The 52094-nt window shown below is 32.3% G+C and overlaps 3 protein-coding genes across 4 annotated transcripts; 1 reads left to right on the top strand and 2 right to left on the bottom strand.

Moving 5' to 3' along the window:
* Positions 1-7616: 7616 nt before the first annotated feature.
* Positions 7617-12578, top strand: LOC132760558 (uncharacterized). Of its 2 annotated transcripts, none has more exons than XM_060752555.1 (6): positions 7617-7823; positions 9425-9495; positions 10012-10112; positions 10388-10504; positions 10663-10794; positions 11626-12578. In XM_060752555.1, the coding sequence occupies exons 1-6, from the start codon at positions 7756-7758 to the stop codon at positions 11938-11940; spliced, it is 804 nt and encodes a 267-aa protein (XP_060608538.1). In that variant the 5' UTR covers positions 7617-7755; the 3' UTR covers positions 11941-12578. The 2 variants fall into 2 exon arrangements, with proteins under 2 accessions (XP_060608538.1, XP_060608537.1); XM_060752554.1 differs by having other exon boundaries at positions 9347-9495; positions 11626-12573.
* Positions 12579-12605: 27 nt separating this feature from the next.
* LOC132760557 (glycosyltransferase-like domain-containing protein 1) lies at positions 12606-28111 on the bottom strand. Its single transcript, XM_060752553.1, has 10 exons — positions 27971-28111; positions 23973-24169; positions 23557-23724; positions 21193-21697; positions 19738-19808; positions 16383-16492; positions 15488-15632; positions 13990-14060; positions 13470-13561; positions 12606-12710 (listed from the first exon to the last, which is right to left on the bottom strand). Exons 1-10 carry the CDS (start codon positions 27977-27979, stop codon positions 12645-12647), a joined length of 1434 nt encoding a protein of 477 aa, XP_060608536.1. The 5' UTR covers positions 27980-28111; the 3' UTR covers positions 12606-12644.
* Positions 28112-36402: 8291 nt separating this feature from the next.
* On the bottom strand, positions 36403-45611 carry LOC132760555 (heat shock 70 kDa protein 12A-like). Its single transcript, XM_060752552.1, has 8 exons — positions 44822-45611; positions 41712-41819; positions 41465-41557; positions 41070-41288; positions 40635-40794; positions 39735-40322; positions 39291-39353; positions 36403-38058 (listed from the first exon to the last, which is right to left on the bottom strand). The coding sequence occupies exons 1-8, from the start codon at positions 44927-44929 to the stop codon at positions 37652-37654; spliced, it is 1746 nt and encodes a 581-aa protein (XP_060608535.1). The 5' UTR covers positions 44930-45611; the 3' UTR covers positions 36403-37651.
* Between the last annotated feature and the right edge of the window lie 6483 nt (positions 45612-52094).

Genomic DNA, 52094 nt, shown 5'->3' with positions numbered 1-52094 from the left:
AAAAAATATACAATGCAAATAATGATTCTAATTGTTACCTTTTAAAATTTTTTGTTTGCCATTTTGACTTTCGGGTTGCCTTGTTGATGATTCAGTACTCCTATAACCGATAGCTTATAATGTGGTACAATATGGTATTATAGCTTACAATGTGGTACAATATGGTATTATAGCTTACAATGTGGTACAATATGGTATTATAGCTTACAATGTGGTACAATATGGTATTATAGCTTACAATGTGGTACAATATGGTATATTACAGGCTGGTCGAGCTCTATACTATTATGATAGGTGTGAAAGTATTGCGTTTTGAATACAAGACTTTCATAATAGTCAGATAACATTCAAACAATTAAACACGTCCTGACACAACGCCATCACAAATGCTCACCTCTGAGCATTCTGTGTTCAGGTGAGCTAAAACCATTTATAAACATCAGGTTTCACTGTTCTTGATTTCCGGCGTATTAACTTTTCAGTTTATGCACACAAAATAGGATATAAGAAACCATTATGTTGTCAATTCGTTCTACGTGTGTCTTATAGCCTTTGTCTATCTCAATATAGTATTAATATTAGTAATAGAAAGAGCACCGAAACACGAGGCTATCTGATTTGTACGAGGGGGCGTAGCCCCCGAGTATTAATCAGATTGCCGAGTGTTTTGGTGTTCTTTCTCTTTTGTATCATAGTCAAACATAAAAGCACGTTCCCTGTTGTCACAATATGAAACCCAGGCAAAAATGAACCAATGAACGAACATCTGAATATGACATTTCTGTCGCTTTCTCTTTCTCTGCCGTCACAATATGTAAACCCCAGCAAAAATGAGCCAATCAAATTGAATCAATGGGCAGGCTCTGGAGTGCGGGTAACTAATACCCGCACTCCAGTTAACGCACTGTGCATGTATATGTATACGATTTAACCCTGACACATTTTCAACAGAAAGGTCTCCAAACTATGATACAATTACCTGATAATCTATTACCATGTCTCTAGTTTCTTCATTCTCATAACGATACGCACCCAGCAGATAGAAGAACAAGACGAGACTGTCCTGTTCGCTTGTTGAAGAGGATCTGAATAGTTATGACCTCATATTGACGAATTGACATATAGAAATTAAACGTCACACATAAGTTCCTATTTTTGGAAATCTAATAAATAGAATGCAGTAGAATCCCTACTTAAGACCACCTCAGAATTAAGACCACCCTGCTATTAAGATCAGTTTTTAAAAGAATGGAATTTTCTGTTCTTTATGTCAATGGTAACATGATCCAGAATTAAGACCAACTCATTTTTCCACATTTAAGACAACCAAATTCATTCCCAATTCTTTTTTTTGTTCTTTATTTGACCTCACTATTGAGACCACTGATATTAAAGGAAACACCTTCCTAGATCTTAAATTTGTTGTTATGTTGTTATTATCTGCTTGATTGCTCCTTGGCATGACACTTGATTTTACAAGGTGTCAAAAACTGTTATTTATGGGATATTGTATGAAATATGGTGAGAAAGTAAATTTTAGAGTGGTTTAATATTTACATTTATTTTGTGAAGAAATAATGTCTTATATGTTATGTGAATTATGTACATCATAAAATAATTAATATTGAAATCAGAACAAAGAGAATTTGATATTAATTTTCTACAGAAATACGTTTTCTTCCTATCAGATGTAACATTATAACATACTTTTACATTGCATTAGTAGGTTAAGATACATATTGTCTGTTCATACAAAATTATTAAAATATACCATGGTAATAACTTGTGTAAGCAATAATAAGAATATCCACAATTAAGACCACCCTGTAATTAAGACCACTTTAGTGCAGTCCCAGTGGTGGTCTTAATTGAGTTTTTTTTTACTGTATTATATTCGAGTAGTTCATTACTAAAATTGAACTCGTTGAATAAAATAATCATGTTGTAACGTTGCTTTTCATCGGACAATCGTGACGTTCTTAGTGTTTTTCTTTTTTTTTAAATACTGCACATTTGAATTGGATAATCGTGACGATTTATTTTATTAGTTATAAAGCCTTTTGTCAGGTTATATGGCATTATATAAACGATTGTTTGGAAATGTAACTCGAGCCGCGAGGGTTTTATTGAAACAGCCGTTTATATCCGATCAAATAACATGTCAGGAATCTTTATAACGAATTTATAATACAGCAAACTTTTCTTTTTTAAGTGAGACTTTTCATAAATTGGCAGTAGTTGTGTATATTAGTAGTTATAAAGATTGTTGACAGGTTATATGGCCGTATATAAACGGCTATGCGTTTATATACGGCCATATAGCCTGTCAACAATCTTTATAACGAATTTATAATATTTGATGTGTATATTACCTGTCTGGCTCGGCAAGATCAATCACTTTCGGCGGATCAATTTCCAATCAAAAAGGGGAAAAATCTTAAAGGGTAATAAAGTTATATATACACGGCTGCTGTCAATTTTCTAAGAAATCTCACTTTTTCTAATAAAAGGAAGGATTCTTTATTATAAATTCGTATTAAATATTCCTGACAGGTTATATGACCGTATATAAACGGTTGTTTGCAATATTACCCTCGCCTATCGGCTAGGGTTATATTTTCCAAACAGCTGTTTATACAGGGCTATATTTAGACTGTCAAAAATCTTTAAATATCTACTAAAAATGGATGTTTGCAATATAATCTTCGCCTAGCGGCTCGAGTTATGTATGTAAACAAGTGTTTATAAAGAGCCATGTAACACCGCACTTTGGGGTCAAACGCACTTTGGGGTCCGATCCCAAAGTGCGTTAAACTTCGCACCGCACTTTGGGGTCAAATGCACTTTGGGGTCAAAATCGAGAAATTGACCCCAAAGTGCGTTAATATGCTACATATCAACGCACTTAGGGTTCCAGAGGTCTAAAGGTGTAATCTGAGTTCTGCTTAAATACTGAGAACTGACTTATTTTCGATCTGCGACATTGAAATATTTGAGGTGGAGTTCAAGATGGCGGTCAATACTTTGATGATGCTTAAGTGATAAAAGTTTCATTAATTTTACCACTTAAAATATCCAATAATAATAATAATTTGTTCATAACAAAATTATTTTCAGTTTTGCATTCATATTTTTTTTTTGAGCTTTGCATTCATATTTTATTAAAGTTTTTCGTACAATTTTTTTTTGGTTTTTCGTACATATTTTAGCCAATCAAAACAGCCTTCACATCTCATAACAGCCCATAGTTGAGTATAAAACTAGCACAGTAGTTTGGTCACATTTCGGCCCATTTTTTGGAATCGGCCCAGTCGTTTTTGGCCGCGCAAGTCTGGTTTTGGCCGACCTTTTTCGGCCCATTTTTTAAATCATATGTATTTAATATAATTAGTGTATTTTTTTAAATTATTATCTACTATTATATTAGTGTCTATTTGGAAAGGGCTGTTGATTGGTGAATGAATATGCACCACTCAACCCCACCGCCTGAGTATAGCGGGGGGAGGGGCATTGACTTAAAACCAAGCCGACCACTGGTAAAATCTTCGCCATGCGGGGCATATTCAGATAATAACATTCCTGCCTTATGCCCCGGAACAGCGCAGACATCACACGATTCTTTTTTAACCCACATTCCCCCGGGGGCAAGGGAGATGGTTACAAATGACTGGTGTATTACAATAATGCACAATAAAAGATCTAAATAGGTCCTTCCGTTATATTCCACTGATTTAGAAAAAATAATATATATACATGTATATACATGTACATGTATATATCAGAGACATAGATAATATCTATGTCTCTGTATATATATATACTAAAAAGTGTTATTATCTTTTTGATACCTCCAAAAATGAAAATGTTGGTATTTGCAAATGGCGTTTGCAAATGGGGTACTGTAATTTACAGATGGCGAAGTGTTTGAAAATGGTGTTTTACAAATGGCGTAATTATCCAAACCTCTACTTTGCAAATGGCGTCATGTAAAATTATGTACGAAAAAAAGTAAAAAACAAAACAAAAATAAAATATGTACCAAAAACTCAAATAAAATATGTATGCAAAACTAAAATAAAATATGTATGCAAAACTTAAAAAGAATATGTATGCAAAACTTAAAAAGAATATGTATGCAAAACTAAAAAAAAGTATGTATTCAAAACTAAAAAAAAATGTATGACAAACAAAAAAAAAACAACAAAAAATATGTACGAAAAAAAAAAGTATCAAAAACAAAAAAAAAGTTGCAAATGTCACTTTTTTGCCACCGTTCAAAATATTTTAGTACAGAAATCGTGTATTCCTAAAGTTTAAAGATGCTGCGAAAAATATCCCGTTCTGTCAGTCATTTACTTGATAACTTTTGGTGCCATGTTGAGCTCCATTTTAAATATGTAAGGAATGAAATAAAATGCAGTTAATATTTTTTCCCCCTCCGTAACAACCGTTCGCCAGATGCTTTTTTAATGGGAAATCTTACATACTTCTTTAGAAAGATGAATTTTATAATGTTAAAATAATGGTATCAGAGAAATGTAAGATGCTTGTTACCTGAATAAAGTAGCGATAAATGTGAAATTATTTGTCATAAAAGTAGTCAAAACAATGTAGTATTTGACTTCCATATAAAACATGTAAACTACTTATCACTATAACAGTACTGTACTCATCATTAAGCAACAGATCAGGTAATTGGCCAATGTGTATTTTTTTGATAATATAAAAGAACATCAAAATAAAAAAGCTGAAGAAAAACAATAAAAAGCATAATGGGCCTTTAAAATGTTATTTTTAAACCTCGGGGAGATCGATACCCCACAATCCCCTCTATACCCCCAGTGAGAATTTTACATTATTCTGAAGCTCGCTCTTAATGTGCGACTACTTAAATAGTTGATATTTTTTGACTGCCTGTACGGACTACTACTTAAAGCCGCATCTTCACCTAGTCAAGTTTCTAATGTGTCACATTTAGCTAAATGAATGGCTATTTTAACATATTATCAGGCAAATTTTTTACTGAAATGTCTTACTAAGATTACCCAGAATTTATACCTTTGTCTATGCAAAGACTATCATATTTCTGTAAAATGTGTAAATAACAAACGGGAAAATGATGCATTTAGCTAAAAACAATTCAATTCAAATTTTATTGCATTTTTCGACAAAACTTTGCCTTTGGCAATACATACAAAACATACATAAATCACTTGAAATATGACATACATTCAATACAAATATATACAATGTTCACATAAAATGCAGAAAAATATCGAATTTACAAGTCTTGCATTGTTTCTAAAACACTAGATCTTAGTGCGAATGCTTTATTTAAAAATTTACATAGTTGCAATATTCTACTTTTATTTCCTGATGACATAATAGAATAGAACTTATTTAAAGTTGGAAAAGATACATGTTTTATAAAAGATTTTCTCAGTTCTGAATATAAGGGACAACATAATAAGAAGTGGTATTCTGATTCAACATTTTTATACGAGCATAATTTACACAATCGATTATTTCTATCCGTTCTCATATATCTCCCTGTTTCTATTTCTAAGGAATGAGAATATAATCTAAAACATGATAATTGTTTACGTAAGTTGTCATTTTTTACAAAATTAAGATATTCCTCGAAACAAAACTGTGTTTTATATTTCTTATAGTAGTCAAGCTTTGGCATATTATCTATACAGTCATGCCACTGTTGTAAAAATTGATCTCTTATTCTCTGCTTAAATAACATACAAATGTATTATAATTGACATTAACTGCATAGTCGTAAACAATGTATGGGAAACCCATATCAGTAATAACAGAATGAACGCGTTTAGCCCAACAGTTACCATTCCCATTAGTGCATTGGTCTAAATAAATATGGTATATAGGCGCCTGCTGACGGTTAACGATTTTATTCCAAAATTGTAAAGCTCTTTCCTTACATAGAACAGACAAAGGAAATTTACCTAGTTCCCCATAGATAGCACAATTTGGGGTCTGTCTTTTGACACCTAAAACATATTTATAAAATCTTATCTGTAGTTTATCAATATCTTTCAGCTTATATATACCCCAAACCTCTGACCCGTATAATAAGATTGGAGCTACCATTCTTTCAAATAAGTATAATTTTGTTTTAACATCGAATTTAACTCTATCAAAGAGTGCGAGAACATTGTGGTAAGCTCTTAGACCTTGATCTGATAGTGCTTTCACAGCTTTAACAAAACTACCTGTGTAAGAAAATTTCACTCCTAAATATGTAAAACTATCTACTTTTTCAACCAATTGACCATTTATAAATATATTAAAATTATGGACTGACTTACGTTTTTCAAATACACATATTTTAGTTTTATTAACATTTATCTTCAAACCCCATTTACATGAATATTCAAAAACATTATCAACTTATCAAAAACAATGGAGTTAATGAAAGGTGTACATTCTTTTAAAATAAATGGAAAATTTTAGAAAAACATATTTTAAGCTTAAAGCTGCATGCCTCCAGATGAGTCAAAATATTTCAATAAAATCAAACTTGAGAAATATGTACTACGATTATAGGAAATGTAAAATGATTCAAGATTCAAGTAATATTTTACATATTATGTGCGGTCAATGACTGAGTTTTCAATATTTACAACTATATTCCTACTGCGTTACTAACGCATTAAGGGCTATTTATGCATATTTTGACAACTTTTTGGTAATTTACGTAAGTTATAAGTGCCATTGATAATGTGCAAATTGCTTCCTTTTGGTTATTCCACAATATTATACATTCAAATAAATTTTCAAAATTTTCATGAAAATTAGCGTGAATCTGGAGGCGTGCTGCATTGATACAAATTCTTTTTTTTGGTGATTTATTTTGTGAAAGTTCTTCACTTACTAATCAAGACCATTTAAATCCCTATTGATTCAGGGCACATGTTTTGTGTCTATTTAATACCTTGATTTTTGTTTACCATTGGCTTTGACTACACTACATGTATATTATTTAAAACATAATGAACATAAATTTTCTCTGACCCCAAAGTGCGGTCGTTTGCCTGATGTTGAAAAATGCATATGTACCTGTTTAACGCACTTTGGGGTCGAAATTGGACCCCAAAGTGCGTTTGACCCCAAAGTGCGGTGTTACAGAGCCATGTATCCTGTCAAAAATAAAACTGATAATATAAACAAAGTGTAAAAAGACGCGCTAAAAGTTAGCGTTACGACATATATAAGAGCGTCGATGAAACAGTGATTTTTTTCACTGCAATTTTGGGTTTGTGATAAAAAGAATATCATATTTGTGTAGGTTTATTACCAAATTCATTTATCTCAATAAATTTTGTAATGAACTAACACTTATTCAATATCCTCTATATATGTTTATACAAAAGATGTTGTCATATTCAAAAATAATTAATGAAATATCTCATTTGTATATTCTTAATGTTTATCTAAAATCATAAAGTGTGTTAATTTATTAACTTTGTCACAATTATGGCTATAATACAGTATACTTCTACAACGATAAAATCGATATTTACCTCTGTAGATCATATTACTTTACAGATTTATTTTATTTGTATTCACGACACAAAATCTAAAATCAGAACAGTATCATAACCAGGTCAGTTTTAAAGTATAATATATTTACCACTATCTTTAAAGCTTTTCAAATATGTTTAAAACCAGACATCAATAACTTGTAAACTTTATCTCAAAATATGAAAATATTTATGAAGTAAAGAAATGGATAAATTTCAAAATATTCTCAAGAAACAACGACAAAGTGTTGAAAATGTAACACCATTATACAGGTAACTTTTTTACCTTCATAATTGCTTGCAACGCAAAAAGTTATATATGAAAGTAAACTAAATAAGAGTACTATTGTAAACTGCATCGTCCGTGTTTAATTTAACTAATAACAAAAGTAATAAGGTATACACGGCATCTGTTTCATTCCTGACTTGGGTAAGATGTTCCACAGTCAGGCTAAAGAAAGAAGTAAAGAAATTGTATTGCGTTCATTTGTGCTCAAATTTTGGGTCACGGTCCAAGACAGAACATGACAATTGTGATATACTAGAAGTTATATACCCTGGCTAGTGGTTTAGTAAACTTATACAATCATTCTATGTGCAATTTGTGAAAATCGACGGTTTTTACTTGTTCATTACGATTAAAAAAATCGCGACACATTTAGAGTGAACACTTCTTGACTCAGCGGGGTTCAGGGGCTCAGCCCAAAGATACGTTTACTAGCTGGACAAGAGTATGCCCTTTTGAATTGAAATTGCAATGTCCTCTTTAATATCTAACATAGATTTATTTATCCTTAATGAAAAATAATAAAAATAGATGAGGTAAATTATATAAGTGAACTAAATAAAGAAAAGCGTTGTAAATGTATCAAACAGTTACCATAAAAAGCACATGTACAAGATGTTGGCCCAATCATCAAAAACACACCTTTCCCCCTTTCACAGTTTGTTCTTTAATTTTGTCAAAATCTCCCTCCAAAAGCCAATTCTGTTCAGTATCCGCCTCTGTTATTAGTTTTTTTTGCAACGATTCGACAAGGTTAACCCTTTCACTGCCATAGGGACGGCTTAAGCCGTCCCTGTTATTTTCGGCGTATTTGCCATATGGACGGCTTTAGCCGTTTCTATAATAATGATAGTAATAATAATAAATTAATAATAATAATAATAATAAAAATAATAATAAATATAAAGAAAATTATACCATCGACAATAATTATTATTATACTAACAGATTTGGAAACATATATAATTATTATAATACAAATAACAAATAATAATAATTATATTAATTAATAATATAGTAATTTCTTAGAAAATCCTCTGGCAAATAGGTGAACACTAAAACAATAACCCTCTGGCAGCGAAAGGGTTAAATAACAAAAAGCGTTGAAAATAGGACTTTTTGTATCGGTACATGACTGTATAGATACTTCTAAAAGTATCATCTTTTCAATTCATCATGAACATTTCTGAAAAAAAGTTTTTAAATGAACTAAACACAGGTTTTCATGATCCAGTCTCAGTACTTACAGGACAAATTTCGTTGGTTTATTTTATCTATTATTTAAACTGGTACTTAGGTAATCTAGAAATAATGTAAAATTGAAATTTTACATCATGTTTACGAGCTGTATGAAGAAAATATTTATGGGAGTTTCATTCAGTTTTTCAGATTAATTTTGTTCGCTTGTGTGTGGATTAGATTTGTGAACAATTACAAACAGAATAAAGTTTGTTCATTGCTGTAAAAGATTATGTTTTCATTTGATTTGTTCTCGGTGATATGTTTTAAGTAAGACATTCTTCAAGACCCTAGCTGATGATTTTGGTGTAGCAGAAAGTAGCAGTACATTTCAAGTTATTGTCGACAGGTTTCATAGTCTCAGTGAAGTATCAAAGGCTATCAAGGATGTTGGCGTTACAAACTGTGGCCTTATTTTCGGTAAAAATATTTATTTTATGCTTATAAATAAAAGTATTGAGAATTATTGATGCAATACGATGCATATTTTAATTTTCGTATTTTCACTGTAAAAACTTGTTTTCACTGCATTGAAACATATATTTTACGTATTTCGCTGGTGTCTTGCCGGTATATTTTTTCTGAATTCAGCCAAAACACAGTATTTCGTATCGTATGGCAAAAACAAAAAAGAAGAGAAAAGTATATAATAAACAGAAAAATCAAGTTTTTGTCTATAAATACAGGATTTATTTTCATTGCATGGTATGAGAAAAATCATACGTTACTTGTGGCTACCGCCACTTGTAAATATTTATTTTCATTCCACTCGATGATATTATAACTCGCATTTTATTCAATTTTTATTTAGTGTCGCAAATCGTTATAATTATCAATAAACTCAAAAAGGGTTTTTAAATATATACAAAATGTTGTTCAATTGGGAATTTCGGACAAGCGTGTTTTACGTGTTAAGATTCTATGCTATGTTTAAAGGTATCGACTACACGAAGGAAAACATATATAATGGAAAAGTCACATTTAATAAACGGAGTCTTCATGATGTGTCTAAACAGAGATCAAATCCTTACCAAGAGGTAAATTCTATAGTTAATAATGTCTCGTTAGATAAACATTCTTTTTACTGATTGACAATTCTGTTCAAATTCTGTAACAAATTATGAAGAGATCCTTTCATGAATATGATGGGAATTAATTTTACATAATTAACTTATCATTATTAAATCATAGCGCAAAAAAGATTACCTAGAAAATTCCTTATAATCAGTTTATATCAACAGAAATAATACCTCTACATTAACTACATTTTGTATTATACATATATTATACATGTGTTATTGGGTGTTATTAGGTGATATGTATTCTTGGTGAAACTCTAGAACCGTTAGATGACGACGGCATTATACCGACTTTTGGGTTTGGAGGAACCGTTGAAGAGGAACATGGCACATTTCCTCTTAAAGATGAGGTGATCATATTTTTATGTTTAAAAAATTTGTTTTAATAAAGAACGCAACAGCTGTTTGCCAGATAAATCAATTGATGACAATATTAGAATGAAACAGTGTAAAGGGTACGATAACTTATAGTTTTTATATTACATTAATCAAGCTTTTATCACTTCAGGGCAACTGTGAAGGATTTCTAGATGTTCTGGAAACGTACAATAAATTCACCCCATCAAGAACGCTTGGTGGTCCATCGAACTTTGCTCCACTTATAGAAAAGGCTATTAACATTGTCCAGCGGACAAAACAAGTAATACGAAACGTTCAAGTTTTATTCCATTAATTCATTTTATTGTTCTAAAATACACCTTTCTTAATATTAGGGTAATCATTATTTTACAGTTCAGATGTATTCAAATAAAATACCCTTCAGCAGTTAAAATGATTTTGTTGATTTATATCGAATAATTTATAGTATACATATGTAAATTGTACATATTGAGGATGGTATGTGTAGAGACAAATACTTTCTGTCCTCCCATATATCACTCACAACATAATTAAGTTCCAGTTGACCAGATTTACACACCAAATTTCAACTGTATTAATTGATTATTACATGAGATATTACAAAATTAGTCAAACTTTACGAAAAACTCTCGTATAAAAAAATTACTCGTACAAACGTTGTTTATCAGAACAAAAATAATATTGAAATCAACAATCTCATTAACTTGTTGTTGTTGTAGTTTAATTAAATTTTGTAACATTTGTAAACATTATTTTCTTGTTATGCATCGGATTATGCCACGTCGAATATTTCGCTACTAACTCACAAGGACTTAAGTAATTATACATGTATTTAACAAGGTGTTGCACCGGCTATTAATTAATTGATGTCGACGTAAAACGCCATAACTTTTTGTATTCCTGGGGACCTATTAAAATTTCTGTCCGCGACCGTCCAACAAATGCGTCTTTGAGAATAAAACAGACTAATATTTGTTTTCGGAATATGTTGTTTGATCATATTTTGCGTTTATCGACTAAATAAATTGTTTTGGGCGAGCTGTCGGTTTCCTCTTGCTGCCACGTGTTGTTTACTTCAACTATGGTAACCTATATTGATTTCATTTTATAGTACCATATATTGGTGATAGTGTGTACGGGCAAAGTGGACAATGAAGAAGAAACTATTGAGAGTATTGTGAAAGCCTCAAACTTTCCTCTATCCATAGTGGTTATTGGAGTGGGCGATGGACCATGGACTGCCATGAATCACTTTGATGATAAACTGCCCAGTAGACTCTTTGATAATTTTCAATTTGTGGAGTTTCATAAAATAAAGTCTGAAGCCAGGAATCCACATGCAGCGATCGCCTTGGCAACTTTGATGGAAATTCCAGATCAGTTTACAGCAATACAAAAACTAAAATTGTTTGACAATTTAACATAGTATACGATATTTCCATACACAATCATCATATGAACCGTCATCAATAATAACTTCGTTAGTCAAAGAGGTTTTAATAATTTGAAAAACAGTTTAAATTTAGTCGCTTACTAAAGTTTTCACGAGTAGTTACAATTGGAAATAGCAGAGCAAAATGACTTATTTTCTTTGGCATATGTGTATTATCATTAACCGGTCTATAGATTAAAATTTATTAAATAAATTGTGCTTTAAAAGGTAAATATTAACATTTTGTAGAAAACTATGTAGAAGTTAAGTCATTAGATGCCTTTTACTATCCTTCGTTAACAAGCTTCATTAAAAAGAATAATGTGTTTTCCTACAGAAATCTATATATTAATCTAGTGACCCCAGGAGCAAGTCCAATATTGACTCAAGGGGCATTATTAATATCAGTTGTGTGAAGATACACAGGGCAAAGCTACACACTTAAGATGTAAGCTCTAGGCATTTTAGTTTCACACAATAAGTTCCTATTTAAGTCTATATTTCCAAACTGAAGTAGCTTAAGATTTATGCCCCATGTAATTCTGTGACAGACAATATTAAGACATCAGATAAATAGACGGACAGATAAACTGATGAACAGACAATGCTAAAACTATATCCCTCTGTCTAATCTTCGACGAGTAATTATAACAATGAGGTTATAAAAAATGACACATTCATGAACTTTATTATTTACATTACACAACAAGATATTTCAAAAACTGTTCTCGTAAATTCTCCCATGAAAACTGGTTTGTGTCAATCTACAATAAGAAATTAAAATACAAACATAAAGATGGTGTATTGTGAAACAATTTTTCTTGAATTTCAGAAATTTAGAAAGAACTTATATCATCATATATGCTATTTTGCAAGATTCAAACATGGTTAAATAAATGCTAATAATTTGCATACTGTGCCCCTAAGTGCTTATAAATGTAAATAGTTACTATAATAATTGTGATATTTTATTTAATGCATCTATGTCAATATCATAGTACTTGCGACTGTTAACATACAAATGTCTATTTATAAGTTGATGGAAAAGTAAAACTGGGATGTCTGTATTCAAGCCATCATGATCAGTAGAGAAAGTTGGCAGCATTAATAAGACAGCAAACAGATTGATGTATCTCAGAAATTTTAGAATGTAAAAATATTTTATTGTGCTGAGAATTTCAAAAGACAATTTGTGTATGTCTTGTATTAGCAGGTTGCTTGACATCAAAAATGTTTCCTAAACAGAGGTGACACCATATCTATTTTCAAATTACCTGGGAAAAAATGGAAGGCATATTTATGTTACTTGCCAAGATCATGTACTTTGTACTTATAAATAAAAATTATTTATATTGATATATCAACATGCTGGTTTAGCTTAAACTCTTTCACAGATGGGCAGACCGTTCAATTACTAAAATATGCCCAGGACTGTTTGAACATATATAACTCATTTGTACAAACTTGACAACTCAATGTTGTCTGACTACTGGTTGTACAAAATATATCTCTTATATACTTACAACAACTGACCTACATCTAGGTATAAAAGGCTTTTTGCAGAATTCTCTCAATTTCTTATACAGCTGTTGTTCTGTATTATACAAACACTCCTCTGAAAATTACATATACAAATTGCATTATTTTAAAGCATCAATGAAGGATTTATATGTGTTTAACTTTTTATTATGTAAGGATGCTGCTTATAAATACAGATATAAAAGAACTAGGTTATACCCCAATTAATATTATGTTTCACAAAGTTCAACACTCCTCATAACAATTTAGTTCAGTAAATTAGCAAAGAAAACACCTGCATCTTATATAACAATAAATAAAAGAGAAAATAGTGTAACACTTACTGAACATTTGATTATTATTAATATATATGTTTGAATCATATCATAATATAGTGACTTATTTAAAGAAACACTAATAGATCTTTTATTTACAGTGAGTGATACCTTTTATATAATTGCTTTCTGTTTATTATCTTACAAAATGAAGAAACTATGATGAAGATAATATAAGCATTATACTGACTTGGAAATATCTCCGGATATACAAGCTGGTTTGGACACAATGGATAGCAACCAAGATGAACAGCTTCTAACCTGACAAGACAAGAGCCACTGCTGACTTTTTCTTATATCCAAAAAGTTTAAAAACAAGAGAGAAATGACGGCCCTTATTAACCCACCTGAGTATATGATACACAGGAATCAGATATTATTATTATAATAAATATAAACATGGTAATAGTACTATTAAAAACAGGTAAAATGATGAGGAGGTGATATGATAAAACTATTTTTCATGTTTTTAGCATACAGGCACCAATGATGTTTATCAGACTTATAATGTTTTCGCAACTCAAAGGTAATTTCTGATGAACTTATTTAAAATTTGCTTTGCAAATGAGATGTTTGTTTAAAATTTCTTTCATATGTATAGCTATCTTGTTGAGCAGATTGTTTCAAGTTCAGCACCCATGATCCTAGTAAAGAGACTTCAATTATTAACTGTTTTTCATAAATTTTGACAGTACCATGCTTCATTTTTCACAATTTAAGGAAGTAATGCTAAAACATTTTAAGAAAAATTGTGGTTCAAAAAGGCCAAGTCATCTTCTCAATTAATGGAAAGAAGCCTTGCCTTTCATTATTGCAATATTTTTTTCAAACGTTTTAACTCATTTTGAACTCTGAATATGCCAAATGTTTACTTAAGAATACTATACATTTCTTACAACTGAATCAACAAGAAATCAATATAACAACCATTTCTGACAAATTTCAAGAAAAGTAGCATTTAGATTTTACTATTTTTGGGTTATGTGAACTTGTGTTTCATCTGAGATGACTCATATTCAAACTTAGTCAAGTAAATACAAGGACATATATCCTGACCAAATATTGAGTTGATAGAGTCAAAATTGTGACCACTAGAGTGTTCACAAAGTGGGTGTGGGCGGATGACAGACTATGGACTTTTATCAAACCTAACAGCTCACTATGAGCTTGTGGCTCAGATCAGCTATAACATTGTATTAGTTCCTTGTTTTTGATTTAAAAAACATACAGTATGTAAGGGAAGGAAACATTTCTAAAATGTTATTATCATAATCTTTATCTTTACATTAAATTACATTAAAAGGAGCAAACCCCTTCAACTAAATAGCCATTTAATTATTTGATGAGCCAAACACTTCATGATTTAGATATTTGCTTTCATATAGGCCCTAGTTTTAAATTGTTTATCTGATCAGATATTTAGCAAGATAATCATTCCAAAATGTGTTCACTTTCAAAACCTGTCCTCATCTGTTGTCAAAATAGTCATTGAAAACTTCCACAAACTAAAGCATAAATCATGAAATAAAACAGTAGTCAATGATAAATAAATGAAACAATTATGCATCCCAATAAAATAACTGTACCGTGAACAGAAAAAAATTTACTATTCATATACATGTACTTTTTTTAAAGTTATGAATAGGTTAACTTTTTATATATCTCGAAATATTTATATCAGATCTTACATTGCCACACCAAAGAATTCATGTTTGGCAGTTGATACAACACAATCCGCACTCTGTAGAACTAGATAATAATCTTGTTTGGATGGTAAAAAACCCCAGTTTGCTATCTTCTCTTGTAATATAACTTTACTCTCCTCAAATATTTCTGAAAGGGTTGAAAAACTTTAACAATATATTAAACAAGAGCTGTCAGTAGGATAGCATGCTCAACTATTCTCAGTGCTTAATAGAAAAACAAGACCCTGGATAATGTAGAATTTTTTAAGTTAAAAAAGAGCCATAAGTCTGTCAAAATCCACGTAAGATTTAGGGCTTGAACAATGTTCTCCTATTATGCTCTCAAATAAGTGTGTGAAGTTTCAACCTATTCCCTTCAGCAGTTTTGGAGATACCAACTTACATGCAAAATGTTAACCAAAGATGTGATGCCTGAGTGAGAATAGCTCTCTATATTCTTCCAATTGTTGAGCAAACAATGAAACATATTAATACCTATATGTTACTATATAAAGAAAACAAGCTATTATGACCTTTATCTAGGTCATTATGCATTTCAGACACCATACTAGTAATGTAGTATTTTCCTTAATGTGCAGCATAGCAGTTTTTAAATCCATCCAGGAAAGACAGTATTTTTGACCAGATATGGACATCAGTGCAATTTTATTCAAAATTTCCTTTGGAGTCAAGCTAGAGATCTAGATCTTGTCCATGACACATTGTCCTAATCATTTATACAAAATAATTTTAAAATCCATCTATAAATGACAAATGACTGTACACAGAGTTAGAATGGACTGAAGGATGGTCAGATAATGCAAAAAAAATATGTACCTCCCCATTCTTGGGGGCATAATAATGAAACTAGTGTACAATAGGAAATAAAAACAGTTACCAGGTACTTCAGAGTACATTTCTCCCAACACAGATATTCTAAAGTCTAGACCATCATTATGTAATTGTGTCAGTACCTTAAAAAACATCTCTGGATCTTTGTCATGCTCCCTGCAATACAAATATACATTATATACATATATATAACCAACAACAGGGAAATAATTACAGACATCAGGAAGCTAAATTTGAATTAAACCTTTATAATTATCGTATAACTTTTATGTATAAAAATTATTACAATCTACTCATTAAAGAGTAATCATTGGGAAACAGAGAGGTTTTTTTTTTTATAAAAATGAAACAACAAGAATGAACCTTAACTATGTGTAAAATTAGTGGACAGGCAAAATATTCCAACTTGACCTGTATTCAAGGATGTTTTATCAAGGAAACATTTGTTTGTAAAAGAAAACAAAGACAAGAAAGATCAAACCTGTGTGAAAAGAAAATATTAGTGTTCTGAAAGAAACTTTGAACTTAACCAAAAGCAATCGCAAGCCTGGTCTCCACATGAAGTTGATAAATGTATATATCAAGTTTGTGATGCCAATATCTCATTCACATGTTTAATGTATGTCTGGAAACCATGTTTCTTATGTTAGTAGAGTAAGTCAGTGACCTTGATTTGTACCCTAGGGGGACCAAAAGCAATCCCAAGTAATGTTTCTACATAAGCTTGCTATATACACTTGCTATGTACCACTTTGATTACAATATTTCAAATGTTGCTGTAGTTATCGTCTACTTTTAGTATGTGACCTTGACCCTATAGATTACACATAAGCTTGCTATATACAAAGTTTGATTATTATACATCATTCCTCACTCTAGTAAATTTGCTGAATACTGTACAAACTTTGATTACAGTATCTCATTCCTACATGTAACCCCAGTTATCATCCAGAAACCATTTTTCTATTTTTACTAAGAGTGACCTTGACCTTAACCCTAGGGGGCCCAAAAGCATTACCAGCCAGGGTCTCCACATAAGCTTTCTATCCAAACATTGATATCTGATTCCAAATAAATTCTAATTTGATGGTGAACTATCAGATGATACCAGACACAAATCTTAATTAAAGGAATTTTGAGTTGTGTTACCTAGAAAACATATTTTGGTAAATTAATGTGTTTGTCATTTACAATTTTCTTTGAATAGACTTTATCTGGATTAAAAAATATTTTGGGTTTTCCCAGCTAATTGGGGGGGGGGGGGGGGACAAACAAACTCAATTAATGAAGTTTTTATAACACTCTTCAAAGAAGAGGGGGTATATTGTTTTGCTAATGTCGGTCTGTCCGTCGGTATACCACATGATTTCTGCTGATTATCTTGAAAACTATTTATCACAAACAAAATGGTTTACACTCATTATCTTGGTTACTATTAATCACAAAGTCTCCATATTTCACATATTGATTGGTCATAACTATGTCAGAAAGGTTTTTGCTCATTTTCTTGGTTACTATTTATCACAAAATAGAGAAAAACAGAATCCCTAAAGAAAGCCCAACACTGCAAAATTGTAAAATGTTGCAGGCTTGGTTTGATTAAGCCTGATCATGGACGGTACTGGAAAGTGCAAGTTACCGTCCACAAAATCTTCATATTTCACATTCTGATTGGTCATAACTAGTAGATGACCCCTATTGATTTTAGGGTCACTAGGTCATAGGTCTTGAATGGTAGTATGCTTTCTGCTGATTATCTTGGTTACTATTTATCACAAAGTCTTCATGTTTAACATATTGAGTGGTTGTAACTAGTAGATGACCCCTATTGATTTTGGTGTCACCAGGTCAAAGGTCAAGGTCACAGGGGCCATAAATGTTAAAATGCTTTCCCCTCATTATCTTGGTATCTATTTATCACAAAGTCTTCATATTTCACATATTGATTGTCAAAACTAGTAGAAAACCCCTATTGATTTTGGTGCCACCAGGTCTATGGTCAAGGTCAAGGGTACTTGAATGGTAGTATGATTTCAGCTCATTATCTTGAAAGCTGATTATCACAAAATCCTCATATTTCACACAGTGACTGGTTATAACAAGTAGATGACCCTTACTGCTTTTGGGTCACAAGTTCAAAGGTCAAGGTCACAGGGGCCTTAAATGTCAGAATGGTTTCCGCTAATTATCTTGAAAACTATTTATCACAAAGTCTTCATATTTCACACACTGATTGGTCATAACTAGTTAGTGACCCCTATTGATTTTGGGGTCACTAGGTCAAATGTCAAGGTCACAGGGTTCTTGAATGGTAGTATGGTTTCTGCACATTATCTTGAAAGCTATTTATCACAAAGTATTCATATTTCTAATATTGATTGGACATAACTATTAGATGACCCCTATTGATTTTTGGGCACTAGTTCAAAGGTCAAGGTCATAGGGGCCTTAAATGTCAGAATGGTTTCCGCTCATTATCTTGAAAGCTGTCACAAAGTCTTCATTATTTTTTCTTTTTTCCATAACTGTACACTTCCATGTACCCATTTATGGCAATTTTTTTTTTTAACAAAATAACCAATAATGTGAGTCAAGGGCTAAAAGTAAGGGGGGGGGGGGGGGGGCATATGTGTCGTTTGACATTTCTTGTTATCTTTAATTATACAATAAATTAAAAGATTGGGAGGGGAGAATAACACATCAAAACACCAGGTCAGTTTATATATTCATTTAAACTACCAATTTCGGGTACTACATTTCCTTCATCAGGTTATCAATTTAAACTTTACAAATTATAGAGCTAAGGTATTAAAAAAGACGGTACACTTTTTGTCAGATGTTACTAAATATAGAAAATTTGTTACTAATTATAGTTACGTTTTGGATATTAGCCAAAATTAATTGGCAGTGTTCCAGAATTGTTGAACTTTTGCAATTACACTTGTTATTATATAATATGAAAAATATTATAAATAGAACAAACGTTTATGATCTTTTCATTTTCATTGTTTAATTGTCCCAATTCATCTTGTAACAGGGTTGTGTTGTTGTCTGTTAGTTTTGAAGGTTCATATATAGGTGATATTGGTTCCGGTATGTTGAAAAGGAGGGTATTCTGTTCTGTTGGTGCCAAAGTTTGTGACCAAAATTTATATGTGCTTCTTCCCACTTTATTTGTAATGAAGAGTTTATGACAGGGACTTGTGGAGTTAGGTTTACATGTAGAAATTTAAAAGTCGAAGTGGCCTGCATTTTATTAGTAATATAATCAATATATATTTTCAATATAAATCATGTAGATGAAAACCTATTGCATTATAATCTAGATTTTATATAAAAGTCTGCAAGTGTAGATGACTCCATTAAAATTATGAGGTTTATTCTTAAAAATTTACACTCACCATCTGTGAGGCCAAACAATATGCAAAGGTCCTGTTTGAACTGTTGTTTTACTTTTTTTCAAAGGTGTTTCCTGTAAAAAAAAGAAAGAAACATGGTTTGGTACAGCTTACATAGATGTTCAAGTTCTCTGATCTGTTGATTTGTTTCTGCTTGTACATTCAATACGAGAACATGATATCCCTTCTTCTCAGGTCAACAACCAGTATATTTGGTTTAAGGTTAACAACAACTACATCAGTTGAATTTCAATAATTAAATCATGTTAGTAATTCAGATGTTTTACATGATGCACACAATTGCATGTCTAATGTTTGAGGTGCATGTATGTATTTGGACTTTCAGTACAAAATCTTGATAAATGCTAGATCTGTACATACAATAATAAATAAATTATAGAAATAAAATGAAATGACTCATGTGTACGTGTCAACAGAAATGCATTTTTGAAGTTCTTACCACTGAAAATAAGTACATATTAAAAGGGAGATAATTATTAAAGATAGAGTTATGGTTTTTTACATTGCACTGCTTTTCACTGTTATCTGTTTATATTTGTTTTAATAGGAACTCTTTAATACTTGTAGTTATTCTATGGACAAGGAAAATACAGCTGATGTTAACCTCTGACATTTAAGTGTGAACTTGACCTTAATGGTAGGGATTTTGGTGTTTTGCATGACACATTATCTTAATATGGTTTATATTTGTGCAAACTTATTTCAAAACTCTTTGATGAATGGGGAAGTTGTTTACCATTTACAATACAGACCATATTACAGGCAATTTCAAGCTTTGACCTTTAAGTGTGACCTTGACCTTAGAGACCAGAACCTGGTCTTGGGCATGACACATCATCTTATCATAATAAACATTTGTGCCAAGTTTTTTTTTAAAAAAAATCTCTAAATGGATGAAAAAGTGATGGACCAGACATAAAATAAACCCTTATGTTGAACTTTGATCTCCAAGTGTGACCTTTACCTTTGGAGATAGGGGTTGGTGTTGTTCATGGCACATTAATGTAAAGATGTATTTTGGAGTTAGTTATAAGGATGGATTCAGGGTTGACCCTGATTGAAAATTTTGTTATTCATATCTGTGTGAATTTCTGACTTCATAACACAGCATAACGTGCCAAAAATCTTGTAGCCAAATCATAATAGATCTTATCTAGAACTTGGCAAGTTGGTTTTTCCCATTTTCTCCAAGGGTACAAACAGACTCTTACCATTATGGCTTCAAGGAGCACAACCATTCACAATTGAGTAATCAGTATGTTGTGGTTATTTTTGAAATACTTAATTAATGTGTAACTTATTTGTACCTCAGGATTTGATGGTGGAAAACCCACATTTGGCAAGTTCAGGAGCATCTTTATTTCTGTAGCAAAATTAATAGGATTATGAATAGCATATATTAGAAATGTTGCAGATTATGTAAAAAATGTATATTACATCAAAGGTATCACTGCCATCAGCATCAACTGCACAATCTGTAAATGTTAAATGATCATTTCCAACTGCAATATCTCCTCTTGTTCTGGAGTTTTGACTTAATGTTTCAGAACATGAACCCTCCTTTCCAAAATCTGAATTCTCAATTAAAATCTTTTGACAACATTTGGTAAATTCCTTCTCCCTTTTGTCTCCAGTCTTTTTAAAAGACTTATCAATGTTCAACTTTGTTTCAGTGTTCTCATTCTTTACGTTACACCCCAATAATTGTGTATTACTTGTACACGTATTACTATCTTTATTACTTATTGATTTATTTGTTGCTGACTTATTCACAGTTTCAGGAAAAATAATTGGAAAATGTAAAACATGACATTTTGGTGTGATCTGCTCCACTAATGTTTTAGGTCTATGGTCTCGAATCAGCTTCAGGTGCGAATTTATGTTGCTCAAAAAAGAGTCCATGTTGTATTTTGAGTTAAATAGGACAACATCGGCAACCATGCTGAAAATAAAACAAGTATCAGATTTGTCTCTGATATAAAAAACAAATCTTACATATTATTTCAATGTATTTAGTAATTGCCAAACTAAAACCAATCTGTTATATATATTGTGACTAATCTTTATCTTGTTCTATTAATATTGAATAAAATAAAACTTCTGAATTCTCTGAATTCTACCAACAATACTGCTACCAACAAGAACAGCCTGGTTAGCACTGGCTTGACTGTACATGTACATGGGTTTGTATCCAATTTCAATATTTTTATATTAACTAACTATGACTAAGGGGTTCATTATAACTAGCCTAGGTAGCTGAGTAATCTCCCCTGTAAAATGTAAGGAATCACCAACTTTCTTTAACATTCAATTCTGGTCAGAACTTATATATCTATATTTTTTAAGGTATATTAGGGCTCTACTTGGAATTTAAGTTATTTTTCAAAAGAAGGACAATTCAAAACTAGCATAGAGTTCAAAGAAAATCATGATTGAAAGATATTGATAAAAAATTAACTCATCACTGTCCTACTTTTAAGTTTTTTGCACTACCAGAAGTGTGTAACTCAACATTAAATACATTTTGCTATTCTTCCAATAAAGAAAATTTCTATTATACACATAAGAAATATAGAATAAAATATGTCGCAAATTACTTTTGCACTATGACAAAGAAAACAAGAGCTGTCACAGGAGACAGCAAGGCTCATCTAATAAAATACTGGATGCAGTAAGGAAGACAAAACTATGAAAGAAAAAACAATTATGTATAATTATGTATTAAGTTATAGTAAAAAAAATTGCATTGTTAACATAAATTCCAAAATCAAGGGGAATAATTCTGGAAATAGTCACACTAGAGTTATGAACCTTGTCACACAACATGTTTGTAATGATAAGAAATATATATTTGAAGTTTTAAGTACCTTAAAAAGTAAAGAAGTTATAATATCTCTTAAAGAAAATCCTTAGTTCAAAGAGAGATAAATCTGTAAATATTGCTTCAAGAGTTATGAACCTTGTCACATAAAATGTAATTGATGATAACAAATAAGTATTTGAAGTTTGAGGTAGATACCTTAAAAACTAAAAAAGTTATAGTAAAAAACATTTTTCAAGAAAAAAATCTAAGTTTATGGGGAGATAATTCTTGCAATATTGGTGCTATAGTTATGAACCTTGTCATATAACATGTGGTTAATGATAAGGTACATATATTTGAAGTATGAAGTTAATCCCTTAAGAAATGAATAAGTAACAGTAAAAAACTATATTTTTTAGGGAAAATTCTAAGTTCAAGGGGAAATAAATCTGAAAATATTGGTGCTAGAGTTAAAAACCTTGTCATATAAGACGAGGTTGGTGATAAGGTACATATATTTGAAGTATGAAGTTGATCCCTTCAGAAATAAAGAAGTAACAGTAAAAATAGTATTTTTTAAGGATAATTCTAAGTTCAAGGGGAGATAAATATGAAAATATTGGTGCTACAGTTATTAACCTTGTCACATAAGATGTGGTTGATGATAAGGAACATATATTTGAAGTTGATGCCTTAAGCAATGACAAAGTAATAGTGAAAAATATTTTACTGCACCAAAACTTTAATCTGAAATCTGGAGGCGGACGCAGACGCCGGGGTGAGTAGGACAGCTCTCCATATACTTCATATAGGGGAGCTAAAAACAAACAAACAAAAACTTAAAATTAAATTAGGTGTTGCTTGGAACAGTTTAGAAAATGATCCTTAAAAAAGATCTCAAAACATACACATTCACAGGTGAAATGCAATATGCCACCCGCATCACATATGCTGCAGTGACATTAAAAAATCAAGTGATAATTATCTTGCTTTCTTACCATGTGAGAATTTCATTATAACCAAACTGAAAATCTCTATCTTGCTGCTTCCTTACAGGGTATATCATCTGATTCTCATGGAAATAAACCACTTTGTGTAACACAGCTAAATCTTGTCTAATAGCAACAAGTTCTGCCAAATTCAAAACTGAGCTTGCAAAAAGTGTCCTATAAAAAACAACATACACCATAAAATCGCATTACCAACTCGTAGAATTGTTCATTTCATAAAGGAATTTGAATATTGTTAGCACAGTCTATATACATACTTTCTAGAAAACAAACTACATATGAAATCTTAAACTAAAACTTGAGATCAAGTCTACACAAATATAGAAAGAAGAAATTTCTTAAAATAAATTTTAAAACTTGTTGTTTTAAATACCTTTCAGAATCATATTAAGAAATTATTTTACCTAAAATTGTGATCTCTTGGAATAACTTGACTAAACCATAAAGCTGATGTTCTGGCTTTCCAATGCCATTTCTTGCCAGGTAAGCTATGAAGTTGTGTGCCAGGAATTTCCTTGTGTAGAAGGTCAATCAACTGTTTGTGTGAACCAGCACAGAATGGCTCTATCAGAAGTATACGGCAGGCTTCATCCATAATATGCTATAATAATATAGTAAATATGTAAAAATGACTAACCAGTAAATAAAAGGTGACTTTTGACTTACAAATGAACATTATAACAAGAGCTTGTCACAGACAATGCAGCAGTCCCCTACCCATGTAATGTTGTCTGATTCCCTACCTCAACCCATATTAATGTGGATTCTGACTTGAAAGAATTTGTCTCAGATCTTTTAGAGTCAACACATAATTAGGAAATTTTCCATATGAAATTTTAAGGAAATTGACATAATTTTTGGAACAAATGTAAACTTTTTGAGTTAAATCACAGAATGACAGTTAAGTATCCAAATTTTAATGTTTATATAACAATAGCAACCAAATGTTTTTCACTGATGAAAAACATGAATATGACATGCATAATCACCATATGACCCTCTAGCCATACACCAAGTATCATCAACCTAGCTTTAGTATGTTCTGAGTTATGGCAGGATCCAGTTTTCTCTGGATGGACAGAATGAAAGACAGACAGAAATGAATCTGTAGACACAATTTCCCATGTGACAGCCGGAACTACCTAGTTGTTTACATCAGCAATAAAGATTTTCAGAGTCTTATGACTGGATGTGTGATACAGAAAACATCAAATAGGATCAATATAACTGTAAATACCTTAAATTTCTTTACTTAGATGTAAGTTTGATTAAGTTTAGAAATTAGTTCTGTTTAATTAAGTTTCTCCCTCCTTATTCAATTTGCAGGGGATGAACACATTTCTGATTAAAGATTTAAAATTTAAAAAAATGTCAGGCAAGATTTTTGGAACACTCTAAATGCTTCACTCCAAGGTTGAACATAATCAATCCATTTATCCATTTATATAGGTAGAACAGCACTACTGGTCGGGAACCATCAACCAGATACTTTTTGAACATTTTTCCATACAGATTTTATATAATTAAAGCTAGAGATCTGGAAATTTGACATACATCATAACATCATCATGATACAGCTAGGTTCTTCTCCTAACTAAAAACTAGTTTGTTTCTTTCTTATTATGTTGACAATTGTATCTAAGGCCCATCATGGAGGGGATCAAAATTACCTAAATTGTCCACACTTCAGTACCATGTGTCCAGACAGATATGTACATGCCAATGAATTAATTCTTCAAAAGCTTGGGTGTTTTATTTTTTATTTTAACATGATATACAATATCTCAGCAGCAAATGCCTGATTTGGTACACTTTGTATGTTGTGTTGTCAATAGCGACAACACAACCTATATCATTATCACCTTTTCTTCTTGTTGTTTTGTAGCTATTTGCCCAGATCGTCTTGTTGTCCTGCCGCTAGCGAAGCATGCCAAATGGCGCGTTGTCGTTGTCTGCATTTTGGGATGTCGTCATGTTGCTTGGCTTAGGCCATCCTTAAAAAAATGTTTGTTTGCAGTAACGCGACCGACTCACAAAATTTGCCCCTACTCAAATTTTTTTTTCATGGTCTGGATAAAAAATTTTTTTTTTGAATCAGAAAATTATGCCTTGTGCTTTGTTTTTGTTCTTTTAAAGGTTAATAGAAGAAATAAAATGTAGTTCTTATTAAATTAGAATTCAGTTATCAATTGTTACCAGTTTATCAAGCATATATTGTCCAGCATTTTGAAATTCCATTTTTATTTGGGAGTACAGTTCAATAATAAAAAAAAAAAAAAAAAAAAATCAACCTACCTACCCACCTTAAAAATTCTGGGTCGGGTTACTGCAAACAAACATTTGTTTAAGGATGGCCTTATATATATATATATATATATACAAATGGCCAATCCAATTTGAGCTGAGCGACAATGTGCCATCGCAACAACATGCCGAACAACACTGTGCCGTTTGGTGTTCTTCGTTAGCGACATGACAGCAAGACAACAGTGCGACAATGCACCATCTGGCGCTTTGTTGTGCTGTTGCAAGCAACAACACGCTGCACAAAAGTATTCCAAATCAGCAACCATAAAATGCTGAAGTTTTGGATGTTCCATTGTTTACTTTGCAAATGATTATAGCTGGTATAAGAGGTCAGTTATTGCACTCTATGTCAAAATTTTGAATGTCAACATACTTGAAATAGACATATAAATATGTTTACGAGATTTGAAATAAATTTAATTAGAAGAAATATGCATTTATTCTTGATAAAAATGACTGATTGATCGCAAACCACTGAACAAAGAAAAAATGTAAATCAGACATTTTCAGGGCCATCCAGGTTTGGTGGTTGTCCAGGTTCTGGTGGTCCTCAACCAGTTCTATTTCCCTTAATTGCTTTTTCAGTCAATTAAATTTATGTAATACTGACATATTATCTATTTGTATAGTTTGAATTTTATAGCAAGTTAACTGCTGGAAGTTTTCCAAAGCTTAATTTGAAGATTTTGACCCATCTATTGTTCCATAATTTTTTGGGATTACCATGATACCCTAGTAACCTCCTCTGATTGTCAAAATATATTGACGGACCAAAGTTTGATTCCGAGATATTTTCATACTGGGTCAGAAAATCTCGCTTTAAGAGTGAGATATTGCCCACACACGAAAATAGAACAATATCTCGGCCTCATGTTCGAGTAAAATCTAGTATTTTAAGTCATTGTACATTCTGTTTTTAAGTCATATCTTACTTTAAGTTTATATATATGTGATATTTGGCCTATATTTGGGTTTATTACCCTTCCAGAATTTTTCCGCCTTTTTGATTGGATATTATCACCTGAAAGAAATTGATATTACCGAGCCAGACGGGTAATAAACACACACTAAATTTCCCCGTTGGATACCCAAAGTTGTAAACAACATGCGCTGTGGCGATGCGCGTACGGTCTGATTTTACGCGATGTAAATTCCGATTTACAAGCACTTTTTAACTGTCAAATGATAAATATTTACCAAAATAGAGTAATGATACATATTCTCATCAGTATTGAAAACAAATATGACCTTGTGAAAGCTTGATATTATTTCCAAAAAAGTGTGTTCAACAGACTACTCCTTTTCTCTTGTTTACATTTGTTAGGTTCGAAAGAAACTACGTCATGTATTTATGTGACATCATTTTGTGGTGAAGGGGTACCCTAAAGGGAATCTTATTTCCACGTTTCATTTGAAGTAGTGCTCAATGATTTATTTTAAAATCTTCTAAACTCGGCAGGGGAAGGGTAATAAAATTATTATTTTGGTTTTGGAGTGATATATGTGGATACATTACCTGCCAAGATAAAATATCATCCTCGCCTAACGGCTCGGGTGATATAAAATCTTGACAGGTAATATATCCACTATATGTCATATATCACTCCAAAACCAAAATAACATATAATATTTAGGCAATATTTGGGTATATTTGGGTACTTCATGCCGCCCAAATATCTTGTCGCACAGTAGCCCAACAAATTGTGAGCTTTAGGGCTTTTTATTATATAGATGATGGTCGCCCAGAGACAGAGATCTATATAAAATCGGTTGGTCTTGCAGTTAAAATATTGAGACTAGTCGCGCAGTAGTTGGACTACCTCCACTGAAATCACCCAAAATGGCAGACAATGGTAATAGATTAAAAATGACATTTTAATTGGATATTTTGAAATAAATTTTTGACACACAGTTTTGGAAAAGGATCACTCATGAAGAAGAAAAAAAATTTAACAGTGTTTAAATATTTTCCTATTAACGTTAAGTAGAACTACCAAGTACCATGATAGATTTTCAAAATGAGTTTAATTAAAAGCGACTTTTTTTACATAAAGGAGATGATAACATTGTAAAAAAATTTGGAACGAATATAAACTTTGATCATTTTCCTGGATTCACACACACAAAAATCTCGTAAACGGTTGACCGTACAGCATTTTAATGACGTTTCCCAATAAAAGGGAAGTAACCACGTCGTCTTGAAGAGACTACTCTAAACTGCTGATCGGATATTGCAGGTATGTACCTGGATATTGCTAGAATGAGTTCTTGAATAAAAACAATAACGTAAAGTGTCTTAAAGTCGCCATGATCCCATTGTCGTCAGTTTTATGTATTCTCGTTTTCTCTCGTTCGCGTTATCTGGAAGTACCAAAGGCGGCTTATTTTGAAAGGTGAATATATTTTCTACTTCGTCACGAGAGAGACGAGCATTCAATGAGTTCAATATAAATTTAGTATTGAATTAAAACTCATTCATTATCCTCTATTTATCAAAAACTGTACTGTACTGTACCCAAAATAACAGGCGTACGGCACATTTGCCATGCCAGTTATGGTCAAATTATCATAAAATAATCACCCTCAAGAACAAAATTACTATCCAGCATCCGTTTACATTAGTATATATTTTCACCATCGTATACTGGTGCCTCGTATTTCCTTGGTACCCTTATTTCCAAGGTATCAGGCTTAAACAGTCTGAAGTACCTCATAGACTTAATGTTTTACTTTTACTATTTTAAATTATTGTATTTTTATCGAAATGTCAGATCTACATAAAGAACTAAAAACAATATTTTATTCAGATTAAGAGCAAAGTTATTTAATATTTCACCATTTTTCTTTTAGATTTCATACATTTTTAAGAAAATCTTCTTTGTTAAACAACCATTGAGGTATGAAAATCGCCCCTTTCAGATGAGCCTAGGTAAAGGTGTACAAATAAATAAAGTTTACTATCGGTTTTGCTATTGAAACTGTTAAAATGTTATTGCCTTGGAAATATGAGAACATAAATTTACTCTCAAGGCAGCAGATGGGTGTTAATTACAATGTTGTATAAATAATTGCTTACATGCAAACATTAAATGGGATAAACTATGATGCAATTGACATGTCTATCCTATACAGTATTCACTGTGTTTTCAAGAATTTTATCCTCTTAACTTTTGTTGTTATGAGGCACCAGTTTACCATCGCGTTTTCTCCATCGTGCCATCGCGTTTTCACCATCGTACCATCTCGTCATCGCGATTTCACCAATGAACCATCGCGTTTTCATCACCGTGTCATCGCGCTTTCACTATCGTACCATCGCGCTTTCATCATCGCGTTTTCACCACCGTGCAATCGCGTTTTCACCATCGTACCATCGTGTTTTCACCATCGTGCGATCGTGTTTTCATCAACGTACCATCGAGCTTTCACCATCGTGCCATCGCGTTTCACCATCGTGTTTTCACCATCGTACCATCGCGTTTTCACCATCGTGTCATCGCGTTTTTACCATCATACCATCGCGTTATCGCGATTTCACCATCGTGCCTTCGCGTTTTCACCATCGTGTTTTCATCATCGTACCATCGCATTTTCGTCATCGTACCATCGCGCTTTCACCATCGTACCATCGCGTTTTCACCATCGTGTCATCGCGTTTTCACCATCGTACCATCGCGAATTCACCATCGTGCCATCGCGTTTTCACCATCGTGTTTTCATCATCGTACCATCGAGTTTTACTCATCGTACCATGGCGTTTTCACCATCGCGTCATCGCGTTTCACTATCGTACCATCGCATTTTCACCATCTTACCATCGCCGTTTCATCATCGTACCATCGCGTTTTCCTCCAAGTGCCATCGCGCTTTCACTATCGTACTATCGCGTTTTCATCACCGTGCAATCGCGATTTCACCAATGTACCATCGTGTTTTCACCATCGTGCGATCGTGTTTTCATCAACGTACCATCGAGCTTTCACCATCGTGCCATCGCGTTTCACCATCGTGTTTTCACCATCGTACCATCGCGTTTTCACCATCGTGTCATCGCGTTTTTACCATCATACCATCGCGTTATCGCGATTTCACCATCGTGCCTTCGCGTTTTCACCATCGTGTTTTCATCATCGTACCATCGCATTTTCGTCATCGTACCATCGCGCTTTCACCATCGTACCATCGCGTTTTCACCATCGTGTCATCGCGTTTTCACCATCGTACCATCGCGATTTCACCATCGTGCCATCGCGTTTTCACCATCGTGTTTTCATCATCGTACCATCGAGTTTTACTCATCGTACCATGGCGTTTTCACCATCGCGTCATCGCGTTTCACTATCGTACCATCGCATTTTCACCATCTTACCATCGCCGTTTCATCATCGTACCATCGCGTTTTCCTCCAAGTGCCATCGCGCTTTCACTATCGTACTATCGCGTTTTCACCATAGTGTCATCGCGATTTCACCAATGTACCATCGCGTTTTCATCATCGTACCATCGCGTTTTCATTATCGTACCATTGTGTTTTCACCATCGTGTTTTCACCATCGTACCATCGCGTTTTCACCATCGTGTCATCGCGTTTTTACCATCGTACCATCGCGTTATCGCGATTTCACCATCGTGCCTTCGCGTTTTCGCCATCGTGTTTTCATCATCGTACCATCGCATTTTCGTCATCGTACCATCGCGCTTTCACCATCGTACCATCGCGTTTTCACCATCGTACCATCGCGATTTCACCATCGTGCCATCGCGTTTTCACCATCGTGTTTTCATCATCGTACCATCGCGTTTTCCTCATCGTACCATCGCGTTTCACTATCGTACCATCGCATTTTCACCATCTTACCATCGCCGTTTCATCATCGTACCATCGCGTTTTCCTCCTCGTGCCATCGCGCTTTCACTATCGTACTATCGCGTTTTCACCATCGTGTCATTGCGATTTCACCAATGTACCATCGCGTTTTCATCATCGTACCATCGCGTTTTCATTATCGTACCATCGTGTTTTCACTATCGTAACATCGTGCATCCCGAAATAAAAAAAAACAACACTAGGGTGCAAACGGAACACCGTACAAATAAGCCGTGCGCATATGCCCAAAATATGACCCGTTTACATATCGTACTCTACCCTTACTGCCGACACTGCTGTATGGGGAAGTAACATGGCATTTAAGTATTTTACGCATAAATGTCAAAATTCACGTACAGAAACTTAGGCAAGACTGCCGCAAGAGGTTAAAAATACGCACAGAAAATCGGAAACTTAATTATGTATAATTCAAAAATCATTCTTTGGAGCAATTTTTCAAACAAAAATCACTTAAAGTGCATTGAAATTGATTAAATGCAAGAAAATCCTCCCAATACACAATGAAGTTAACAGATACCCCACTGGGAATAATTGCCGTAAGTTACAAATTTGAATTTTTTTATTTACGATGCCTGTAAGAATAGCCGATGAAAAACAATCTTAAAATAATAAAAATATATTAATTTTAATATAATTGCAATCAGCAACAACTGGAATTATATAGTTTTCATAATAAACTTAATTATAATGCTTGCCATAATATAAGTTTTAGCCTACTACCACAATTTAGTATAAATAGTCTACATCTCTGGTTACTAGATTCCATATCTTTTTTTTTTAAATCTTTTTTTACAGCGGTCCAATTCTTCATTTATATGCGTGTGCCTCGGTGTGCCTAAACATAACTACGGCGCTGGTTAGATAGTGTCCAACGCGCCGAGCGCCTGTGGTACACAAAGTACTTTGATTCAATAATATTTTCAATATTAAAGGTTATAAGATCTAAAAAAAAAATTAAAAAAATTAGTGGATGGCATTGGCGGTTCATGGGTTTCGAACCCACACACATAAAGTGTCATAACCAAAAGGTCGTGAGAACGAAGTAACCAACCAATAAAGCCACTTGGCAAATTTGCTACCAAATAACCTATATAAACATGATATACGTTGTTGTGCAATACTTACCACGGGAGGTAGATATGGTTTTCATTGAGGAAACAGGCCTTCACGAGTTATGCCTCACACTCTTACTGATTTTCCGATTGATTTACATTATAAGAACAAGTTTAAAATTAATATTCATTCATGAATATCGTCCTTTTATGTGACCAGTTATATATGAGGTATATAGTGCTAATAAATTTGTTTATTTTCTCACTCATTAAAATTGTACAATTAATAACACACTTAATTATTAGAGAAATATCAAATTAATGTAGTAGTATGTAGTAATGTTTTACCAGTGTAACGAAGTGATTCATTAATTAATATACTTTTACTTAATTAATTAAAGTGTATACAGTTATATATCTACTACAAAAATCATAATTTTGATTTTGAAAAGAATACATACAAAATATTTGCATGAAAGACATAATTATGAATTAATTGATATTCCTTATGAATTGGAGAAGTAATATATATAATATAATATAGTTATTTTGTTGTCGTTCTTACAACACTGTCGGGTACGTGAAACGGTGCAGATTTTCCATGATACGGTGCTTCGGTCCAATATTGAGGAAGGTAAACAACTAAAAGGTAAGTGTCATTTTATTTTCAATGTATTTAGACAAATCCGTTTTATATTGTAAAAGAAGAATATTTGCTTGTAACGTAAAAATAAATTCACTATAAGATCAATAAGTTCACAATGTATGTAACATATGATATGAATGATATGGCCGAGCGAAGTGGTAAATTTTTGAGTCAATCTCCTTACAAGAGACACTTATATTGAAACAAATACTCTTGTTTATTACAGTAAACGTATAAAATCATCTGTGCAATTTAAACATTTATTCTGTCAATTTGTTTTGTCCAAATTTGTCTATTTTCTGTATCGTCTTGACAACGGGGCAGACACTTCGCAACGGCGCCGACTTTCCAACCCTAGAAACTGATACCGCGAACAGCATGGATCCTGATCAGACTGCGCGGACGGGCAGGCTGGTCTGGATCTATGCTGGTCGCAAACGCACTATGTTGGTTTTGTCATGGGGCGGCTCAATTATGTTTGAGTGAGAATAGTTTTAAGGATAAATTTATTAACGCCGTGCGCAAGGTTTTAAATGTTGATTTACTGTTTTATCAATTCAGCTGAAGGACGAATTTAACCCTATAAATAAGTTTACACTGATTTTGTGCTAGAGAAGAAGATGACCCCCTCTTTGAAAAGTTCAGAACATAAAGCGTGTTTTTCAAATTTGTTAAATTGGATTTTTGTTTACAGGTTTAGACTTACATAATACCATGTGTGTGGCCCGTCAACTGACAGGTTTCTGATCGTTCGCATGGCTGCCAAATCTTGGACCAACATGAATCCAAACAGCTCTTGGATGGTTCTGGGTTGCAGCTGACGAGCTGAAATTCTAACCTGCAGCTCATTCCACAAGTGTTCTATTGGATTTAAGTCAGGTGGACGAGCTGGCCAGTCCATGGCTCTCTAGGTAGTCCTGGTGCACCCTTGGCCAGTCCATGACTCTCTAGGTAGTCTTGGAGCAACCTGGTCCTACAGAGATGGGTCAGTTATGGTGTAAGGTAAGGTGGTATCAGCTGGGATGGACGAACCTACCTGGTTGTGCTAAATAGAGGCACATTGTCAGATCAGCGATGCATAGACGATATCTTAGACGACCAGGTTAGGTTGTATGATGGAGCAGTCGGCGATCAGTTCATTTTCATGGACGAAACCTACTAATGTTTAATGTTATCAAAGTGATACTGTGTATTTTCAATTAGGTTGTGGCAATGTTAGAACAAAAACTTGATATCAGAAATAGAATACTATAAATAGTAAATGTGTAAAATTTTCTGCCATTTGAAGTGTATGTTTGTGTATTGGTCGTATAAAAACAGGTATTTAATGTTATTGATCTTTGAACCCACCCGAGCACAACGTCGTTTCCCATAAACTCTCTTAAATATTACAAATGGACTTGTTCGTTCCTTTAAATATGTTCAACACAGTAACCCAAAACTTCAAAATACCGGTAAGAACAGGAAACATATAAGGGCATTAATCAGACGGATACATGGCTAAAGTTTTCCACAGAAGTCTTAAAATTACAGTCCTTTTTATTTCTAAAGTATTTGGCATTGTCATTTTGTATATTATATGTGTGTAAAGCGATATTGAAATAATTAAGGTCATGAAAGTCTTCCGAAAAATTCCAAAATTTTGGTACCTATACAGTAAACACATTAAATACACATTTCTACGAAAGACCAGTAGGGCCATTTCAACTTCATGAATTCCCGATTTCATCTTCATTAATTCACAATCTAAACCTCGTGAATTCCCGTTTTCAACAACCGGAATTCACGAATTTACGACTTCAACTTAACGAATTCACGATTTCAACTTCATGAATTCACGATTTCAGCTTCGCGAATTTGCGATTTCAACTGCATGAATTGGCGATTTCAACGTCACGAATTCAACTTGGTGAATTCACGATTTCAATTTCACGAATTCACGATTTCAACTTCATGAATTCGTGATTTCATCTTCATGAATTCACTATTTCAACTTCATGAATTCACGATTTCAACTTCACGAATACAACTTCGTGAATTCACGAATTCAACTTCATGAATTCACTATTTCAACTTCACTAATTCACGATTTCTACTTCACGAATTCACGATTTCAACGTCATGAATTAATTGAGTTCGTTTAACTATAGTTCCTTGTTTACATGTGAAGTAGATAGATAGAATCGTTAATTCGCGTAGATGAAATCGAGAATTCATGAAGCTGTAATCGGGAATTCATGAAGTTGAAATGTCCTCACCGGTCTTTCGTACATTTCGATTTCAAATTCATTCTACTACAAATTTACACGCTTTAAATGTAATAGTCGGAAAAATAAATGTGCTTACGGAATGAAGTTGGTAAAATTAAAATTCAAATCAAGTCATCATTGAAGAAGTTTATTGGAAACAAAATAGTAAGTTGAACAGCAATTGACTAACAATTCATAAAAAAAAATCCTCATTTAACGTTTACATGTGTTGATTCCCAAATATCAGATATACCTAGGTTGTTATGCATATAAATCGTAAGTCACGGAGTGAACACCACATCCAGATGATATATTTTCACGATAGTGATTGCCCTATCTGTTTGACACGGAAATAGTGTGAGGCGTGCTAGAATAATTATTAAAAATATACAAATGAAGTGAGCTTCCATTTTATTACATGCTTTTCAGTGGAGAAGTGAAATCAATCACAGTGTGATATTAAAAGATATTATTTTATGTTTAGTAAAAGAAAGAAATAGCTTAGATTACCATGGATCATGTCAATGTAAATGAAAAACTTATAACCTGATTGTAAGCTATTCATGAGCATATTTCTGTTTTCGAATTATTTACCTACGAATTTGTAAAATTTGATTATTTCAAGAGCAGCTTATTCAGAACCAAGATTAGCAAAGCCTTCTTTTTCTGTCGAAATTCGATTCGAGTGATTCAGCAAAATTTCAAGAATTGGTAAAACTATATCTGCCATTTATGACCAATTTGTAAAGAAAGTTTACTTAAACTGTTCAAATCGAGCATGAATGTAAAATAAAATTCCATGAAATTTTGGAAATTTTAGATGGTGAACAAGGAAAAACATATATCGGTGTGTATAAGACTTACAAGTTATCTGCCGGTGCAATGGCCAAACATAAAAAAAATCAAGTTCAAGGACAGATTGCTAACTCGAAATTTATGTCGGTTAAATATAGTCCTTTGTTTACATGTACTTTGTTTATGAAAATGTGAAGAAAATATTATTTATAAAAGTATCTAACTAAATACTCGTGACCCTGTACAATATCTTTATACAGGTACATAGATGCTCATCAACTGTAAGAAAGTCAATTTGAAAATCAAATATTGTAACAAATAACAAACATACAATGCATTTAAATTATAAAATATAAAAAGGTACATAAAAAGAAGGATGATTGTTCAGTATAAAAGAACACATATAATCTTTATATCACATGTTGCCAAATGAACAACAGAGAGAAAACCAAATACACCGTAGCTCTAAATATAGCCTCATCTTATACAATTTTGGTATCTTTATAACACTTATTGATAAATACATGAGTACGAATATACATGTAATGAATTGTACAAAAGAAAATCAAACTTTATGCATTCAACATATATGTACATTAATATATATTTGGTTAAATGCGCGTGCTTACGTTAAATAAACATAGTAGACCGAAAGTTACATAAACCAAATACATTTTAATTTTGCATGATATAGAGGATATTTGTTTGTTTGTGTGTAAGATGAAATTTTATTTCATCGAGTGGGCTTTAAAAACAGTATTACTGAGAATACTGTTTTTAAAGTTCACGAGGTGAAATAAAATTACATCTTACAAAACAAACAAACAAATTTTCAATTTATTTATGCTTTAAAACAAGTTAAAACGAAATTTCCATAATATTAACGTTAATATACTTACTGCGAATTTATATTAAACCTGGTTTTGTTAAATGTAAGCGGCAGCCATTTTTTAAAGTTGTGTATTTCACGGGAGGAAAATAATTGTGTTTGATTCAGAGGGATATCATTTGGATTTGTTAGTCAAACACCTTTTTAAAAGAAAGAAAACTTATTTGAGGATTGTAACAGACAGAAAATAAGTGTTGACAGATGTGAAAACATTTAAAAATGAACTTGGAAAATGGAAAATTTGGAAGCTGGCTCAGGAACGCTGGGTTGTTTACTTATTCTTCGAGCTGATGGCTGTCATTGCTTTTCAATTTTTCATAAAGCATACGGCAGTTATTGCTCGTAGGATACTTTAACATGCCCAAATGTCAACAAGAGCAGTTTTGCATGTGGAAGGAATGTGTTTTTCAGACTGTAAAAATAAAAAAAAATTAGAGACGAAATTTGGTGATTTGAATTTGAATGAATAGAAGTAAGTTTTCTTCTTTTTATTACTTTTGACATTTAAGTTATTATCAATTTCAGCTTTGCTTCTTCTTTAAACAGCCTGACATTGTCAGAATTGTCAGCAAAAATAAAATTGAGGTACCACATAAAAAGTAGTTTCGTCATTGAAAAGTGTGAAATTATATTTTGATAATTTTTACTGTGAAATTATCAAATATAATTTTCACGGATAAATCAGTAATCCACTGAAATGCATAAAATAAAACAGAATCATTTTACGCAAAACACTGTTGCGGACATCTACCGGAGTTGCTAATTCATGTACTTTCAAAGGTAGATAACTTTTATAGGAGTAAGACAAACCTTATCTTTACCATTCTTTTTATTTTCACTTTAACATTGGTCAAAATATTTATGTTCACAGAATTCCGTTAAAGTTTTTCGTGTTCCCTTTATAAGTACGGACACTGGAAATTCTGAAAAAGGGCATTTTTTAAAGGAAAGAAAAGACAATTTCAAGTTAAAGGGCAAATAACTCGCAAACGAGGTCGGGGACTCCCAATTTCTTTTCTGTCATCGTATTCTAAGTTTTATGAAAAGTTAAATTAAATTCTGTAATTTTCAATCTGCTTTACATGTACATGTATTTGTAACCTTATCGAACGCTTTTATTTACATGTCAGCTGAAATATTATTTCATAAGAGAGCATTAAAGATGTGTTTTCTAAAATTCATATGCTACTGGTACATGCATATTAATCATATGATAAAGAGTATAATTATTATTCTAACATTGAAATATAGGGGATCTTATCTAAGAAAGTTGAATTTTGCAGACACTTTGTTGTTTGTGCCATGTTCTTTTGCAGTAACATGAAGCTCTGTATCTCCAAACATCATCACTACATCTATCATTTGTTTGTCCTCTTTTGCTCTACCTATCAGTGCGATCGATATCTCCCCAATCCGGTAACAACCATCATCCGAGATATACATCGGATTTGGTGATTCTGATCTATATACTTCTACTGTTGCAGTTGACGTTCCGATGAAAGGTGCGCTAAATGTGTACTCAGCTTTCGTTTTATGTGGGACAACAGTTGTGCCAGCTTTGATGAAAACCTTAAACACATCTTCACATTTGTATACGCCATCACGTAACACTTTCTTGGATTCTGGATGCACACGATCATTAAATGGCACGGCTGTGCTGACACCTAATATATAGGATAACAGTGATAAATGCATCATTAAATAAATACAAATGTAAAAAGTCTGAAAACCGGACCCTCTAAATACCGGACAATTTTAAAACTCAAAAGTTCATTGATTAATATCCTCTATATACCGGAACCTCTGAATTCCGAATTCCGATTTCAAATGGCTTATAAAGCTTAACATGCAGGAAAAATCCTCCGAAAACAGGACGGTAATTTACGTCAACTTTCTGTAATTAAATCATAATCCCAACAGGTGACATGGCATTACCAGTTAATGATCACTGCTTATAATCTATGCAGGTTTGAAAAACAGGGTGTGTTAATTTCACATAGGCAATTATATTACAGCCTTGATATCGTTATTGTGTTTTTCACTGTAAAGGTATTTTCAAAGAGGTGTGTAGGACTGAAAGCCACCCGGACAATTTTGTCCGGGATGGCTTTTGTCCGTTTCCCGTGGTAGAGAATTTAAAAAAAAATGTAAAACGAAAATAGCTCTTTTTATTCTTGTTTCATAAATAAATTGATCTAAGAGTATCTTTATTTGGAAGTGATTTTTACTTTAGGTAAGAATAATTTCATCAATTGTAGCCAATAAGAAAGTTCTGTTTCAGATAAGGTGTTGTTATAATTTCTAATTTTCTGAATTCTGCTTATAAAAAATAATTATTGGTAAATAAAAATTACTCCTGACATTAATTGCAAAAGAAATTATAAGATATGAATAAGATAAAAGGATTATCAGTAAATACGCACTAAAAGAAAGTCAATGTACAAACACATCACACATCAAAATATTCATTAAGTGTATCTAAACCTCTGAAACCCAGAATCCTCTTAATACGGAACAAGTCCGAGCACGGTCCGGTATTCAGAGTTTGTACATCATTATTGGAAACAATATTCACATGTTAAGAAGAAATTATATGTCTTTTCCGACTTGATTTTCTTTAGTTTGATAACATCTGAAATCAATTTTATCATTCAGGGTAAATATTAAAACTCAATTTAACTAATCTATCACTGATCAATAGAAATGAACGGCTCAATAAAAAGTGAATGGAAAATGATTTAATGAATGACGTTTGATTTTATTAATTGTTACTATACATTTAGATCTACATATTTTCTATGTATTTTGATTTTGTAACTTATCATTCTGTTTTTTCCAATAGAATTTGAACTTAAAACATATGACTGCATGAAGTTGTTAAAATATTAAAACATACCGTAAGTAAAGGGAAGCTGTCGTGAACTAATAGAATCTGTATTATGTCCATACATAACTGCACCTGAAAACAAGGTATACGCTTACAACACAACATCACATAAAAGTAAAACATTTAAAAAACATTTCCTACAGTATAGTGCAAAAAACGGTTTGAGTTTAAAAGATTTTTAAGCCTTTAAAGAAAGCATCTTAGGCTTTGGATATTTTTTTTAATTTAATATTGACTGTTTCAAGTGGAATGTGGTCAAAAGAGTTCAACACTCAAATGTTTAAGTATACAAACGATGATATTGAACTTTTTGATATTTTGAATAATAACGATCAAGAGACAAATAATCAATTCAATTCAACTATCATCTTCCTCTTCTTGAAATATTATATACATGTACAATGTATTTTTTGAGGCGTAATTTAGTCGAATCAAATACATGTATATACGTACCCTTTACAACGGCTAATCCCGGTTGCTCTGGAACAATTATATTCTTTGTAGGAAAGGCATGTTTTACAGCATCCCTCATTATTTCACTCTCTGAAAATCCTCCAACCATCATTATATTTTTAACATTTCGAAGTTCGGGTTTTCGAAGCATATTTTCAACATGATTCACTAAACTGTCCTTCGGACTTTTAAACATTTGCAAGAATATCTCGTTTTCAATATGGAGCCTGTCTCTTTTCTTTCTTACAGAGCGAGCAAACTTTGTCCTCGGTAAAGTTGATGCGAAACTCACGGTTGTTTTCTCTTCAAAGAATTCGTATATTGCTATTGGCAACTTAAGATTTACTGTATCATCGCCCTCCTTGCACGTTCTTTTCTTTAACTCGATGGTTCTCTGTAGATCAAGATCATCTGTTTTACATTCATCCCTGAATTCTCCCATAACGTCTTTACCAAACAGATCGTCTAAGAATTTATCTATCCCTTTGTCAACAACTGTACCACCCCAGGGTCCACCACTCGGGGAGTGCAGCTCCTTTAGGGTACCATCTCTTTGTACTTCATGGACAGTTATGTCAACTGTTCCGCCTAAAAAGTATATTCAGTGTCAAAGATATAGTATATAAGCATACATATAAAAAATAGATTCATTATTTCAACAATCAACATATGTTTAATTTGTAACAATCAATATAAACGCATGTTCATAAATACAGTAGATAAATAACAATTTACAGTTTATCATTCAGTGTATGTTTTATAACTCATTCAGTTACAGGTAAACATTTGTAAAAAAACGATTGTTGTTAGAATCAAGTATGTAGTCACTAATAAGACTCCAACAAATCTTTGGTCACTTTGAATACTTGTGACTTTAATGACCTATGAAAGAAAATTAACCTCCTAGATCTAGCACCATGAACTGAGAACCCGGATCGAAAGTCTGTAGTTTTGCTTCCTGTTTTTGTTCTTTTGCCCTTGAAACAACCAATTCTTTACAATATATGGCGGCTGCTTCTGGTTCCAAAGCCAATGTCAGTTGATCTTCTGGAATTCCAGCCTGAATTTATAGATTGATAAGTTTGTTCATGTCTGGATTACGGATGTGTATGGACAAATGAAAAAACAAAACAAAAAAACACCAAAAAAAAAAACAAAAAAAACAAAAAAACAACGACAACAAAGAAACAACAACAACGCAACATACGATATACTGGTTTCTTCATTAAGATATATTTTGAGGCGAAAGCTAGGTGAATAGATGTGCATTGATTTCTTAGGCGGACAGATAAACTCAGTCACAGTTATATGGTTGTCAGAGAACAGTTAACACACCTTTGCTGCTGCTTCTTTCATAAATTGTTTAGCGCCATCATGCCATATTGCAGGTACTGTAAGAACCCAATGTATGTCAGTGTCGCGTAACTCTCCAATTCTGTCTCGCAATCTTTTCATAAGATGGTCCTTTAAGTATTTAATAGCTTCTGAAAAAACATCTAAGGCTGGCATTCGATTTCCCTGGTCATCTGAAAGCATCATGTTCCGCCGAAGATTCTGTTGACAGACAAAGCATTTGTACAAAGTATTATTTTCAAGATTTCATCTAAATTAATTCTTACCAATATTAAATCTATAAATACTTTTGTTTTAGTCAATAATCACTATAACTTCTTTATGATATCAAGTAACAACATTCTTATTGTTATTTACAATTTTTACAAACCCCTCACCACTCTTTCGTGTAATTTCATTTTGAAACGCCTAAAATACTTCCAGCCAATATGTTTATCCTCTTCAGAGAGTTTTGCATACTTTGTCTCAGCCTAGAATATACACAAAAATCTATTTGAAAATCATTAAAAGCTGGAAAAAAACAAGAATTTGACAATCCTATTCAAGATAACCATGTTACAGAAGGAATAAGAATGTTTTACACACAACATTTCAATGTACCAAAAATAAAATAGTAATACTCACATCATATCCAAACGAATGGAAGTGTCCTCTATTGTCAAATAAAACAACAGTGGGTGCCTTTAACGTAATCAGACCAGAACCGTCAGTCCAGTCCTGGTTAGCATATATCTGAAAAAATTAATGGCTACATACTTCAGTGATGTTCTATGTATGTAAGTTCAAAATAACAATATTATGAGTAATTTAAACACATATGATATACAGAAACTTAAAATCGAAAATACTTTCTTAAAAGAATTACTACTGTCATGGAGTAAAATAAATTTTAATAAAAATCCACAAAATCTATTAGACCAAATAATATGGCAGAATTCACACATAAAAATAATGGATCTTTAATTCTTTTTCCAAAATGGAAATGTCGAAATATCGATAAAATAAAGGATATTTTTAACACTGAAACAAAATAATTTAAAACCTTCGACCAGCTGAAACTTACTTTTGACATTCCTGATACAGAAATATTGAACTTTTATAAATTAATTTCATCAATACCCAAAGAATGGAAACGTAAACTACAACAAATTAATCAAACTTCAACGCCTAAAGAAATAAGCACTTTTGATTTCATAGAAAATACAAACACGTCCAGTATTAGTAACAAGTTAACACAGATTCAAAAGCAAATAAGACTCTGTAAAAATAAAAAAACAAAATCGCAAATAAAATGGGAAGAACGATTTCCTCAAAAAGAATTTCAATGGCAAAATATTTACGAAAACGTTTTTGTTTATTGCAAAGATAATATTTTACAAAACTTTCAATATAATTTTTTACATAGGAATATTGCAACAAACAAATTTCTCCTTCAATGTAAATTAACCGAATCTAGTCTCTGTGATTTTTGCTGTATGGATGTTGAAAGTATAGAACACCTATTTTGGGACTGCCAAACAGTACAAATATTCTGGAATAATTTATTCAAATGGCTTAATGAAATAGCAATAAATGTTACGTATGACAATCTTTCTTTCATGCTAAAGATAAGAAAACATCGTATATTTTTCTCTTTTCAAAATATTACATTTATACCAGTAAATTAAAAAAACAAACTCCAGATATAAGTATCTTCAAAAGAAAATTTTTAAACAGATTAAAAATTGAAAGATTTGTTGCGTTACAAAATGATACATTAGAAGAATTTGAAAATTGCTGGATAAATGTAATTGAATTGTTTGATTTCTAAATAGTACATGCAGAAAAAATGCTACTAAAGCAGTTAATTTACTTTTTACTTTTTACTTACTTTTCAACCTTTTGCCCTTTTCTTGTCTAATTGTGTAAATGAATGAACCTCTTAACTTTTTAAAATATCTTAAATATTCTAACTAAAAACATAACAAAATAAATTTATTTTTAATTATCTACATATCAATAATAATGCTAAAGTTATCATGGTTTGTATTCTTGTATTGTATTATTCTTTCTTAAATAAACGGGCCTTAAACGTGGTTCCAAAAAACAACAACAAAAAACCAAACAATATTATGATATGACAATTAAAAAATAGTGAAGGAAACGTTTATAAATCTCGAGCTTCCGTATTACTTTATTTCACACACACATATCTCCTCAATGCATTCATACAGACCTTGACAAAGTGTTCATTGATGTCATTTTCCAATAGAATTCTCGATTGACTCTTACTAAGTTAATTATTGATTTTTATTTTTCGAACGATATAGGTCGACTTGTTTATATATTTACTGCAATTTTTGTAAACTGTTGAAAATTATTTATTTGATATTTTATTTCATCATACTAACTGACTTTGGTTCATGTAAACAACTTCCCGTTATCTAATCTGAATATGTCATATTCTAACATGTTTGAATTTAAAAGATCGACATTGAACACAAATTAAAACAAAACAAAACAAAAAACAACAACAACAAAAACAGATAAAATTATATTTTTTTTTCAAACTATACTTGTGTTTTAAAAGATATATTAATTAATAGTGAGAGTGATATAGATAATTTTGTGTATTTTTATAGTAATGTTGGTATCCTAAAAGTCACAATAGTTAACGGGGACTATTTTTAACAAAGAATACTCTATTGAATGCGATTTCGCGAATATTGTGTAAAAAACATTACATTTATAATTTTGATATCTATTTGAAAAACAACCTAAATTATATTAACATATAGTTACTCTTACGAAAATGATACTCTTCTTGATATTGAAATTACGAAACATTAAAATGGTGAACTTGAAAAATACTGGGGATTGTAAAAGACAGAATGAAAAACATACCAAAGTATAAACCAATATTAGCGTTTAAACGACCTTAGATATTAAATTTTGGTTAACAAATTCTCATCTCTAAATGCTGTCGATCTCGGTGATACACTTTTTCAAGTACTTCTATCTTATCAAATCCAATTGAAATAACGTTATCTTTAAATGATGTTATTTATCTTATAATTTATATAAAAAATGTCAAAAAACGGAAGCCAATTGAGATCGTTTTGATTTCAACATACCAAACCCAACAAAAACAAAAATACAGTGTTTAGATGAGCAGTCATGAATTTGATATTAGAAACTATCCAAACTTAAACCGGTATACTAATGTTTCATAACATTTTAATTCCCTTGTATTAATAATTTTTACATCAATGCAAAAAAAAAAACAAAAAAAAAAAAAAAAAAAAAAAAAAAAAAAAAACAATTGGCAACGTTAACTTAATGAAACTTGTTGGATGTTTTTGTTTGGCACATTATCCCCCAATGTCATGAATTCAAAAGTACTTTATAAATATGCTTTCACTTGGTATTTTTGTATATTTAGTGTTTACTTGATATTATATATATTTAACAACATTGTACCTATTTGTTTTTTCAACTCATGTCGTATCTTTATAGATCCTTTTTTTACAATCCAAGTTGTGAAACATGGTTTGATGGCGTTTAGGTCGCCACAATTTATATGCTTTCTAAAGACGTTCTTAACGTTATTTCCCTTGATTATATGTTTGTAATAAAGAAGACTGTATAGTCGAAACATGTATACAATGATGATATCAAAAATAAATTCTACTGCAGTTGTCTTTATCATTCAACAATAAAAGAGATCTAGAAACAAAATCGAAAGTAAAGAAAACCTTCAATGGATCCTTTTTGTATTCATCTTTCAACGAATGAGCATATCCTGAATATGTTGTTCCAAAATCTATGGCAGCAACAATTAACTTGGTTTTATATCCGCTCATTTTCTATAATTGTTATTCCATTTACATTTTCACGTAACTTATAAGATATCGTTTTCTTTGTAAAACGTCATTCAATTTACTTCCCTGTTTATATATAGACTGATAACATACAAATCTATGTTAAGTTATAAAACATGGTAAACAGATCAATTAAACAGTGGAGTCGTTGGATCAATAGTTTCAACAAGGGTATTTAAGAAATAAATTATTGTAAAATTAGATTATGTTGAACCCTTACAGACTTCATTTTCAATTCTTACATAAGTTGTCAACTCTTAAAAATAGAGTGACTTGATATTGTAAGGTACGTTTTTAATCTAAACAGTTTTAAATAAGGATTCCATTGCAGAGTTAAATATCAGGAGGTTGGCGCCACGAACCTTTCTTGATTTGGTTTAAATATATTTTATTTAGAATATTTGTACATGTGTTAATAACAACATCATAACAATAATTATAGATTTTGGCCGAAAGCAGAAGCTTATAGAAGCCATTATCTAACAATAACAATCTTCAATGTCTGTTGTGGTTGTAATTAACAAGTTACCAAAAAGTGAACACATTTGATAATGCAAGATTGAAAAGGAAAAATATTTATGGTAAACACAAAATTCTAGTAAGTATTGACAAAAATTAAATTAAAAACTACAGAAAACAACTAGAGAAAAAAAACACAAAAAAAAGTCATTAAACAAATAAAGATAAGAACAAACAAATGAATATAAGCAGCATAGCAGTAGCAGTCAGACATTATATAAATCGTTTCGTAGAATCAATATAAAGGTATACAGACTTGAAAAGCTCTGCGTTTTGGTTGTTTGAAAGGGAATTTGAACCATGCAATAGCAGAGTGTGAGTTATGATCAGGGATCTATCCAGCTGTATGATGTTCCTATAGAGGATATCTCGCATATGTTGATGCAAAGGACATTTTAGAAGAAAATAACGTACTGTTTCTGTTTGACCACAAACACATGTGTTTGATTCGGAAATATTTTTTTCGGAAAAGATCATCATTTAAGGAACTACAGCCAAGTCTTAAGCGATTATGCAGGATTTGTGGTTTCAAGGTCCTGTGTAATTATAGTTAGGGGGTTTGTGTGGGTTAGAAAGAAGTCGCTTGCATTGTTGTAAAGTTTCTGATGATTTTGTATTCTGATGGAGCGTGTTACAAGACCGGATACTAGACGGGATAAGAGAGTTTTGATAAAAGGATGTCCGACAATAGATAGGAGGAATATCAGAGGAGTTTCTGAAGGTGTATCTTTCGCTTTGACGTGTTGGGATTAGAGTGTTTAAGTAAGTAGGACATGGATTATTTTGTAAATAAAGACCAGTTTGTGATTGCCACACCGAGTTGATAATGATTCCCATCCTAGGCCGTCGTAAAGGTTTTCAAGGGAACAAAGTTTAGTACCACCTGTGACTATGATGGAAGCCTCGAAGATCAAATATAATGTTTCTAATATATTTCTGTCGAGTGTAAATTTTAGATTTCAGAGAATATTGATCCTTGTCCAAGCTTTGTTTTTAACATATTCTAGATGATTTGACCATGAACAATCGTTTCATAGAACAACTCCTAAATGTTTGTGAGAAGAAGCTTCAGAAATGCCTTGGTTTTGCAAAAGTAGGGGAGGATGTTGTGTTTTGATAGCTTTCCGAGATATAGTCATACATATAGTCTTTGCTGAATTAAACGAAACCAGCCATTCTTTAGCCATTGGTTAATCTTTTGTAAATCATAGTTTAGTACATTTGCTGTTATTTTGGGTGTACAATAAGGGATAAATTGTGTCATCTGCAAAAAGTCTGACGTTGGCGTCGATATCTATTACAATGTCGTTTATAAATATAAGGAAAAGCAGTGGACCGAGAATGGATCCTTGAGGAATACCGGCCCTGACGTAAAGAAGAAAAGATGATGATCCTTGGACAGTGACTCTTTGCTGCCTGTTGTATAAGTAGCTTTGAAACCAAAGAAGTAAATCTCCATGAATTCCAACAGATGACAATTTAGTAATGAGTCCTTTGTGTCATACCCAATATCACAAAATACAATTCTAATTTCCTTTCCATTGTCTATTGCTTCACAGAAAGAATTATAAATGACTGATAGTTGGTTTATAGTTGAGTCGCCTTGGCGAAAACCAGACTGATATTCTGTTAAAATATTGTTGCTAATTAAATGATTACATACGTGTGTGTAAACAGCATTTTCTAAAACTTTGCTTGGGGAACAGAGAAGTGAAATTGGTCTATAAATACTAATGACATTAGTCTCATTCTTTTTGTGAACTGGACATACGTTTGCAACATTCCATTTTGTAGGAAAAGTACCGATAGACAGAGAATAATTAAAAATATCTGACAAAGGAACAGCTAATTTAGACGATATTTCTTTTAAGACGCGATTGACAACCAACTGCTTTCCCCAAGGGTAGTGTTCGTAATACTGGTTCGATATCAGATGGTTCAAAGTGAAGTGATGATAGAGTTGAGGAGAACGAATAAATTGGTGTAATGGGTAGCCAATCAGGTTCGTCAAGAAATGTTTGTTGAGCGAAAAAATGATTGAAGGCGTCAGCCTTTTTTCGTTGTCATATAGAATATTTATGTCATTGAGCAGGGGAGGAATATATCTTATATGACTATTAGGGGAGACAAACATTTAACTGTGGCCCACCATGGTTTATTTGATGCTTTATTAATGAGAGTCTTGGTTAATTTGGCTGTATATTCTGATTTAGCATCTCTAATTAGGGAAACTATTTTATTTCTAAGTTGGCAGAATTTCGACCAGTCCGAAGTTCGATTATAGAGCTTAGCTTGTTTGAAAAGACGATTGAATTTGCGAATTAGTCGTATAATTTCACCTGATATCCACTTACGTGGGTCTGATGGTGATTAACCTATTAGAGATATATTAGTTAGAAAATTTAAATATGGTAGATGTAAATGCAGAGACCCATTGGTCAATATCATTGTAACGAATGGTCTGCCAATCAAATTGTTCTAAAGAGTATCTCAATGCATTATAATCTCCTCGGTCGCACAGCCATATTTGATTGGAGTGAGTCTGGCATTTTGGTTAAGTACATTTAAGTGCAAAAGTGGGACAATGATAACGTATTTACTAAAAGAAAACTGGTTCAGCAACGTCACTCAGTACCAGACTACGTATGTTTTTTTTAAAAAAAATAAGACGTTTCAGTGAAGTGAGTTGGATCATTGATACATTGAGCAAGTCCAAATTGTTAACAAAGGTGTAAGAGTTTTCGCTTGGATGCGGGTATGGCAGGATTAAGGTTAAAGTCGCCAACAATTGTAATGTTTTGATAACCAGAATTAAGTGCAAGGTCAAAAGAGTTTGGTGGGCGATAGAAGAGTCCAATAAGCATCTTGAGGTTCCGCTTTAGAATAAGTTCAATCCAAATACATTCAATATCAAAGAATTCTAAGGCATGCCTTCGAACATACGCTACATTTTCTTTGACGTATAATATAACATCACCATATTTGTCATGTCTCTGCGCTCGGGAATATGAAAGTTATTCTTGTGCTTACAGATGAATGTAACCATGTTTCGCTTAAAGATAATAAGTTAAAAGAATCGAACTCTGTCTTGATAATATCAATTTTGGGTAAAAGACTCTGAACATTGTAATGAAGAATGGACAAGTTATGTGAAATATCAAGTGATGCATGTGAAAATGAGTTATCGGGCCCTGGATGCGGATGAACGTCTCCACACTGTAAAAGGAAAATTGTTGACCACGATTTTATTAAACAAGCAGTGAAAACAATAGCTACATTTTTGGAAAAGGAAAGATTTCTATAGAGTGCTCTAGACTTTACAGAATATGTTTTGGTCAGTCCTTTCAATGAATGGAAATGACTAGCGTTAACCTCGAAATATTGACTAAAAGACAAGCAATATACAAGAGTTATTAAGAAGCAACCAAATTGTAAGGAGTAAAAAGTGAAAACGGCAAAGTTTTGATTCTACTAACAGGTTTCTGTTCCTGAAAACGAAAGTACACTCCATTATGTAATCGATGAAAGGAGAAATAATAATAATAAATAAGTTGTAATCAACAAATATTTACAAATATGCAAGATTTCTATAAATGCCATGACTGCTACAGTGTCCTTCAAGGATAGTGAAGAGAAAAAGAAAAAAATATATAATAACTTTTAACATGTTATACATGTATGTGAAATATATCATTCCAATTAAATTTTCATCTCAAGGTCATTGAGGAAATAATTTTATTTATTCATTTTTTCTCACTCAAAGTGTAATGCTTATTAAAATGGTGAAAAGATGACATTTTTTGGTTGGGTTTTACGTTGCAACAACACAGCAGAGATCATATAGCGACTTTCCAACTAAAGGTGGGGGGTATACCTCAGGTGTCCCTCCATGCATTGTTTTAGGCAAGAACGAGTAGAACCACGTGCCGACGTTCCGTAAGCTAGATTGATAGCTTACTCACATGAAAAATTCAAAAGTCCCTGTGGAGATTTGAATCCACATATAGCTGAGGGTCAGGTGGCTAGAAGTCCGCGACCTTACCACTCGACCACGGACGCCCCTAAACACGAGGTGTGATGCTGGTAGTTTCAACACCGGTTCACGGCTGTAAGCCACATTGAATTTACCAGAGCACAGTTCAGCCACCTCTTGGATAACGAAATGTCCGTAGCATGAAATTTTCGTGTTTTGAAATATGACCAATTATGTACATGAACACAATGATATTCACAAAATATACTAGTTACACAAAATGTTGGACTTACACAAATACTGTTTACATCAATTTACATTGGGGATGTTTACAAAAAATGTTTTCAAATTTGTTTTACATCTTGGATATTTTTAATGATTGACTGAGACAATCCATTACTGTTAAGAAGGATTTAAACTGACCATTTAGTGTTAAAACTTTTTTCTTTTTAAATAATGAATTTATTTTCTCTATAGTATTTATTTGAAAAGCTGACCATTACACGTATTTGAAAAAATTACCATACAATAAAGTAAATCAAATATGATTGTCAACTGTCAACTAAATGTATATATAGAAAAGAAAAGAAAAAATGGAGAATAGACAAGAAATTAAACAATCCCATAAAATCATATCCTAAATGAAGCTCTGCTATCTTTCACTTGGAAAGCGTATAAACACAGTGATATGATGTTAAGAGCTTGGATATCGAAAATCAGTAGACTTGGAATAATAATTCGTTAAATGAATCAGATAACAAGCATCAATTGTTCTTTTCGTAAAATGTGTAATGGGCGAAGGGAAGACGTTGCATCATTTCTCGTGTTAATGCATCTTAAATTACTACAATGACGTATTCCTTTGTTCTAACCGTACTATATTTTTAATACAGAACAGGTAGGTGTCCAATATTAAAGTGAAAGTCCAATATAAATCGTATAGCGTGCCGTGTCTTGAAAGAAGTTTGTATGACCAAAAGGATTTTCTGGAAAATTCTCCAAACTAAAAAAAAAAGTGAAATGTAACCTCTTATCTCAGAAGTTAACACAAGGAATGATGCAACGTCTACAACCACCATTAAGATGTTACAGTAGTAAAATATTAAAACAATTAGTGGATGCCATTTGCGGTACATGGGTTTCGAACCCACACACAGAAGTATCATAACCAAAAGGTCGTGAGAACTAAGTAACAAACCAATAATGCCATTTGTCAAATTTGCTATCAAGAAAAAAGCATTGATGCAAAGCATCAAAGGCGACGCCAAAATACTTGTATATTTGATCAAGACTTGTACCTAAATGCTTAACAGAAGATGTGTTCTTTATATCAGTACCATTACATGTGACCTGGAGGCTAGGACCTTGTTTAAGTTGAAACTTGAACCCAAAAGAATAGACTCTGTCTTGCCAAGATGCAAAGACAATTTATAGTCAATTAACCAACCACTAATAAGACTCACGTTATAAGAGATAATTTCTTTAGATTTATTTCACCAGATAGAAGGATACCCGGATCATCAGCATATCATAAAAGCTTATTGCTTAGGGTTGCAGACATGTTATTGGAATATATATTAGACATTAAAGAGGACTTAAAATGAACCACTTGGGGGATTGATAAAGAAGTCTATGAACTCGAGTCACAAAATTCAATTTGACTAGCTAAGCTCAAAGTTAACTGTAGTTCTACATGTTCTAAGAAATGACTGATATTTTTGTGATTTTATTTCAAACTTGCACATTATACTAGCGTTACTGGATACAAGGACCTCAGGTGCGCCTTTCTGCATTATTATTGGAAATCTATCTATCATACTGAAGGGAAACAAGTGTGCACATTTCATTTCCCCTTTTTCGCAGAGAAAGCATTCGTTTGCTTTATAGACAAGTAAATGCACTAAAATACTTCGTTACGTGGTACAAATTAATAAGCATGTATCAACTATGTTACACGATCACAAATACGATGCGCTATCTGTAAATCAGCACGTGACAAAGTTAATGATATGCATGGGCTATTTTAGATTACCTCACCATTGAATTGCGTTCAGTAGATCTAAATATAACTCGATCATGCGTGACAACCCTTTGAAGACGGAATACTACTACAGTCACCATTCTCTATTGTGTAAAACTAATACAGACAAAAACAATTATTTATAAAAGAAACTAACTTTTGCGTCTTGAAAAACAATTGAAACGGAACAATTTCGTTTATAATTTATTACGGTTTAAACCGATAAATCAAGTAAAAATAGAAATCCTATTTATATCAACAAACTGGGATTACCGAAGTAACTAAAATAGCTTAGATTTCCGTAATATTACTTCGTCTGATTCCGCAGTATGACGGAATCGCCCGAATTGTCACAATTGCAATCGGAACTACATCGGCTATTATCATTAATCCGAAGAGTGACGGAAAAGGCCGAAAAGTTGCGATTGGCATGATTGCAGCTGGTCATGCACTAACAATTGGAAACAGGAAACCACCTTACCGGAACAAGTTATTCAAAAACTACTAAAGATCTTTTGTTACCTATTTATAATAAGCTTTTTAATGAAGTTCTAGACTCTGGTTTATTACCAAAGTCATGGCTTGAAGGTAATATAATACCTATTTATAAAAACAAGGGTAACCCAAAGGATACA

The sequence above is a fragment of the Ruditapes philippinarum genome, unplaced genomic scaffold (assembly GCF_026571515.1).
Source record: "Ruditapes philippinarum isolate M1 unplaced genomic scaffold, ASM2657151v2 ctg2204_1_1_1_1, whole genome shotgun sequence".
NCBI classification, from domain to species: domain Eukaryota; kingdom Metazoa; phylum Mollusca; class Bivalvia; order Venerida; family Veneridae; genus Ruditapes; species Ruditapes philippinarum.
Note: the sequence above shows the minus strand (reverse complement) of the source record. Positions and strands in the feature narration are given on the sequence as shown.

Coding starts and splice junctions, on each gene's coding strand:
- LOC132760558 (XM_060752554.1), top strand. CDS start 7,756: ATGGATAAATTTCAAAATATTCTCAAGAAACAACGACAAAGTGTTGAA. Junction 7,824..9,346: donor AATGTAACACCATTATACAG/GTAACTTTTTTA, acceptor ATATGTTTTAAG/TAAGACATTCTTCAAGACCC. Junction 10,795..11,625: donor TTGTCCAGCGGACAAAACAA/GTAATACGAAAC, acceptor TTCATTTTATAG/TACCATATATTGGTGATAGT.
- LOC132760557 (XM_060752553.1), bottom strand. Junction 14,061..15,487: donor GAATTCTTTGGTGTGGCAAT/GTAAGATCTGAT, acceptor TTGTCTTGTCAG/GTTAGAAGCTGTTCATCTTG. Junction 12,711..13,469: donor CTAGATGTAGGTCAGTTGTT/GTAAGTATATAA, acceptor TTCTTATTGTAG/ATTGACACAAACCAGTTTTC.
- LOC132760555 (XM_060752552.1), bottom strand. CDS start 44,929: ATGAGCGGATATAAAACCAAGTTAATTGTTGCTGCCATAGATTTTGGA. Junction 41,558..41,711: donor TCCATTCGTTTGGATATGAT/GTGAGTATTACT, acceptor TGTATATTCTAG/GCTGAGACAAAGTATGCAAA. Junction 38,059..39,290: donor ACAGCTTCCCTTTACTTACG/GTATGTTTTAAT, acceptor CCTATATATTAG/GTGTCAGCACAGCCGTGCCA.